The sequence below is a fragment of the Xiphophorus maculatus genome, chromosome 3 (genome assembly GCF_002775205.1).
Source record: "Xiphophorus maculatus strain JP 163 A chromosome 3, X_maculatus-5.0-male, whole genome shotgun sequence".
NCBI lineage: Eukaryota > Metazoa > Chordata > Actinopteri > Cyprinodontiformes > Poeciliidae > Xiphophorus > Xiphophorus maculatus.
This window is the reverse complement of record NC_036445.1, coordinates 3,057,790-3,125,827: the sequence shown is the minus strand read 5'-3', so window position 1 is coordinate 3,125,827 and position 68,038 is coordinate 3,057,790. Positions and strand designations below refer to the sequence as shown.

The following is a 68,038-nucleotide window of genomic DNA, read 5'->3' as shown; positions in this document are numbered from 1 at the left end:
GCAGAGTGGCAAGAGAAAAGGGGTGAGGGAGAATTTACAAGGGACTGGAAAATGACTAACATTTCTAAACTAAACTAAAGAAACATAAATAAACCAGAGAGACAAAGAATGACTCAAACAAGAAATAAACCAAACTCTCTAAGGGAGAACTAAAGTGGAAATGGAAACAAGGCAGAACTAATAGAAAAAACTAAGGAACACAAAAAATGACAAAACCCAAAACAAAACTCAAACAACCCCAGATCCTGAAAAGCACTAAAGTTTAACTATCTTGATGTCTGGGTTGCAAGTGATGGTAGGATAGAGCAGGAGACTGATAGGCAGGTTAGCACCTTGTCTTCTGTAATGTGGGTGCTACTCTAGTCTGTCTTTGTCATGAAAGAGTAAAGCAATAAAGCAAAGCTTTTAGCTCACACCCAATGATTTGACCCTTAACTTTAGCCATGACATATAAATCAAGAAAAACAATTAGAGCCCAGATATACAACTAAATGAGCTTCTTCCATACAGTTGTCAGATTCAGCCTTGAAGATAAGATGAGAATCATTGTGCATGGAGAGATCAGAGCCACTGTTCCCCACATCTATAATATCCCTACTGGCCTGAAAACACACAGTCATAGACAAAGCTAATAAGAGACTGGATACAATAACAAACATGTTTTGCATGGAATTGAGGTTCCACAACTGTTCTGAGAAATTATAAAGTGACGGGCACCATTTTATAAACTAAAAAATTTATACCTGCTAAGAGATAGAACATGGAAGACAGTTTGCAGTATTCTCTCACATGAGTTGCCATGTGACTGCAGTTCAGATTTTGTTCTTACGTGACTACATTTTTCTTCTCATATTTAGCTAAAGCAGAACAATGTCTCTGTGATTTTTGTGGTAACTGAGGAATTACTTTCTCTTTTATGTTTTGTACCACACAATTTTCAGGAATTCTCGCAGCTCTTCTTCCAATAAAAATCAATCGATGATAACATTTAAATTCTTGTTTCTTTGTGATATCTTGAGTTTGGAATAAAACTCAAGATGACATATTGCACTCGTTCCTGGATCTCAAGTAAACAATCCCATGTGAACAGGAAAACATAAACCTTAATTTATATACAGTCTTCAACTATAGAAGACGGGAAATAAAAGGGCTTAGAAATACACACAAAGGTTCCCCGTTTGTGGTGGAGGTCAAGAGGGGATTCCTTCTTTGAATGGGTAGTTCCTCCTTCAGTTCCATTGTAAGCCATACAGAATCCTTTCAAAGCCATTTCTGCTTGTGTGACTTACAACATCCAACAACATACGGCTTGGTAAGATAATTTACACTGTGTTTATATTTTAATGCTCACATGATTCTTTTAGTACTTAAATCCATTTATAAAATTCTGTCATTGATTAAAAAAAAGTGTTTGTTTTTTTTTTCTTTCAGTTTAGGTATTTGAAACTAGATATAATAACAATAATGAAAAATTGACAGAATTTTACAAGTAGTATTGCTGCGGTGTCGTAGTTGGAAAAAGGTTTCCGCTCTTTCCGTGTGAATTTAGCTTTACAGTTGTTCTGTGGTTTCACTGGATTCTTCCTGCGATTCAAAACATGCACATTAAGTGAACTAGTAGTTCTGTACTGACAGCAGGTTTCTGTGTTTGACTGTATGAAGAGACGACTGTCTTCATGTCACTAGTATCACCTGGGAAAGACTTTTTCAATCTTTAACTCTGAACTCAAAATAATAGGTACAATATTACCTTTTATTGTGAGGGAGATTTTTAAGACACTAGTTTGTTGTAAATTTTAATACAGATCTTTGATTCTATGGTACCACAACACCACTGATAAAAAAGTTGCAGCAATAAATCAATGGGGTCATTTCAAGGAATAAACATTTGTTAGACTTTTCTTATTGTCATATAAATGTTACTTACATTTATTTACTGTAAGATCTGCATTTCTTTGCTAATAGTGCCCACCCACATTTTCTTTCCTTTTTGATGTGTAGACCATTTTCACTTCTCACTTTCTTCTCAGTTTTTCCTTCTTTAGTGCACTGAACTCTTCATTTAATTGTAAACCAGACAGGATTCCCAGTATTGGTATCTTGGTGAATCATAATTGGTGGGAAGAAAACTCTAGCCATTTTGGTGCTCTCTGGCCCAACCCTCAGGCAAATGTATATTTGCCAGTGTAATTTGTCAGGAGGCAAATTAAACTGAAACTTTTTATGGATTCAGATCTGAATTTTGCTGACTTAAATCTATATGGTGGGACGACCACATAGATTTTTCATACATTTTATGGTTGGTTTCTTACTTGAGAACTCGATGAACAAACCAAAACTAAGTCAAACGATCTTCCTTTCTTACAGATGTGAATTATGGAAGCTGCTGTGACATCATCAGATGAACATCCATGGTGGAGTGATCTAGTAGATTATTTACCTGATTACTATGGCAATGATTCGTTTTATGAAGACAACAGTTACGAGGATGGTGATGTTTGTGACCTGACCAAGAGTATTAATTTTGAAGCGGTGTTCATCCCAGTTCTGTACTCGGTGGTGTTTGTTGTTGGAATCCTGGGAAATGGGTTGTTGATAGCCGTGCTAATGAAGAACAGGAAGACCTGGAGCGTGACAGACACCTTCATCCTTCACCTGGCTTTGGCGGATGTCCTGCTGCTGCTGCTGCTGCCGCTCTGGGCTGTACAGTCTGCAAGCCTGGCTGGATGGCCCTTTGGGACCCCGCTCTGCAAGATCACTGGAGCTGTTTTTACAGTAAGAATGTAAAATAGGGAATATTAGTACAAAAAGCAAGTATGTCTCAGTGTTTGCTTTCTTTTTGCTTTCAGGTCAGCTTGTATTGTGGGATTTTCCTCCTTGCCTGCATCAGCGTGGACCGCTACCTTTTCATCGTCCATTCTACCAATATGTACACTCGCAGGAAGCCCTGGGTGGTACAAGCCAGCTGCTTGGTGGTGTGGTTAGTCTCCCTTATCCTCTCCATCCCTGACTGGTACTTTTTAGAAGCCGTGGAAGATGTCAGACGAAGCAGAACAGAGTGTGTTCATAACTACCTTAAGATTAGTCCAGAATATTTCTATATCGTGAGAATGGCAGCCCGGTGGCTGTACCACACTATGGGCTTCCTACTTCCTTCATTTGCTTTGATCTTTTGCTACTCCTGCATTCTATTGCAGCTGGGGTGTGGCACCAAAGGCCTCCGAAAGCAGAAAGCTTTCAAAGTCATTATAGCTGTGGTGGCTGTTTTCTTTCTCTGCTGGACTCCACTTAATATCACACTCATTGTGGACACAATTCACCAAAACAACGATAACGGAACAGCATGTGGAACAAGAACATCTCTGCAGATAGCTCGGCTGGTGACTGAGAGTTTGGGATACCTTCACTGCAGCCTCAATCCTATCCTGTACGCCTTCGTAGGTCTGAAGTTTCAACATCAGCTGCTGAATATCCTGAGGTCTATGGGCTGCAAACTGAAGACAAGTTTAAAATCTGAATCTTCCTTTTGGTCTGAGTCAGCTGACGCCTCCAACACCATTGAAATTTGAAAGACTACATTGAGGAGCTTCAATGTATTCATCAGAGGCATGAATATAATAAGTTTTACCATTTTTGTCTATATTTGAATAGCCAAATATCCAGACATAAATATTGCAAAAGGTTGTGGAGAGATAAATAATGTAATTTCTCTTAATGTTCATCTAAATATTGCTAGGGGCGCATACACGTATGTACGTATATATATATATATATATATATATATATATATATATATATATATATATATAATGTATGATCCTGGTCTGTTGGAGTAAGGATGCATCTAAAAGTTGCAGTCTTGAGTCTTGAGGACTTGACTTGAGCACCACCGCCTTACAGCTTCTAGTCAAGAACTATGCTGTGAAACTAAAAAAGCATTTTTTGCTTTTGTCCTCAGTCATATCAAACCTCCTGTTTTCCTTTCATTATGTAGAAAAATTAACTGGTTGCAAACACATGTACATATTTTTTATTTACTCCAATGATTTCTTTTACAGCTTACATATTTATACTTTGTCTTTATGTTGCAAAGGCTTGAAAACCAAAGTCAACATTCTTGTTTAATACAATCTAGGTGAGTAGAGCTGATTCTGATTCTAATTTTCTATTTCTAAAATTTTACAAACAAGACACATCTGCTCCACAAATGGTTTCACAAAGGAAACTGAATCTCTCTCTACTGGTGCAGGCTGCACAAATTAAAACAAGGAATTTCACTTTGAGATTTAAGAGGTATGCAGATTTCTCTCTCATATGATGCAAGACAGACAGAAAGCTATTGACAAATTGTCTCAAGCAGAAATCAAATCACACTGAACCAGATACTTTTTCTCACAGTTTGTTTGTGGTGAATAAATTGCTTCTGTTATATTTTGTAAGCATATAAAATAATAATAAAAAAACATTTATTATACAGTTTTGTTTGATAGCTGTAGTCCTTCAAAGACAAAATGATTTTTATTTTTAAACAAACTGCTCTTGTGAATCATTTACGGCTTACAATATGCAGTGTAACTTTTATTATGTTTAATTTTGTACAGTCTAAAGTAAATAAATTGTGAAATGTGGATATAGGCTAACCTGTTTCTCTGAACTATGAATGTTTTCAAGGAGAGAAACTTTGGCTCAGTTGCAGGGTGAAGATGATGGAATGTTTTTTTTAAAATCAGTTTCAGACATGTGCAGCTGTTTGGATCATTCTTAATTCATTCCACATTTTATATCTGGAGTTCAAGTTCACCAGCAGCCAGACTGCAAGAGAGAGAGCACAGCCAGCATTGGTTCTTAAGAAAAATATCATTTGAATCTGTTTTATTATGTATGTCTACATATGCATTTAGAATCATCCACAAACATTTTATCTAACTGTTTATTTTAGAGGTATTTAGTAATAAAAGTATGAGTGAGAACATTTATATAAATTTGACACTTCAAGTATGTATTGGGTCTTGAAAAAGTTGATAGAATAGAAAAACATTAAAATAATATATTCATTTAAAATATCATTCATGTTTCATATAACCCTTGATATTGTGGTTTTTGTGTTCATTGAAAGTGAAGATGGTTAACAATTTGATGTCAGAGATATGGAAGAATTACTCTGCTTTTTTTAATCTCTTTTTTTAAATAAAAAAGATTTACTCTGGACATTTTTGTTTCCTAGAATTTGTCATTTGGAAAAAAAAGTTTTCCTATTTTTGCTCAAAATTGCATAAATCAGTTCTTTTTAAGTACTGTAATTGAAATGTTAGAAAATTTTAAATTTCAAAAGTTGTTTAGTTTTATTGGATTTTAATATCAGAGACCCTGAACATATGAATATCTACATGTTTGAAAGGGTTTTTACAGATTTCTAAGAGATCTGCAGTTGGAAGAAAAATCAAAGCATAAACAGATAAAAATGAAGCCCAACATGCTGCAGTTTCTGAAGAAATCATTAAAACTTTTTTGCAGGAAACTGAAACAAAGTGGAAAAAAACCAAAGCACATCCTCTACCTCAAGTTTCCGTTAAAATGTTAAGAAAGGTGAAGAAGAGTTTCTCTGAGTATGAATCTTGTAAACACGCCCACTGTCAGTCTCTCCTGTTATTATATAATCCATTTACATGAAAATGAAACCTCCTTTTACAACTGATTGGGGGGCAATTACAATTAACAATCCTAGCAACTATTATTCCAAGTTTAAGAACTTAATTCCTGAAATACACAAATCTTTCTGTCCAACATTTTTATGTCTTATAAAAAATGTAAAATCCCCCTGCCACGCACACACGCGCACACTGTCTTCAGTTATGATTTAAGAGTGATTAGTGTCTTTACCCATATTTGAAACATTAATTTTGAAGTATGAAACAAAGTTGGCTTCAAATAAAAGAGCTGTGTTGACTTTTAAAACCTTCTTGTCTGGCGGTCCAACAATTAATGGTTAAATAAATATTAGAGAAGATTCAACCATTTTCAAAGGGATTCTGAGGCAACATTTTTGGCACCAGGTAGAAAAGGTTTTTGACAGATTGACAGACACGACTGTATAGATTTGCAAACACCATGAGAAGCAGCGATAGATCCACAACTTGACTTACAGCTTCCTAGTGGTGTACGTCCCTCCCACACTCAGTTCCTCCAGACTAGTGGCAGCAGCAATTAGCAAACACCTGATGCAACTGTGTGTCTTCTGAACTCATCATATGAACTACTTCTAAGTTCAAAGCTCCTAAGAACAGTTGTAAACAGCATGATGGAGAAACATTGTTGTGATGACGTGGTGAACGCAGAGTCAGAAGCAGGAAAGAAACAGAGGCTAATTTCACAGCATCAAATTGTGAAATTTGACTTTTAAGTTATGTTCGATATTGAGCTATTCATAATTTTTATAACAACTGAAGGTAACATAGTTACTTATTTGTGCCATAAAATTTACTGTGTGCCTGGAAAATGCATAATTTAAGAATGTACACTGAATCCAAACACACTTTTTAATCATAAAGTGTTTAAAACACACTTTATGATCTGTAACGTTTTACAGAATCTTAGGTTCCTCTTAAACTAATTATAAAATAATCTCATGAGCTGGATTTACTGCTATATTGACTTAAACAAGTCAATTAAAAATTGTATGGGAAGACTGAGTACCTAACATGTCTGTCAGACTGTAAGAGTAAATTTGAGAAATAATCTACGGTTTAATATTTACTCACAGCAGTCTAAGACATTTATAAACACCTCCAAAACATCTGTATAACTTCTTTCCGTGGACAATGTCAATGGTTTGAGAACACTATATACATAAAAAATAATCTTAGTTGAATTATGCATAGGTCCTAGTATACTGTTAACAACATGTAAAGAAATATTCTGCTTCAAAAATTATTTAATCCGTTGATTTTCTGTCTCACTCTGCAGATCAGCTTGAGCTAATGGAAGGATAACATTATCACATGATGCTTAGTGCCACTAATAATAAATGATTGTTGTTCAACTTATAAGGGGATTTTTATGAAGGGAAAAAACACCACAATCAAGACGGGTAGTGTAGAGGAGGAAGCAGCTATAAGATAATTGTACATGGAAAACAACAGGAAGATCAGGTTATTTAGAGTCATGTTGATGACTGAAGATGGCAGACGTCCTGACTTTTTAGACGGTTTTGTTCAAGTTTAAGTATTTTCCATTTATGTGATTTTGTCTTGTTAATGTCAATAAAATCTTAAAATGTATTTTCCAGCATGCATAGAAAAAGAAAAGTAAAACAGAAAAAAGTCTTGTTTGGTGATTCCCTGTGTGAACCTGACTCATTTTCAGTTCCCTTGTGGAATCACTAAATGCCTTATAAAGCAAACAGGATGTCGTCTCTGTTGCCTTGTTCTGAGACCAACAACATCTAAAGATCAAGTTTGGTAAGTGAATTTCCAGAAAAAGCTTTCACTAAACTCACATGTGAACTTTCAATAACTATAATTCTATTTGTTATAAATAATCAGTATTAACATATTGATAAAAACTGAATAAATTTAATATTGATGTTTTCTTTCAGCGTCACCTTACAAGTGAAAAATCTTCTATTTCTAACTTCTCAAGCAAACATCACAGAACTGTATTATTTTAGTATCCCCATTTCTTCCCACAGTTTAAATCATTTTTGATAAATGAATTAATATTTTTAAATTTATTATATTATGTGTGATTGTTTTTTGTCTTATGACAGATAATGGAAAGTTTCCACTGGTCACTGGTAGCCATTCACAGCTTTGTTACATCTGCTATTTAACAGGCACTGAAGTTGAATTCAGACACTTTTCTAAACTATTTTATTTCTAGATCTTAGGATCTTTATAGATAGAGTATTTAGATACCTACTAAAAGACACCTTTAGCCTTTAATAGGCTTTAGTAGGTCATACTAAAGCACAATAACAAAATCTAAATTGGCATTTGTTAGCAATTGCTAACAATATTTGTTGGCAATTGGTTAGATAATGTCGTATTGAATTAAAATTTGCAGTCGAGGGGGCAAAATTTTGTTTTGAAAAGGCATTTTCTTGTGATTTTTGTGTTTAGGCTGGCAGCATATGATACTTCCATGCCTGTAATCTCAAACTGTTACAAAAGAGTGAAAGAAAAAAACTTGAACACGGCCTCTGAAAATGTGTAGTGTCGACAGTTTTGTTATTATAAATCTGTAAATGAAACAATAAAATCCCCCAAAGTAAAAAGCTATAAAAGGCTGAACAAAGGAGAACTGAAACCTCATTTAAATACCAAATGACTAAAATCCAGATTAAATGTCCTCACTTTCAAAAAGTTTTCACTTTCAAATCAAAGACTGTTTGCTACTTGACGCACATGAAAATGAATCATTTTGCTCCATATTCTTGACTCTAAAAGACCAACGTCACCAAGAGCGGATAAATTATAGTTTAATGAGAGGAGTAAACTGCTGAATATATTTTATAAAATTTACTGTTTTCTTACCTTCACAGACTGAGCAGTTTAAATCTTTCATTTTTCCCAGACGAGGCTTTCATGCGACTGCGTGAAGTGAACTCTGATACCTCACTTTTAATAGCTAACAGCCTGCAGTTTTAGAACTGTTAAACCATCTTTAGTCTCTCAACTGTGTACAGAGTGATATGCAAAGTCAGCAGTGCATTGTATAAACTGGGACAGGATTAGATCGATACTGATTGGATTACATTCAAGGTACAGTTTTATGATTGCGGTTGCTTCACTGGAGTAACTGACTTTACACATGGATGTCAAAAGAAAAAGGTGTTTTTCTTCAAAAATGCCATGCTGTCCAGGAAAAAAGAGGGTTTTCACTAAAGCACTTTTGCAACTGTGCACAACACCACATACTTCACTATTTTGACTGCTGCTACTCAGCATGGCTTCCAGTTTACTTAAAGAAAAATCACTTAAATTCTCTGACAACATGTTGGACTCTGACTTAGGAACTCATTAAACAAGGCGAACATTTTCCCTCTCCCTTACAGGTGTGCATTATGGAAGCTCCTGTGATGTCATCAGATGAAGAGCCATGGTGGCATGACTATATGGATGTCTTGAATAATTTCAACTATTCTTATGATCAAGATTATGAAGATGATATATGTGACATGACAGAGTATCTAAACTTTGCAAATGTGTTGATCCCAGTTGTGTACTCAGTGGCGTTTGTTGTGGGAATCCTGGGGAATGGATTGCTGCTGGGTGTACTGATGAAGAGCAGAAAGGTCTGGAGCACAACAGACATTTTGATCCTTCACCGAGCTGTGGCAGACATCCTGCTGCTGGTGACGCTGCCCTTCTGGGCTGTAGCGTCTGCCAGTGATGCCGGATGGGTGTTTGGGACGTTCTTCTGCAAAGTCACTGGAAGTGTTTTCACAGTAAGAGCTGTGCAGTAAGAAACACGATCTTAAACATGAAAAACACTTTCTGTGACTGATGTCTCTTTATTTTCAGATGAATTTCTATTGTGGGATTTTTCTCCTGGTTTGCTTCAGTGTGAGCTACCTCCTCTCAATCCTTCCTTCTACCAAAGAGTTCATGAAGAAAAAGCCCTGGGTGGTTCAAGCCTGCTGTGTGGTGGTGTGGATCCTCTCCATTCTCCTCTCCGTCCCTAACTGGAACTTTTTAGAAAGTGTGACAGATTCAAGAGGAAATACCACCGTGTGTGTTCGTAATTATGCAAAACGTGACTTGGATGGCACATCCTATAAGATAGTTGCGCGATGGCTGTACCACATATTGAGTTTTTTGTTTCCTTCAGTTGTCCTGGTCCTCTGCTACTTGTGCATCCTGTGGCAGCTGCGGTGTGGCACCAGAGGCTTCCAAAAACAAAGAACTTTCAAAGTCATAATAGCTATTATGGCAGTTTTCTTTCTCTGCTGGACACCGTTCAATATTACCCTTTTGATGGACACAGTTGAAATAAGCAGCAGCAGTGCAACAGAATGTGGAACGCAAACATCTCTGGAGAAAGCTCTAATTGCAACTTCTGTTTTGGCTTTCATCCACTGTTGCCTAAATCCCGTTTTGTACTTTTTTCTAGATGTTAAGTATCAGCAACAGCTGATGAGCATGTGGACCAAGACATCTGACAGCTCAGTTTTTTAAAGACTCTAATAGATTACCAGTGCACATCACTTAAATGAGAATACATTATAGCCCCAGTAACATTTTTCCTTTGTCTGTCTCTCATAACTTCATATTTAAATTTTTCTGGCTGCCAAGTGAAACTGTAATATGAAGAACTAAAGAAATATCTAATATCTTGTGTGATTTTTTTTCTTTTTTAAAAATGTTCTTGTACTTTGTTTCAGCACCACAATTATATAACAAATGTTTCAAAAACATTAGCGTAACTAGATAAATGAAAAAGAATCAAACAGTTTAAATAGTGAGTTTTGTTAAAGGTGAACATTGTTTGTGTCAGTGAGGCCCTTTCTGATTTGAACCAGTCACTGAGTTTATTTAACATTATGGCCCATAAATCTGCCCAACCCAACTGGGAATGTTCAAATTCCCAATTAACCATTCCAAGCCAATTCAAGCAATTATGGTCAACAGCCTCCAGCCCACATAACTCTAAGAAAAAGAGGAAAGTCACAAAATACTGATTTGTATCCCATTATCAATACTGCAAGCCAATTTTACATTTTTTTATTATTATTTTAATCAGAGCTAGCCAGAGTTTATAAATGAAGTAATTCTGTGTTTTCTGAAAATGTTAATGACAAAATAAATTGTGGTTTAGGCTCCATATTTAAATTACAATGTCTAAAGGTGATGATTAGCCAGATTTTGTTTGAGAGTAAAAGAAATAGTTCCTACCCTTCATTTCTATACTCAGAATTAAACACAATAAATGAAAACTGCATTGACAACATGTCTACTTAAATAAATGAAATGATCAATAAAAAGTATTTTAACAGACACATTCTTACATGTAAAAATAAATGTTAAAAAATGACACCTACCAGTTATAGTAAGAAGAAAAAAGGAAATAAAAGTTACAAAAGTTTAAAGTTTCTATGAGTTTCCTGTGTTGCAGTTTTTTTGTTCCCATGGTGCCTCAGGGGTTTTTCTCCAGTTTATTCCCAAAACTCACAATGATTTTTTTAAGTGTGTTAATTAAGAACATACTTAGTGTGTGGGAGTTGTTTGGTCTTAAGATGAACAGAAGTCCCCACTGTCTTTCCTCCCCTGCTCCTAGTTTTAGATCGGTTTGTTTTACAAAATAATTTGCTATTATTTTAAGTTTATTGCAAGACGTCTATAATAAAATACACACACATATATAGTATAATAAAATCCTGTTCGGTGTAGTTTAGTGGTGTGACATTATGTTGTGTTTCAGTAAAAACATGTAGTAAAAAAATGCATCCTTCACAATGTGCTGTAAATGTCACTTAACTTTAATTTGTAAATAAAAAGTTTATGAATCTATATACAGTGCATTCTTTTACTTCCCCATCTGTCCCCAACCTTCACCCAGGCAACAATATGCACCAAACCTTTACAGACTAGAGTGACAGGAAATGGTCCATAGAGGAAAAAAAAACAAAAAAAACAAGTAACCAGCATTAAAACTTTGACAAGAGACAGCTTCAACCAGGGACAATGTAAGAAACCAGCTGTGAAAACATAAACTGCGAAGGATCCTTACTTGATTCTGAAAGACCTACAGGAGGGAAACTAACAGGAAATGGACAAACAAATCAAACACCCCAGAAACACAGGGATCAGTGAAAGTGTAAGCAAGCAGAACAGGACATTAAAGAATACATAGCACCACCATGTGGCAGCTAGCAAACTGACAGTTCTTTTTTTGTTATATTCTGCAGGTGAAAGTTGCTTCGTCTATGACTGAAACCTGAACGAGCAAATAAATTTTGGGGCCGAATTGATCACAGCAATAAAAGGGGCAGCACTGAGTTCTCATAAACCAGGAAAATACTTTCTCATAAATGTGAATTATGGAAGTTTCTATTAATTCATCAGATGAAGGTCATGGTGGGCAGACCTGGCAGATGACTTTGGGGTTGCTTGTAGCCTGACAGAGTATGAATCTTGAAGCAGTGTCTGTCCCTGTCAGAGTTTCATCAAAACTGGACACAGAAAAACTGGGAATGCTTTTTCCCAGTAGATTAGATTTCTACAATGGTATGTTTCTCTGTAAAAATATTATTTTGAAGTTATACGGGCCTGCTTCATTCAACATACATACGACATTCAGCTGTGATGTTAAGTTAGGAGTATTTTGCAGGGCTTTCACGTGTGAAAAGTTATTAAGACAGAACACACTCCTGTAGCACTGCTACTGCAGAAAACACCAGGAACTGTCTGAACAGGTAATCTTGTTAAACCATCACTCTGCATGTTTATCAACTGCCATTTCATGTACAAAACTCCCATAATGTACTCTCATATATTTTGAAGACTGTCGTGGAAAAAAACTATTTCCAAGCACTGTTCAGGTAAAATCACTCAATCAGGTTTATTCATGAATTGTGCACAACTCAGAGAGCTCACAGGACAGTCAATAATGAAGCAAGTCTGAAACGGAAAGCAGAGCCAACACATGAGTTTTGTACAAAGGGATAAGGGATCCAAAGCATGGGAATCAGACTGGTTCCCATGCAGCTGGGGAAAAACAACGTCCAACCTTGTGCATGTAACCAAAACAGCTTTAACTTGGTGGGAATATACAGAACTTAGAATAAACATATAGCAATACAACTAGCAGATGTAACCTAACTGTAATTTTTCCACTACAAAGACCACATGTGATACAACACATACTGTATCATAAGCACTTTGGCTTGAAACAGAATATTGTGCTTACAAATCATAGTCTGAGCCACTTCTGACATTATTTGACATGCGCAAGTGTCTTTATTATAATTCCAAAAATAAATCACATACAGAGAGATCGAATGCCTATTTGTTCAATAATTTGCCCATGATTTGAGGCCTCGCTAATTTATTGTGACCCAGTGCAGGACTTGTGCCAAGAATCTTTCTGTATCCTTTTCAGTCCCACTTTCCTTGGATAAATTGTACAAATAATGAGAAACTCTCAAAGCTTTCTGTATCTTTGGAGTATTACTGTCACCAACTTTACTCCAGGGGCTTAACATTTCAGTAACAAAATCAACTTTCGTCAGACAAGTTCAAATAGGAATAATTTACTGTATGTGATTTTTCCAAACTTCCTCCAAGTACAGTTTATATAAGGATAGCATTACTATATGTAGAAATTACATTTACCCTAAACAATATATTTCTAAAGACAAGTTGCAAGTCTTCTGTTTTGTTGTCTTTTGGGAGGAGTTTTACAATATTCAGTTTCTGTGATTTAAAAATATTTGTTGCTCTCCTTACTTTTAACCGAGATTTTAGTCTCATTTAAAAGTTGTTTTTCAGATCTGTCAAGTGAAACGATGGGCTTTGACAAGAAATGTTTTGGTAACTTGCTAGCTGAGCTGTGTAAAGAATAGAAACCACAGGCTTGATCTGTTAAAATGTACTTGCCTCAACTTGAACAGTATGGTTTTCTCACTCACTCTTTGTTGCTTCAATATAAACAATATAAGACAGAGATGAAACTGAAAATGATGCCGTTTTTATTATTATTGTTACAGGCATTTACATTCCTGCTCATAATGCCTGGTGTGACACAGCAGCACCGTTCCCTTGTGGTCAGGGTTTGAGGTCCAACCCACCAGAGACGTGGTTTTATTTCTGGTCTGTACAAGAGTTCTCGCCGCTCATTCTTCTGTTTAATCTCGCTTTAGACTAAATCTAATTTCTGGTGTCCATATTTATGAACCATGACATCTGTTAACTACAGTTTTGTAGGTAAATATTTAACTTTTTTTTAGATTGGTGTCATAAACTCTAGTGGAAACATAAGCTCGTATACTGTTATTTGTTCTTGCTTGAATAGCCAATCCAGTTTTTACTTTCTTTATCTAGTGCATTTTATGTTTATAGCAGTACATGTAGCATTGGGAATACATTAACCAACTACTAAAATAGTCATTTTTATGTTTGATGTCAGATCTCTCTTGCAAATGAGATTGTGGATCTCAATGAGACAGCCTGTATAAGTAAAGGTCAAATAAAAAATAGTTGTTTCCTTCTGAGTACAAAATGTACAAAAGGCAGCTGTATTTGTCCAAAAATACATCTAATTGCTAATATTTCATGTAGGTACTATAATTATAGCTTAAAAATTACCCTGGAGTTGGGAGGAGCAAAAGCAGACAGACAACTACAAAACATAGCAACACACATTGTGAAATAAAGTGAATCAGAGGAAAAAGTGCTATTGTTTTACTTTGATGTCAGTAATGGAGATTGAAGTGACTTTATTTGATGATGACCATGGCAGAAGTAGGGTATGTGATGAAGACTATAAATTAAGACTAATCTGATGACAACAACTGAAAAATATTGAAGATTTTTACTGAATCAACCATAAACGGTTCTCTTTTTGCTTTCGATAGTCCACTGTGATCAAATTTTATCTAAATTTAACAAACCGATTTTATGGGGAAACAGATGGAAGAGTTATTTTATACTATATGGATCTGGACTGTAACTTTTTCAGCTCAATAAACAAGCCAAACCAAAGCATGAAACTTCCTTCTGTTTTACAGAAGTAAATGATGGAAGGCTCCATGAATTCATCAAATCAGCAATCCAGTGTCAACCATGCTTTTAATTGGGTTGATTGTGACGCCACAGATGATATGATTTTGAAGCAGCTTTCATCCCAGCTCTACATCCAGTGATGATTGCTGTGGGAAATTGGTCTGAATCAAGGTGAAGATGGATGGTGTTAAATACAAAAATATTCATGAGCAAAACCTGTTTCGGTCTTTTAGTGACTTGAAACTGGACAACAACCCAAAGATACTGTGAAAGCAACAGTTCTGCTGTTTAAACGGTAATGTGTAAATGTGTTACACTGGCCTAGTCAAAGCCACTCAGATATAATCTATCTGAAAGTCTGTGGTCCAATTTAAATATTGCTTTGTCTTGAGAAATGTGCAAAAATCCCATTAGCATCATTTGGAAAGCTGATAGAAACCTATGCAAAACAACTTGCACTTGTAATTGCTGCAAAATTGTGGCTCCAGAAAGTACTGAATTTAGGAGGGTGAATAGCTATGTATGTTGAACTTTTCTGTTATTTTGTCCCATTTACTGTTTCCTTCACAATAAAAGGAAAATGGTGTAAACAGTTTCACAAGGTGTTTAAGATGTGGCAGCTGGAATGAATGGGGCACCTTTAGTCCCATCTTGTGCATTTTTGTAGAAATGAATATTCAACATCAACTGCTGAAGTTCCTTTAAAAGACAACTGATGGTGCAATTTTCTGACATGTTCTCAGTTTATCAGTGCACATCGGTTTAATACAAACACAACAATGATTCAATAATGTTCACAATGCATTCACATGTTCCTTTAACCATTTACTGACAAGGTGGCAATTCAGCCCATTCACATCCACTGCAAGAAGCGTAAAGTATTTCTGGGTCCACGCCAATCAAGAAAGTTATTTAATAAGTTTAGCAATGCCAGAGACTGATGGGCTCAGATTATCCCAGAAGAATTAACACTTGATTTCTACTTCAGACATCAGAAAAGACAAGCAGAGGTCTAAAACTGGTGAAGGAGTCGAGTAAAGACCTAGAGGTTATGTTCATGATAGTCTCATAAAAGTGCATGGTAAATTTTAACCAGTCAAATTTCGGCTTTCTTCTGTAACAAAGTTGAATGTTGAAAGGAACTGGGAGAAATGTGCACATTTTAAAATCCCCTCAAACACTTTTTCAGTCTTTAAGAGCAATGTTTCCCAAGCCTGGTCTTCAAGGCACACTGCCCTGCATGTTTTAGATGTCTATCTGCTTTAAACACACCTGATTCAGATGTAGGCTGATAATCAGATACTCAAATCAGGTGTACACCAGCAGAAAAAGACCTAAAATATGGGGTTTGGGGCTCTAATCGCTAATTTTATTCCAAAATTTAAGATCAATCTTCTTCCAAAGGCTCACATTGGCCTTTGATGCAGTAAACCTTGTCAGATAAAACAAAATAAAGCTGGATTTAACTTTGTACAGTGAATAAATAGTGAATTATTTTCAGAATAGCTCAGTACTCAATGTGGTGAGACTGTGACTGTTATGTAAGTTTTAGACGTGTCTCTGTTAGCTCCTGACCTCAGACCAACTCCCCACAGATTCCAGACTCTGCTACTGGCAACAAGTCAGCACAGCTTCATGCAGGCGTGCAGCTTGTATCTCTGTCAAGCTTTGGTTTCAAACCACAAATGCAAGGGTGAATACAAATTAGGAACAGAAACATTTTACGTTTATTTAGCAAGAGTTGACTGTTTTTGAATCCTTTTGATTGTGGAAGATCAGTATTTTTTTCCAACTAAAGAGTCTGTGATGGTTTTGATATCTGACATGTTTTCACTACAATCATTGGTCCTCCTTAATGTGTGCAGTCTCAGACAGTATTCTTACCATGTTGGTGTTACTTTTACTTTCTGCTTTGACTTTGCTTTCACTTTGCTCCTTCTGGTTTTAATTTGTTAATCTGTCCATCTAAATTACCTTTACTCCTTTTTCTCCTTCAGTTTAAAATAAAGCCAAGGTTTCTTTAGTCATTGCCCAATCTGTTGTTGGGTTACCACATCCACCCTTATCGTTTTTTTGTGGTTCCCTTTGTTACAGTTTGGGTTATATTCAATTGCCATGTTCCTTCATATGATTAAAGCTATTTTAAATTTCTTTTTCCTGCCTCCAACTTTCCAGTTCAGCATTTGGTTTTGCAGTTTCTAACGTTGTGACATTTTGCATATTGATATGTTTCCATGATGCTGGGTGCATGCATAACAACTAAAGTATATTCTGCTCAGCAACACAGTAGCTATTGCAGCTAACGTAACTTCAAGATAACCTCATGCAATGTCTGAAGGTCAGCAAATAATTAAGAAATGTCTGATGTTTAAAGGACTTAGTTTGAAACCAAAAACCCCTTGATGCAGTTCTGAGGAAATCATTTACATTATTCAAACAGGAAGCCTGAAAAGGTGCAAAAACAAACACACATCCTAAACCACATTGGTACAGCAGGAACAAGCAGCTACATGTAGCTGATGAAAAAAGTGTGCTACATTATAATGTGAGAAAATAACCTTTAACTGATGCTAAAAAAAACCTTCAACAGTGTGTCTCCACACAAACGTTTCCTTCCGGCAGATTGGAGGGACTTTGAGTTGGCTCACTGTAAGTTTGTTGCTCCTGAAAGAGCCGACAGCAGAGCATTGTGAGCTCTTCCTCCGTTGAAACACTTGTACTCAGTCAATCTGTTTCTGCAATGCAAAGTAAACCAACCCTGTTTGCCTAAATTACAAACTGATTGTTCAAGTCAATCATCTGACCTTTTGACAAAGGCCGAATGCACATCTGGCACAGACAAAAGCTAGAGATACAAAAGCAGCTGAGTCAGTGTGTCTGTGGTGCAGGAAAGTGTTTGGTTTCTTTATGTCATTTTGTTTATGCATGAAGATCTTCAGCATGTGGAGAGAATGCAAGCATAACAGTGAAGAATGTGCACAGACCTGAACAGAGTAACGGATACCTTATTATAATCAGAAACCACCCCTGACCTAACTGTAATTTCCAGTCACACCATATTTAAACCAGAGAATACTGAAATAGATGAAGCTCTTATTTCATTCTCTTCTTAATTCAGCAAACCTGTAGGTTTCCTCATGAGACTTTTCATATCTGGTTTTGTCTTATCGTTGCACTTTCTTTTTGAGGCGGATTAATTAAAATGGCAGTGTTATCTCACAACAAAATGGTGACTGTAAAACATGATTTTCAAGATTTTCAAACATTTGCAAGGGAACAATGTTGAAAGAAACAGCATCACAACAATACCTGAAAGGTCAGGGATACGTTTAAGTAAAGGGTTGAAGTAGGGTTAGATCATAAAACATCTCACTGAGAACTGTGTAACCCGAAGAGCATTTCACAAATCAAGCAATAACATGGTTGTCAACTTAAACTGACAGGCGGAGCAAGAAGAGATTAACCAATGAAGAAGCCAAGAGGTCAAAAGCAGAATCTGTCACCATGACAACCTTTAGTCATGTGCTCCATAAATCTAGCTTTTATAGTAAAACATAAGGGGACATGACGAAAGAAAGTCATAGGAAGTCTCGCTTGCACTTTCCCACAAGCTATTTAGTGGACATAGTCCGCATGTGGAAAAAGACGCCCAAATGAGAGCAAAATTAAAATTTCAACAACATGAATGAACAGAATTGCATGCTGTTTCAGATTTTGGTTTTGTGTTGATTTGTGTCTGTCTACAACCTTAAACCACAATATTAAAGCCTGTGGATGCAACGACAAAATCTGGAAAAGCTCAAGGTACATAAACAGTTTTGTAATTACTGATGATAACAGTTAATGGATTTGGCAAGTTTTCCAGTATTTCTCACCCATGTATAATATGTTTAAGTTTGTGGAATTTAATGAGGGTTTTCTTGAGGGTGAGGTGGAGCCCTCTCAAAATAAAAAACTAGGGCTCATCAGATCTAAGAGGCTGTCAAGAAACACCATTAAACCAGCAGTCAGTAATCAGCAGAGTTGTTTTCATCCTGTAGTCAGACATTAAATGTTTCTCTTCCAGAGGTAAAACTGTAAACAGGCCTAAATATATTCATGTATTAGAAACTTAAGGTAAAAATGTTAAGAGTTCTTATCTGATTTTATGCTCTTCATCTGCCTTTACATATTCTTAACAGTCTTGACTCTGGCAGGAAATAGCAACTCAGTCCTAAAGACTAAGAAGAAATGTCAGTGAAGTATGAAGTGTCTAATCTTGTAGCCAAGTAGTATTTTCCATAATGAGCTCATATCATAGGACATTAACTGTAAGCAAACTTAAATGACAACCTCAAACAGGAAGCAGAACTGAAGTCTAACCGGTTGAATGTGAATGTGATCTTCACATGAATGTGAAGATACATTTGAAGAAGTAGTTAACATTCACCTCAGTTTACATTTATAATCAATGTGAGGGGTTGATCATAGACATTTGGTTTGCAGGTTATAACTTGCAAACTGACTTAGGGGTTTATAAAGAATTTTGTTTTTCAGGACATTTACTTTGATCCCCTGCAGAAAGACTTTTTTTCCCTCCAATGTCTCTGTGTTTCCCACCCACCTAACAAACCACGGCCTCAAACACAAAGCACACCACAGTCCTCTTCAGCATGCACAAAGCTCCACTATGAAACACAACCACACAGCTGATACCGCTGTCCTCTCTGCTGGGGTTTCAGTCACCTGACAAATGACATCGGTGTCATATCTTATTAGACAAATGCAACTAATCCAAACAAACAAACAAAAATACAAAATGTGATGCCAAAAATAAATTCCTCCTTACAGCACTGAGCTCTTTAACACACAGCACTGCGCAATCCTGGAAAGGATGTGTTGCTTAAGATAAGAAAAGAGAAACCAAAGTATAAAACGGAAAGAGAAACAGTTTATTGGGTGTAACCGCCAAGCTTCTGAATACAATTGCTGAAGCTTTCCAGCTCTACAGGGATAAAATGTAACATAGTACACTTAATGAGGAAATAACACTGACAAGAAAAAGAGATTATAGCATTTGGCTCTGGTTTTCACACATGTTGCAATCAGAAGTATTCGAAATCCAAAGATTTTAAGGTTTCTTAAAGGAAACGTCTCTGCAAAGAGCAACATGTTGTTTCAATTGCTGTTTTAGGAGTTGAACGATACAAAAAATAATCACACAAAAGCATGATTAAGTACTTCTGTGTTAGTTAGGGTCGCCATGCCAAGTATTCAACCCACACCAATTGTTTTTAAATCTGACTGAACATTTTTATGTTCTTACGTGGAGATAAAACATTATCAATCCTCTGGAAACTCTTCATTCATCCCTCATTAACCTTATCTGTGATGCAAAATCAATGTGATTTGGAATTATGGAAAAGATTAAAAGAAGCGAATAAAAGGCCGACACCCAAAGTACCTTAGGGATAAGGATTTCTCCTAAAAATTTAACATCCTAAAATACACCATTAGGAGCATTGTAAGGATGGGACAGCTGCAAACCTACTTAGCTGTGGTAGGAAGGCCAAAACTTCATCAACAACCATTAGCAGCTAACTAAGAAGGCCCAAGACAAACCCCAATGTGACTGCAAAACACCGGCAGGCCTGGTATAAGTGCTTCAGTGGCAACTTAAGACTTGGACTGAATATACAAAGACACCATTGCACAATTTCAAGACACACACTTTGATTGACCATACATCAAGACTACAAAGTTTAGGGAGATGACTCAATCCACTAATGAAGCCAAACTGGAACTGTTTGGACATCTGGACCGGGTGTATATCCGACATGGAAGACTGATGAAGAATGGTCAAGCATGGAGGTCAGTGACTGATGATGTGGGTCTGTTTATCAGAAACAATAGTTGCAATCTTGATCATGTGGCCGACCTCGTGGATTTTAACAAACACCATGCAGGTCATTCAAAAGAGGAACATGTTGCTCTCTGTTGAAAAACCTAACCTTCTTATCATTGGACTCTCCAGCAAGGTATTGACCAGACGTACTATTCTGATTCAGTCATAGCTAATTTAGAAACAAATCCCATACGTGAGTTGTCTTTGACAAAAGATTAAAATTGTAATGACAATGTTTAAAATCTAAACAAGGCAGTAGCAGCACAGAGAAGCATAGTCAAACACAATTTCCATTTGAACTTTGAAGTTAAGTCAAAATAACTTGTATATAAAAACATAATTTGACATTTATTGTCAGTTTTCTTCATCCACATCCCTACAGTGTCTTGAGATAAAGAGGTTGAACATTTCTGATTGCAACTGTTATTAGTTAAAACGTGTAATGTGACACTTCTGCTTACTTGGCACATGTAAAATAACATATATTACATTAATATGAAACACAACTATAACAATATAATATATACCGGTACATAAAAAAGACCTCAATACTTTTTAAGTAAAAATGACAAGCTTAGATTGTGCAGCAAGAATGTGAAATATTTCTGTGACCATGATGAGGCTTGGAAACTTTCATATTACACAATTTGGGTCTTTTCCCTTTTATTCTATATATTATTTATATCAACTTTCCACATTCCCACAAAAGTCTTTCGGCTTTAAAACTTCCCCTTTCTGAGCAGGAAGTCCCTCAGGTGATGTCTGAGTCACTCCGGGGTAATTTTGTTGATCATTACTGGCTTCATTTGTTGTTATGCACTCGTCATCTGGTTCATCTCCTCCTCTGAGCGACACTGGTCATGTGGCGCCTCCATGCCCAGCTCCCACAGTGAGCTCCTGCATTCAACCTTTGCACATGTAAGGACGCTGAATACTGCTTTCCGGAAGTTTCCACAAAACAAAAAGTATAAAGGAGGCCTGACGCAGGCACTGATGCAGCTTACAGCTGAGGTGACTTTCACAGCTGCTTTTAAAGAATTAATATGATCTACAAAAAGGTTTTTGAGAAAGTCTTTCGATGTGTAGGAGATGGTGTCTATAAAGAGGGTGATGTTGTATGGGATCCAGCAGAGTAGGAAAACTCCCACCAGAGATAAGATGAGCAGAACAGGTCTTATCCTGATCTGGCGATTGGATTTGCATTGTATCATGATGTGGGAACAGAACACAATTTGGATAAGTGCAGGGAGGAAGAAGCCGACTCCAAGGTGGAGCGCACGTGAGATTAGCTGCCAGTCAACTTTAGTTTTGGGGTGAGAGTGAGCAGAGAGGGCTTTTCCTGGCATTGACTCAGTATTGACAAGAAAAATCCCATCCAGGACAGTAAGGGTGACAGAAATGAGCCACGCCAGCAGACAGCCCAGGATCGCCAAGCTGGTTCTGTGGTTTCTACACCGGCCGGCATGTATGGAGGACAGGTAGTGATCCAGGCAGACGCAAACCAGAAGAAATGCCCCCACATATAGGTTGATCTAGAAAAAGAAAAACAGCCAGAAGAAAACCTTTTATGAAAGTCTTTAATAATGTTCCCACAGCCTCAGGAAATTGACTGTTGTACACAGTCAATCACAGTTTGACTAGACTGGTTTGGATAATATGTCTGACATACTTCAAGGATCTTTGACTGGGACATATTCTTTAAATCCTGTTAAAAAGGTAAATAGGGCATCTTACCATCACTTCTGCAGCAATGTCAAAATTGTTAGCTTGTTATACTTACTGTATATAGTAATATTGTGTCGTTACGGGTTATATTTCTAACTTGGGGTAAAAGAAGTTAGTGCCAGCCAGAGAGTTGGCGCTACATCAAGAAACCCGTTGAATATAATTAATTTCCTTACTTGCATCTCCCAGACAAAACCTGGAAATCTCAGATGTTATATAAGGAAAGTTCATGTTCCCAGAGCAGTGGGCTTGTCTGATAAGTGAGTTTTTTTTATACAGTAAACAGGATATAGGCAGCTGTTGCAGCCAAATTATTTCCACAGAAATCTCTTTCACTGTCAGATTTCAACACAAAACCTACCTTAAAAAAAGCTCCACAGACCCTGAGGACAGTCTGTGAGCACCATCCACAGCTTTGAGTGGCATGGGCAGCATAGAAGGGCAGGGTCAACAGCAGCAGGATGTCCACCACTCCTAGCTGGAGAATAAAACTGTCCGATATTCTCCAGGGACGCCTCTTCTGAGCCAGGACTGCCAGGAGAAGTCCATTCCCCAGCAACCCAACGATCACCAATATGGAGAACAGAATTGGGATCCACACTGCCTTATCGAGATCTTCATCTTTATATTCGTAGTCATAGTTATAGTCGGAGGGTTGAGTCTCATTCAATATTCCATCCAAAATTACCATTGTAAGCTGATGAGACAGAAACAGGAGAGAATTCAGAAGTGATACAGCTTCTCAGCACCTCAAAAACAAACATTTATACCCCCCAGTCTCTCTCTCTCTCTCTTTGCAACAGAGCAGAACGATAAAAAAAAAAAACATTCCTTTGGGAAATCCAGCTGATAATAACATGCTGAGACTCACAATAGCCTAAGTGGTGCAATGTCATTGTGATGCAATTAAAAAAAAACCCCAATTCCTGTTAGTCACTCTCACATGAGCACAGTTTTATAATTAAACATCAGTTTAAAATCTCTAGTGAGATTTTTCTGTTAAACAACTCAGTCATTTCATATGTAGTGTGTCAACTCCATGTCAAAAGTTTGTCGTAAAACATTATTTATTTGAGATCAAATCTGTCCTCCAAAAAACAAGTTGTGTGAACACATACCTAGGATGACATCACATTAGGCTTAAGAGTTGTAAGTGTACTTAACATCTTTCCAGCTGCTTCCTCACGTATTGAGTGAAATTCCTTCTAAAAATTTGTTCACTGGAAATCCGCAGTAAAACTTTAAAGGTGCAGCGTTAGTCAGCATTATTTACGACAATACGAGAACAAAGACAGATTGAAAAGGAACTTCGGGATTTATAAGAAAAATATAAATGCCCGCCATAGTGTACACAGATGCAGCTGATCGGCCCCATTCGTTTGCCTCTTGTGATGTCATCAACTCAGAGACGAAAAGGAGAAGTTTTTTTTTTTTTTTTTAATCCTCCTCTGGGCTTTTTAAAGTAACGTGTTTTGGGAAATCATGAAGTGGGAAACTCGTACTTTACAACCTCGCTGTGTTCGTGTTGAAAATGTCAATTCCAGCTACGCTGTCAACCTTAAGCACATTTACAATAAGCTTGTCTTGTCGAAACTAAAAGGTAAATGCAAACGACAGTTTTCAGTAGCAGGCAAATGAGGCTGTGCGATCACTTACCGATATCCCCTGTAGGGTTTCAGCTGCAGTTTATAGAGGTGTCACCTCCGTGGTGTGCAGCGATAAACGCAACAGCTTGCAGTCAACTCGCCAGACAGACTCGGACAGTAAAACAGACGCTCCCTGTTTTTGGTAAGATGCCAGACGTTTTGCAGCAGCTGACAAGCGGCTGTTAAGTTCCTGCGGGAAAACAGACCCCCTGCTCACAGACAGACCTTGTTGGTATTCTTAATTATAAGTCAGAGATCATGACTGTTTATTAACAAACGAAACCGTTCGCAGCGAGAGTTTGGGGGTGGATCTTCAGAAACAAAAAAAAGAAAAAGAAAGATCTCAAGACTGATTTAGGAAAACGCGCACCTGCCGGAAGTTGTGCGTCTTTGAGGCAGATCTGGCTGTGAAGTAAAGTCGCAGAATAAATTAATACGGACACACACAGACTTTAATTCTTTTTCTCACTTTGCTACTTTGGATTTTACAAATCGCTTTTTGTGTTCCTTTTTCTGTCAATTGACATGACCTAAAGCCTTTTGACTGTATTATTTTTCAAAATAAATTCTGCAATGAAATACATTTACCTAAAATACAAATATAAGCCTTATAAAAATTAACGCAAACAATTGTTTGAATTAGCAAGTTGCGTTTTTTTCAGTTAACTGGAAAAAGTAATATGCCATAACGAAATATTTTAAGACGCCACAGTATAATTTTGAAGACATCCTTTTCTCACTTCCGCAAACGTCACTGTTGAAGTAATTTGACATCCAATGTGTGACAAACACAAAGCGATGCTGCACTAACAGGACCTTTCCACCAGAGGGAGCTGTTGTATCTGATGAAAAACAGACTTGTCACTTATTTAGCGGAAAGTAAGGAATAATAACATTCATTCTTCCAGGTGAAATTTATTTAAATCAAACAACTGTAATATTTTAGTGGGAACATTGGGATTAAGTGAGGAATAATCTAGCTTCTGTCATTTCCCAATTATTGGGTAATAACAGATTGAAATCTCAAGGGTTTTATTGCGTTGATGTTCTGTTTTCTAAGTGCATGTGTGGGACTTTTTTTTCTAGATATCAAAAACTTCCAAACATTGGTTGCAAATTTGTCTATTCTGCTTTTTAAATCTTTCTTGGAAATTAGATTATTTCCCCTTGATAGACTGTGAAGTACAGGAAACGATCTTTGCTTTTTTTGCAATACTGTACTGAATTTCTGGAGAGCATCACACTTAATAACTGAAGAGAAACGTAGCTCTAAAAGTAGGTTCAGAATAATAGTCCCACTACAAAATTTGTAACTTTTGGGCTTGTTGTATTTTTCCACTTCAAACTAAAACCTCTCACAAACACTGGGCCTGCCTTTCTCTAGTTTTACACCATGATTTCAGAAGTCCTCTTTCACGTACTTCCCATTTTGAACAAACCTTAATGTAGAGACAGTTCATCTTATGACACGTGGCATTTAATTTGTACAAAGATGACACAAAGTTTTACTGAGCATCACTTCAGGAAATTTGAGTCATGAATGGCACATATATGTAACACCGTCGGCCACAAGTACCATCAGTGGTGAAACCGTCGCTGTGAAAGTGTCTCACCAATAACACAGACACTACTTACTAAGCTGGACTTTAGCAAAGGGCTACAGAGGCAGTAGTCAAGGGGCCCCAAGTTGTTGTTTTTTTTTTATTGGCTCTGTGAATTTATTTTCTTTATATTGAATTTATGTTTTGCAAAAAGAAAATTTGCCAAAGAAGTGAAACCTTATATTAACAATTTTTTTTTTTCAGATTTTCATATTGATGGCTAATATACAACAATTTTGTATGTGAAGATATCCAGATAGCAAAACTTCAATTATGAATTCAAGCACGCCAGATGTTACCACAGCAAACCTTCAGACAAACTTTAAGTTGAAGACTCAAGTTGTATTTTGAAGAAGTGTCACATTAATGGGCGTGGCATAGTTACTGTAACATTTTTCAGCACCAGTTTCTTTGTAAAACCAACCATTTCGTAAAAATGTTGCCATATTTCAAAGTGACTTTGTAAAGTGGGCAAAAAGATAATCATATTGCAAAATGAAACAAGTTTCATTTGAACATAATCCATCCATTATAATGTGTGCACAACCTGGGTAAGCAACCGTTACAAACCTGAGTCATTTTTAACTTCAAGACTTTTTAGTTTTAGTTTAAAGCCCAAAAGCAACATGACTTAAACTATAGGAGTTACATTTTTTAACTATAGAACAATTTCAATTAAACCTTTTAGGGTTATTGCAATTTTTCTTCAATTGGGCCTTCTGTTTTTATAGACTTTTGGACATCAATATAGAAGCTGTCTGTTTGCAACCTATTACCAAAACTTCCCAAAAAATGCAATTTCTTGTACTGTTAGTGTCATTCTTTGGCAAAATATCTCGCATATATTAAATAAAAATACCTCGGAGAAACTTTTAAGGCTAAAATTCTTACCTTTACATTTTACAACATTGCTCGTATATTTAGAATTTTTTGGCCAAAGTTTTTAGGATCCACAGTGGATGGTCTGAAGAGCAGATAGTCCTAAATCTGGCTGTGGATCGTAATGAGATGATAAACTGAATCTGAGCTTTTTCTGATGTTAGAAACACTTTGACATGTTTGAGCAACTTCTTGATATTACATGCATACTGGAGCATGACTTTGAATTCTGTAGCTTATAAAACAACAATGAAAACCTAAAATTCACCACAGCTGATTTGTTACTCTTCATAGATTTTATTATTTTTTAAAGCATACACCATGACTAAATGTCCAATATAAGATCATTCAATTTGTTAAATTCCTAATGTAAACACTGAAAGCTCATTTGCAAAAAATGAGGTATAGCAGCAAGAACATTTTGCTGACAATGCTTTTATGTCTGGAAAAATATTGGTATTTATGCCAAGATGTTCTTTTTTTTTTTTTTTGCTGACCTAGCACTGTTTTTTTGGCTTTAGGTTTAATTGCTGACAATAAATAGTATTTTTGCTGATAGACTGTGGGTATTATTGGGTTAATCCTCTACAAAAACAAGAGTAGGTGCTGACTAAATGATTTGTAAAGGTCAACTTTCATCCTGTCTTCTCATAGCATTACTTGCGTTGACCCAGGGTTTGCACTTTACCTCTGCATATTCTGCAGAAAGTCAAACTACATACAGAGAAAAACACTTTGTCTTAGTTGCAAAAACATTTATTTCAAAGAAATCATCCATAAAAAAACATAGGGAAACTTTAATGTACAAAATCCAGGTTAATTTCCTCTTTTACAGCAGAGTTTTATGTTCAACATATTTATCTGAGACAAAAAAAAATAACATCTCATGAAAAATAGTAAGATAAAACTTTAACACATCCAGCAATTTAATATATACAGGTGGACCTCCTGAGAATTGGACAAACAATAAACTGTGGTATATGAGTCTGATTGCTGAGGGTGAGGTCAGGCTTTAAACTGCTGAACAAGCTTTTTTAAGAAGTATGAAGAAATCCCCATATTTCTCAAGATGTAACCCATGGACAGAAAATCTGCACGTTCCCAGAAACGCTTTACAACTTCACCTTGTACAATCTACACAGTGCTACAGTGTTGACAGTAAGTCATAAAAAACAACATGAAGAGAACTACACTGACATTTAAGCACCAATGTTACATAAACAAACATTAATGTTGTTAATGAGAACATTTTCTGGAATTATTTTTTTTTGAAGTTTCTATATTTCAAAACTCACCCTCCACCACTCACCCACATTTCTCTCTTCACCTCTAAACAATATCAGATCATGACAGAGTAGGAGGTATGTTCACTGTCTGCAGATGTTAGAGATCCTGTGCTCTTTCTAGATCTTCTCTCCTTCAACCTTTCAATTCCCACCCAGCCTCTCTGCCCAAGCATCTCCTTGCACATTTTCAGCAGCTCTCTCCTGAACTTCACCCCAACAAAGCCGTACAGCAGAGGGTTCAGGGCACAGTGTGAAAGCCCCACGCTTTCAGTAATCAGAATCCCAATGTCCAGCACATGGCCAAACTTGCAGCCCCCAGTCACCACACGCAGCTTCTGCAGGCTGTCTGCCAGCTGGAAGCAGTTGTACGGAGCCCAGCAGATGACGAACACAGATACCAACGAGATGATGAGACGGAGAGACTTGCGCCTTTGACGACGAGTGGCGTTGCACAGAGACCTGAAGATCTGGACGTAGCAGTAGAGCATGACGAGCAGGGGAAGACCAAAACCCAGACTCAAGCTGACAAGCTGCAGGCTCACCTGCCACTGGTCGGGATTATCTGTGAACCACACTTGGCACACCTGCATCCTCTCGTTGTCATTAAGGTCCACTTCCACCACTTGTTTGAATGCAATGTCAACTCCGCTCAAGCCGAGGCACACCACCCAAATGGCTGCACATGCAAACTGAGCGTGGCAGGTGCTGCGTTTCCACCCTGACCTGACGGCGTGAACGATGGCCAGGTAACGGTCGAAGCTGATACAAGCCAGGAAGAGGATGCCGCTGTAGCGGTTCAAAGAGAAGAGAGCACCAGAAATCTTGCAAACTGCTGTGCCAAACACCCACTGATTGACCCACTGCACTGCAAACAGGGGCAGAGTGAAGGCCAGCAGGAGGTCAGAAATGGCCAGGTGCAGGAGGAAGGTGTCTGTCAGGGAGAAGGCGCAGGCTCCTCCACTCTGGGAGTTTCTGTAGCGTCTGATCACACACAACACCAAGACATTGCCAACAACAGCCATGACAAAAACCAGGCAGTACACAATGGGGGAGTAGTTCTTCGCAAAACCATAGATGCTCTCTGGATTGCATGGAGGTGCAATCACCTCATCAGTTCCTGGAGAGCCGGTGTCATAAACGTCATCACTCTGATCATCCAAAGGAGAAAAGAAGACCTCAGTCAGATTGATGAATTTCTTATCTATATTATGAATACATTTTTATCTGAAGAAATAATTTCTGTTTAAATAACACAATTTCCTTGATAATAAAAAATCTATAGCAAAACTAGAATGATTACGAAATGATTATTAAAGTGTCTACTTACACCATCATAATAATCAGCTGTTGTCATTGAATCCATGTTTGCAGAAAACAAAGAGGCAGCAGAATATCCAAGAGCACACTCAGCTCAAAAAAGCATCAGTTCAGCCTCTGAGTCTCAAATGGCAAGGGATCAGAAAGAAGAAGTCAAAAATTCAGGAACTGAATCTTTGTACACTTTGAACAGATGTGCATAAAACTATAGTAGGACTGGATGACTGTGTCAAGGAAATTGTGACATATTTTTAAGACGTCTGCAGACAGCTACAAGAACTTCTGCTTAGTTTAATGTGAATATGGAACTTTTCAGGACGTATGCAGATTTTTAAAAATATTTTTACAGCATTCAAACTGCATCTTACAATACCAAAAGTGAAAATTTGGAATTCACAGAAAAGCAGAAATAGCTTTTACTAAAATATAAAAAAAATATATTATTCTCTGGAGAAATGAAAGCGCTTGCTGGACAGAAACATCAGTCTTGTTTTGCTCAGCTTTGGTTTGTAATGTTTAATGCCACACTCTGTCTGCAGCAGTAATCTTATGCACATTTATACAAGATTTTTACTAAATGTTCTATAGTTTTAAAAAAAAGATTAGACTGTCAAAATTGAACTCATTTTCAATATTTACTCAAGAGATTTGAAGAAATGTAGGATAAAAATGTATATATTTTAAAAAAGACTTACCTACTCTTGAGATTTTGTAAAGAAGAAAGGATGTGACCTAATGAGGCGCAGACGCAGGGCAAACTAAACCAACATATCATAAAATTAGCAAGAGATAAACAGAAGAGGATATGAAGTCATTTGCACATATGTGGTTAAAAAGTCAATATGCAGATGTTCAGATAAGAGCATTTGTTTTTTTTACATTCGCCATGCCACCTGTCTGGTACAATTCAGCTGAAAAGCAAACATCTGCTAAAAGGAAATATGCAAAAATTGAAAAAGTTGCAATAATCCGGTTGCATAAGAATATGCATCCTGACACCAATACTTTGCTACACCACATTGATTCAGTTCCACATGCCATTAATTGTATACCCTGTTCAGATGTGACATTATCATGTGCTTTGGGTGATTCTAAGTGAAAGAGTCTAACGATGAACATTCATTTCTGACTGATAGCATCGTAGGTACCTTGCGTATGAACACATATCCGTATGAACACATAGCTATGGTCCAGAGACGGATGCCAACTAACAGCAGTACTTCTGCAAATATAGTCTTTGGTATAAATCACTGTTATACATTTAAATGACCTCTGTTGTGCTGGTGTTTCCAAAACACGACGTTGACGATGATGGTGACTTCTGTATTGCCCTGCAAGCAGTGTGTTGCAGATTCAATCCCCGCACTGTTGTGTCCTTGGCAAGACACTTCACCCACCTTACCGGGTGGTGTTGGCAGCCACAGCTGTAGCTGTCCAGTAGCTTGCTACTATCAGTGTATGAATGGGTGAATGCTTTGGGGTCCTCTGGACTTGATATGTGTAGGCCATTTGTCATTTTAAGCCTGTCTGATGGGCTAAATATTAAATATTGTGCAACTTAAAGTTCTGTTTCAGTGCATCACTAAATGTTTCAAATTGTAAAGCACAACTGCAGTAAAACAGCCAACACCTGATCCACACTTTTGTCATCTTACACACCTTGTGGTGTGTAAGATGACACAAAGTTCAACTATTTTGTCCTCTGGTCTGGATGAGTGAGTCTGTAATGTAGTGACTGTGGCAGGTTCAAGAAACAATACCGTTAAACTAAATATAGAAAAATATTTCTCATGCATTGTCCTCCACCTGTTTCCACTAACTCCAACAAGTACAACTTTTAAATAAGAAAAAATATTATATTTAGATAATTGTTGAAAGGTATTTAAAGCAATTTTTTTAGATTAGCCATTAGTAACATTGTAAAAAGAAAGTTTCTTTTTCATCAAAACCATTCCAGTTAATGCTGCTGCTTAAAGAGAAAAATATGTCCCAAAATGGACTGAGAAAAAAAAAACACTGAAGAAAATGGTCTTTATTCTATGGTATGGTCTACAGTTATGCAGACTGGTTGTTGCAGCATTTTTTAATATTTGTTCCTGGAATATATTTTTGTTTTTTGTTCAATTTTACAAAATAAAAGTTAAATTGGTGACAAAAGTTTTTGGTTATTATGGTCTCTGGCTTTAAAGTCTTAGAAGCCTTGAATTTTAGCAGGTTTGCAGATTTTTGATGCTATTTCGGTGCATTTGTCCTCTACAGTTTTTAGAAAATTCCCAAGGAAAGGTAGGAAGGCGGAGTTCAGACAAACACAAGGTGACAAAGCTCAGTGCTGCTTTAAACGTACATATGAGTCACACAGTGAGCCACAGTCACCAACTGGGCAGACAGAGCAATAAAAAAAAAAATAATCCAGCCTATTATTTTGGAGTAAGAGTGTGATTTTTTTTTTTTTAACCAACAGATGCACTGACTTTCTGAGGAACTGAAGACTCCTGTGGTTAGACTTGTTTCAAGAAAAGCATCTTATCTGAGGGTCTTCTCGTAAAGCAAATGTTGTGCAACACCCAGCATGCTGTGCTTTCTCAAGAGAAGATCAATGTTCATACTCAACTGATGTATTTTTAGATGCCCTTCTGTCTTTGATGGGGGCCAGATATGTATATGTTGCAACAATTTTCAGTATGCTTCCGATATCCTTTTATTTTTTCTTGATCTGTACACAAATACTAATATGCGTTACTGACGGGAATAAAGCAAGACACAAGCTGGTTAGAAATTAGCTTGTCGCTGCTCTCTGGCGGTCAGACTCTGTAATTGAGAATTGTTGTGGCTGAAACATTTTGAAGTATTTCATTAAAGAACTCGCATGTTTAAGAGATTTTGTAGCTAAAATAGCATCTACAACTTTGATGAGACGTTTATGTCCATACATGTTTAATGGGAGTTGTATACACTTTTTAAATATTTGGAGGAAATGCTCAGATTTCCTAATACATGTTTGTACAGTAAGAAAGAAAAATAAACTGCAGTAATTTAGGATGTATAGTAGGTGGCACGTTAAGTTGAATACAGGTGGTGGCAAAAACCTTTGCTTTTCAAATTATTATTGATACTGAGAAAAGCTTAATTTGTCCATACTTATGTTGCAATCAACATGATTTGTCTCCATTGCGTTAGTTTTTAACGTAATATTGTTATGTTAAGAGGTTGTAATACACAAAAGATGCTTGTAGCACTACAGATGCTAGTAAAAACCTGCTGCTAAAACGGGTGCTTCTAGCTAAAAATACAGCATTAGAGTAAAATCAATATTCAGCACCATTGGTCCAGGTCCAAACTAAAAAGGAATATAAGTGATTAATGTCTGATATTTGGGATGGTATTGAGGATTTTAAAATTATCCAGGAGAGGAGAATATATCTAAAGACATTGCAATTAACAGCGAGTGTGTGTGCGGTTTGGTTACTCATTCTGTCTCTGTTCTGTTTCCAATGGGAAGTAGTGATGGAGTGAGCACTGGACAGGTCAGCAGGTGAATGGTGTGGGATCTAGGAGGGCAGCTACAAGAGAAGTAATGGGACTTGTGGTGAAGGTCCAGAGGAGGAATTTCTCAACTGACAGAAGAGATGATGAAGGTTAACACCTTCAAGAAAGAAGCTGACTGTAAGGATGGAGGAAAGACAATGGTAAGCACTCATACTTGGACCTAGCAAGTGATAGAATTAGAGAGCCTGATTACCACATAATGTGAGAAAACAATCTAGACCTACTTCAGAAAATTTGCTTCTCTTTTAGTTCCTCCTGGTTAGTCTTGATGAGCTCCAACTAGTGGCCACTCCTGTTAGCAACACCCTGCGAAGATGGAAGGTAGGAGAGACACACACACACACACACACACACACACACACACACACACACACACACACACACACACACACACACACACGCACACACACACACACACACACACACACACACACACACACACACACACACACACACACACACACACACACACACTCTCCTGCACACAACTTTCTTCATAACAATAATTCTTACATTTTTTTTGAAAAATCCACAACATGTTTACAAATGTAGTGGAAGGACAGAAAAAACTTTTTCCCTGACATCACTTTCAAATTACGTTATGCACATCTAGTCATGCTGCCAAAACTATGCTCAGCAGTGGGGCCAGTGTGTTCAGGGTGAAGTATTTTTCATCGCACAAAGTGTTTTCATGCAAGAAAGTAGAATTGTGGTCTCATCTGGCCAAACCAGTTTCTGTCAAATGGGGCCAAGTCCTATGACCTCCTTTCAACAAAACCTTCTCTAATTAATTCTCTCCTCCCACATATTACCTGTTATTTTCATCTGGGCAGGTCTGCAATGGCATCAAACATATTCGATGTTAAGGTTCTGAATTAAACAGCGTCTTTTAGACGTTCAAAACTTGGGTTTTGTTTTACCTGTCAGGCATGATCTACATGAACAATTATCTATACAGAAATTATAGAATTACCTATTACACTATTAACAAATGAAATGTTTGTAAAAAGTTTTGGAAAGCATTGATTATATCCTTACACTTCTCAATTGTATGCTACTTTTTGTTAGTTTGTTACATTAAATCACATGAGATAAGTTGAAATTTGATGGCATACAATGGACAAAATGTCAAAATGTTTGAGGGGCATAAACACAGGTGTAAGGCACTGAACATTCGTGCAGCTTTTTCAGACATACAGTATAAAGTTCAGTTGTGAAAACAAATTTTATCATTATAATTTTTGGGGGTCTTCTGTTCAGTGGCAGACAGTACAATCCCAATGTACAGTTTTTCAGATATTCTAGGACTTGTGTGCCAACAGAGGAACAGCGTTTGTGCTTCCTTGTTGAAAGATTTTTGTTTTATAACAACACTCTTCTGTCCTTGAGCATCACAATTCATTTTTTACTCTTTGTTCTTATTACACTCAGTTCGACCCTCAGTATGTCAACACACCACACCTCACCAAAGTGGTAAAATATAAATATGCACTTGAAGCCTTCTTTGTTCCTTAACTACATTTTACTGACAAAGTCCAGTGAACCCTTTCAAAACCTGCAATACGCCCTAAAAGCTAAATGACTCTTTTCTATACATAATGTTTGCACTTGCTTAGATGGTCAGACTGTTTGCTATGTGATATCCACAGAAACTGTGCTTTGGGTTGTGTCTGTTGTCACGCCAGCTATTAAAGCAGTTGCTCTGCTTTTTCTCTCCAGGGATTATTTTCTGACTGTGGCCATCTTCGACATCAGAGAAAATACTTTGAGACACAAAGAAGGTAATGTCTGACATTTGTTTTGTGTCTATTATATTTTCTGTCATAGATGATATAAAGTTAAACTTGCTGGTTGATAAGCTGAATAATTACAAAAAAAGTCTGAAAATATTGAAACTCTTCTTTTCTTTTGCTTGTAGCCATGGCAATCCAGTCTAATGTTGTTACCTCTCAACCTACCCAGTACACAGTAACAACTGGACGTTCTTCAGACTGGAGTACAAATGTGTGCGACTGCTGTGATGACTGTGGCATCTGTATGTGTTTTTATGGGATTGTAAAAGGAAACTGGTTAAGTTTTCTTGTCCATTAAATTTGAATTTTTATTTGTTTATCCTCTCCTCCATGGGCTGCCACCTTATCGTGGTGGAGGGGTTTGAGTGTCCCAATGATCCTAGGAGCTATGCTGTCTGGGGCTTCATGCCCCTGGTAGGGTCACCCAAGGCAGACAGGTCCTAGGTGAGGGACCAGACAAAGAGCAGCCCGAAGACCCCTTATGATGGACAAGAACTTTGGACTTGGTGTTCCCTCGCCCGGACGCGGGTCACCGGGGCCCCACTCTGGAGCCAGGCCTGGAGGGGGGGCACGATGGCGAGCGTCTGGTGGCCGGGCTTTTACCCATGGAGCCCGGCCGGGCTCAGCCCGAAGAGGAAACATGGGCCCCCCCTCCCATGGGCCCACCACCCGTGGGAGGGGCCAAAGGGGTCGGGTGCAGTGTGGGATGGGTGGCAGCAGAGGGAGGGGACCCTGGCGGTCCGATCCTCGGTTGCAGAAACTGGCTCTTGGGACGTGGAATGTCACCTCTCTGGTGGGGAAGGAGCCGGAGCTAGTGCGTGAGGTCGAGAGGTTCCGGCTAGAAATAGTCGGTCTCACCTCGACGCACGGCTCTGGTTCTGGAACCAGTCTCCTTGAGAGGGGCTGGACATACTTCCACTCTGGAGTTGCCCAAGGTGAGAGGCGTCGGGCAGGAGTGGGCATACTTGTTGCTCCCCATCTCGGCGCCTGTACGTTGGGGTTTACCCCGGTGAACGAGAGGGTAGCATCCCTCCGCCTACGGGTGGGGGGACGGGTTCTGACTGTCGTTTGTGCTTACGGGCCGAACGACAGTTCAGATTACCCACCCTTTTTGGAGTCCTTAGAGGGGGTACTGGAGAGTGCTCCTCCTGGGGACTCCCTTGTTCTGCTGGGGGACTTCAACGCTCACGTGGGCAATGACAGTGAGACCTGGAGGGGCGTGGTTGGGAGGAACGGCCCGCCCGACCTGAACTCGAGCGGTGTTCTGTTGCTGGACTTCTGTGCTCGCCATGGATTGTCCATAACGAACACCATGTTCAAGCATAAGGGTGTCCATATGTGCACTTGGCACCAGGACACCCTAGGCCGCAGTTCGATGATCGACTTTGTCATCGTTTCATCGGATCTGCGGCCGTATGTCTTGGACACTCGGGTGAAGAGAGGTGCGGAGCTGTCCACTGACCACTACCTGGTGGTGAGTTGGCTCCGGTGGTGGGGGCGAAAGCCGGTCAGACCTGGCAGGCCCAAACGTGTTGTGAGGGTCTGCTGGGAACGTCTGGCGGAATCCCCTGTGAGACGGAGCTTTAACTCCCATCTCCGGCAAAACTTCGAACACGTCCCGGGGGAGGTGGGGGACATGGAGTCCGAGTGGACCGTGTTCCGTGCCTCCATCGTCGAGGCGGCCGATCGGAGCTGTGGCCGCAAGGTTGTCGGTGCCTGTCGCGGCGGCAACCCTCGAACCCGCTGGTGGACACCTTCGGTGAGGGATGCCGTCAGGCTGAAGAAGGAGTCCTATCGGGCCTTTTTGGCCTGTGGGACTCCGGAAGCAGCTGATGGGTACCGGCGGGCGAAGCGGCATGCGGCTCGGGCGGTTGCTGAGGCAAAAACTCGGGCGTGGGAGGAGTTTGGAGAGGCCATGGAGAAAGACTTCCATACGGCTTCGAGGCGATTCTGGTCCACCATCCGGCGTCTCAGGGGGGGGAAGCGGTGCAGCACCAACACTGTTTATAGTGGGGATGGTGTGCTGCTGACCTCTACTCGGGACGTTGTGGGCCGGTGGGCGGAGTACTTCGAAGACCTCCTCAATCCCACCAACATGCCTTCCACTGAGGAAGCGGAGCCTGGGGACTCTGGGTTGGGCTCTCCAATCTCTGGGGACGAGGTCACCGAGGTGGTTAAAAAGCTCCTCGGTGGCAGGGCCCCAGGGGTGGATGAGATCCGCCCGGAGTTCCTTAAGGCTCTGGATGTTGTGGGGTTGTGTTGGTTGACGCGACTCTGCAATGTCGCATGGACATCGGGGGCAGTTCCCCTGGATTGGCAGACTGGGGTGGTGGTCCCCCTGTTCAAAAAGGGGGACCGGAGGGTGTGCTCCAATTATAGAGGGGTCACACTCTTAAGCCTCCCTGGCAAGGTCTATTCAGGGGTCCTGGAGAGGAGGGTCCGTCGGATAGTCGAACCTCGGATCCAGGAAGAGCAGTGTGGTTTTCGTCCTGGTCGTGGAACACTGGACCAGCTCTACACCCTCGGCAGGGTCCTGGAGGGTGCATGGGAGTTCGCCCAACCAGTCTACATGTGTTTTGTGGACTTGGAGAAGGCGTTCGACCGTGTCCCTCGGGGAGCCCTGTGGGGGGTTCTCCGGGAGTATGGGGTACCGGGCCCTTTGATACGGGCTGTCAGGTCCCTGTATGACCGGTGTCAGAGTCTGGTCCGCATTGCCGGCAGTAAGTCGGGCTCGTTTCCGGTGAGAGTTGGACTCCGCCAGGGCTGCCCTTTGTCACCGATTCTGTTCATCACTTTCATGGACAGAATTTCTAGGCGCAGCCAAGGTGTTGAGGGGGTCCGATTTGGTGGCCTTAGGATCTCATCTCTGCTTTTCGCAGACGATGTGGTCCTTTTGGCTTCATCAGATCGTGATCTGCAGCTCTCGCTGGAGCGGTTCGCAGCCGAGTGTGAAGCGGCCGGGATGGGGATCAGTGCCTCCAAATCCGAGGCCATGGTCTTGAGCCGGAAAAGGGTAGTGTGCCTCCTCCGGGTCAGGGGGGGTGTCCTGCCCCAAGTGGAGGAGTTTAAGTATCTCGGGATCTTGTTCACGAATGGGGGAAGAAGGGAGCGGGAGATCGACAGGCGGATTGGCGCAGCGTCTGCTGTCAAGCGGGCGCTGTACCGGTCCGTCGTGGTGAAGAGAGAGCTGAGCCAAAAAGCGAAGCTCTCGATTTACCGGTCGATCTACGTTCCCACCCTCATCTATGGTCATGAGCTTTGGGTCATGACCGAAAGAACGAGATCGCGGATACAAGCGGCCGAAATGGGTTTTCTCCGTAGGGTGGCTGGGCTCTCCCTTAGAGATAGGGTGAGAAGCTCAGTCATCCGGGAGGGACTCAGAGTAGAGCCGCTGCTCCTTCACATCGAGAGGAGCCAGTTGAGGTGGCTCGGGCATCTGGTCAGGATGCCTCCTGGACGCCTCCCTGGTGAGGTGTTCCGGGCACGTCCCACCGGGAGGAGGCCCCGGGGAAGACCCAGGACACGCTGGAGGGACTATGTCTCTCGGCTGGCCTGGGAACGCCTCGGGATTCCCCCGGAGGAGCTAGAAGAAGTGGCTGGGGAGAGGGAAGTCTGGGCCTCCCTTCTGAAGCTGCTACCCCCGCGACCCGACCTCGGATAAGCGGAAGAAGATGGATGGATGGATGGATGGATGGATTTGTTTATCTACCTTTCATCTAAAGGTCTATGTGGAGCATTTATCCCATGCATCCTTGGTTGTAAAGTGGCTCAGGATAACGGGGATAGCTGCTGTCTACCTTTCCTCCCAGGTGCCATGATTGCTTTAAGAACAAGCATACGTAGCAAATACAACATTGAGGTGAGTGGAAAAGTTGCTCATTAAACAAAACAAAGGAGAACAAAAATAACATGCTAAATTCAAAAAAGAACCCATTTTTTAAAAACTATGTTTTAAATATAGGGACCTTTTGTGGGTGTAAGACCTTAAGTATATTTTATTTGTTGAACTTAATATTACTTTTTCACAATCTGTGTGATGTTTCTGAATTTTAGGGCTCTGTGTGTGACGACTGGGTGGTCATGGCCTGCCTGTCTTTATGTGGACTGTGTCAGATGGCGACAGAGCAGACGATGAGATAAACAGATTGCTGATTAATAAGAACAAAAAAAGAAAAAAATAGCATTGTGAATGTGATCTAAGAAAAAATAAAGACATTTAATGTTTTTTATTTTTACCTTTTTAATGTAAACATATATTGTATTACTTTAACATTTCTTACTTTATAAGCTGGGAATTGTACATGATCTAAAATGAAAGCAGGAATACAGAGAGTTAAAACTGACCTTATAGAGTGACAGTGTTGAATGAACAATAAAAAAGACAAATAAAAAATAGTGACATTTAAGGCAGTACTGGTCCTTTCTTTTGCAGAAATAGTTTTGGAAAATTAAACATATAAAGGTTTAAAAACATTATTGAGAACTATTTTATTTAATTATGTTTCAATAGTGCACCACGTTTTCTTTACAGCGATGTTTTGCACTTTTTGTATTCACTTGCACTTACAAAATCACTGGTATTTCAATAGAACAAATGGGAAATAGCAAATTGTGGGTTTCATTTATTTTAATGTCATGTAGTCTTGCTTTTTCTGGAAGGACTTCAGTGGGCTGCCACTATCTTCCTCTTTCTGACTAAGTCCGTGTTTTCAGTCATGTAGCGATACAGCTGTCTGAAGGAACAAGGTGAAAGGATCAGGGTTCATTTGAACAGGTAAGAAAGTATTTTAGTAAGTTTTATGTATTTTTTCCTTCTAAGGTCAGTCTGACACACTAAATTTACTAATTTGCTGTAAGAGATAAAGTAAATGATTAAGTGAACATGCTACTGTGCCTTTAATTTGATAGGGATGTTACATTGTCACATGACGGGTTTTCACAATAATAGGTCATTTGAGGACACACTGTACAAAAGGTTTACTTGTTTACTTATATCGTTATTTTGCAACTTATGCTACTCTTGGACATTTTTCTCTGACTTGATGATAAAAGTTTGAGATGCAGGTTAGTTACAGATTCTGCTAACAACTTTGGAAATTCTCCGGGCTAAAGTAAGAAGAAGAAAAGCCTCTAAATATTGAAATAGTCTTGTGAGGGTGACTAAGCTAACAGTTAGTCTTACCTATCATCTGTTGCTGTAAATAATGAATGTACTGGCTTGGGATTTTCCTGGTGTTTAACAAAAATAAACACCACTGTTCATATATCATGTTTCACATGATGTATACATCTCTTTTCTTTAAAAAGAAAAAAAATTGATATAGCCTTAAAGTGTAACTAATGTAATATAAAGATTATTAAAGTTATAATACTGCTATGCAAATACTTGAAGTATTATAACTGCAAGTATAGTCCTGATCAGACTAAAGCAATAATGCATCATAAATGTCTGCCAAATTTAGTAAGAGTTATAGACCTTATTGCACAGAATATTTAGGGCTATTTATGATTCCCAGAATGTGCCTTGTGAGCTGATAATAGAAGTTTATTTAGTCAGGCTATTTTCTCTGGTATCATACTGCAATCAACTGCTTAACAGACATACTCCAAGTACAACAACTGCAGTTTTAAAACAGTAATAAAGGTAGTTGAGGGTTCCTAGTTTAGATTCCATTCCACTAATGGTAAATACTAATCAGTATTTTCCAATTGAAAGATTTGTCTTTCTAAAGTTAAAAGGAAAAAATGAAATACCACAAATGTGCAACAATACTGTGGTGCTCCGAGCTCTAACCAGCCAACGAAAAGTCTGGTCACTTTGGCACTTTCTCTGGAATTTAATTGAAATTACTTTGAATTGTAGGATAATTTACAATTTTGTAGTTGTAACTATGTTGGTGTACCTTGATGTTACCTACTACCAACAGTAAACTCTCATTTAATTGATATTTGGTGAGCAAAAACAAACAAGTCTGAAATAAGCATTGTGAAGATTCCAGTTCCATGAGGTAATTATACAAATGAGAGGCAGAAAAAGAGGGAACGGGGAGTGGGGATATGAAAGTATTGAAAATAGGAAACAGTGTATTCTTTTTATCACAAGGTTCCACTTTCATGGCAAATACAACCACACCTGAATCATACAACTCCATCTGAAACTACAAGGAAAACAGGTAAAACTGAAATTTTGTCTTTGCATTTACAACTATTGCTTTTTTAATCATTGAAGTAAGTATTTAACACAATCTGATTTGAAATTAATCTCTGTTCACAGATTTCTCTTCTACATTCAAGTGCAGCTACATTGAGGTCCCATCTGACATCACAAGAAAACCAACAATGGCAACGTTCAAAACCTTTTGAAGTCTGTCTTTCTCCATGTCGTCTAGACAAAATGGCCACTCTGAATTATCAGCTTAGGCTGCTTGGACTTTTTCTGTGTGCAGTTCAACTCATCAGCAGCTACAGCTTTAAAAGCTGCATTGCAGATCCATACTACATCCTGACAAGTTTCAAATGCCAAAATCGAAACAACACAAAAATAATTGATATAGTAAAAGATCTCCCAGAATCCGCTGTCAATCTCACAGCTTCTTTCAACCCTGTGCAGAACATTCCCAACAACAGCTTTGCTCATTTACCAAACTTGCAGTATCTCAGTTTGGATAAGAACCAGCTGAATACTATTGATCCTTTGGCTTTTCAGACACTGCATCAACTTAAGCATCTAAATTTGTCCTTTAACAATTTGTCACACCTCAGCCCTTTATTGTTTGAGGACCTGCATAACCTCACCACCCTCTCGCTGACAAACAACGTTTTAAAGGTATTGCCTGAAGACATTTTCTCCAACGCTGCTAATCTAAAAACCTTAAATCTCAGGAATAACAATCTTACTGATTTTGCTGCAGTTGTGAAGTCTGTATCACATCTAACAAATCTAACGATCTTAGATCTTTCCTCCAACAACTTGACTTCACTCAGTGATTTAAATATATCTCTACCACAATCCCTCAAAGTTTTAAACCTATATAGAAACAATCTGCATACTTTGGGATGTAATCCATCACTCCTCAGATTCATCCAGGTGCTTGATCTGTCATTTAATTCAAAGCTTTCCACGACAGCTTTCGAAGGAGTGGATTTGAGAAACGTAAAGATTCTCCAGTTGCGGTCAACAAGTGTCAAGGCAGTGGAGCTTTTAAACATCAGCAACATCAATGCAGGTCATGTTGTTTTCTCAGGGATGGGTCTAAAGAATGACAGTCTACTTGTGGATTTATGCACAATGCTGAGAAGAAAGCTGAGTTGGATTAAAAATATAGATTTAACACATAATGGCATTCATAATACAACACATTTTTCCATGTCCGTTTGCCCTAAGATCATTGGAGCTTTGGATTTATCCAACAATGATCTGAAAAAAGTACACTGCTTGGACTTTTTAGGCAAACAAGTCAGTATCAAGACGTTTAATGCGGAGCACAACCATATTACTTCACTCGAAAGCTGTAAAAAGACCAATTTTAACAACTTAAAAGAACTGAGCTACCGTTATAATCGCATCCTCTCAGTCAATGGATATGCTTTCAGTCACATGCCAAAGATTGAGATGCTAAAGCTAAACATAAATAATGTTGCTTTTCTCCATCGCAAAGCCCTAAGAGGGCTGAAAAATCTTAAGACCCTCCGACTGGACAATAACCTCCTTACTGATTTGTTTAATGACACATTTAAAGATAATTACAACCTGCAAACACTCAATCTGCGCAATAATCGCATTTCTGTCATATTTAATGGGACTTTTATGAACCTAAGAAGTCTAACTACATTGGACCTTGGAGGTAATAAGATCACCCAAATACATTCTTCTGGCCTTGATGGGTTAAAAAGTCTTTCAAAATTCTACCTAGATGGAAACAACCTGAAACAAATTGACTCGTCACTCTACCGTGCATTCCAAGACACACTTACAGTGCTGGATTTACAAAAAAATCTCATTCATTTCTACAAAAAAAGTGTCATTTCACCATTTGTAAAACTCAGCAAACTCAGAGATCTGAAACTGGACAGCCAGAGAAATTATGGCCTTGTTGTTTTACCTCAAAATTTTTTTAAAGGACTCCACTCGCTACAATCTTTGTACCTCACCAACAACAAAATAGATTTTCTTCCTCCTGAAGCTTTTGATGATCTGACAAGCTTAAAATTCCTCACACTGGATAACTGTTGTGTTGGAGTGGCCCAATTAAAACCAGGAGTCTTCAAGAATGTCAGAAATTTGACCAGGTTGGTTGTAGAAAATATGGGAATTCAGAACTTCTCCAAGGATGTATTTGGGAATCTTACACAGCTACGCATGCTTCAGCTAAATCGTAATGTGATGCAGAGCATTTCTGTAGATGCTCTTGAGAGTTTACCTAAACTCCAGTATCTTGACATGCGTAATGTCCCTCTTAGCTGTACCTGCAAAAACAGCCTTCTGCAAAATTACACAGTAAATAACCCAAATGTTCAGATAGTCTATCTCTATGAAATGAAATGTCAAGCGGATAAAAAATTCAAATTTCACAACTTTGATACAAAGGTTTGCTATATTGATCAAGGAAAGTATCTGTTTTTCAGCACTGCAGTTGTGATCTTTCTATTTACAGTCTCTCCTTTACTTTATGTCAAACTGTACTGGAAAATCAAGTACAGCTACTATGTGTTCCGCTCCTGGTTTAGTGATCACTGGAGCAGACTCAGGGAGAAGGAGGAAAAGTGCACATATGATGCTTTCATCTCCTATAATTTCTCTGATGAGGAGTGGGTCATGAATCAGTTGTTGCCCAACTTGGAGGGAAATGGATCGTCTTTTAAGCTCTGCCTGCATCACAGGGACTTTGAGGTGGGTCGCAACATTGTGGACAACATCGTCACTGCAGTGTACAGCAGCAGAAAAACCATTTGTGTTGTGAGCAATAACTTCCTCCGGAGTGAGTGGTGCTCTCTGGAAATCCAGCTCGCAAGTTACAGGCTCTTCGATGAACACCGAGACGTCCTTCTGCTCGTGTTTCTGGAGCCAATTTCTGAGAGGCAGCTGTCATCCTACCACCGCATGAGGAAAGTTATGTTGAAAAAGACCTATCTTCAGTGGCCTGGCCCTGACTGCACTGATCCCTCACAGGCCCAAGAGCTGTTCTGGAGTCAGTTACGCAGGGCAATCAGAGCAGGCAACAGACTGGAAACCGAAGAAAATGACACAGATGAAGACTTTGCTCGAACCAGCAATGAAACAGGAAATTATAAGAAACTCTTATCGGACGATGAAGATTATTTGCAACCTTAAACCTGTCCCCTTTCTTTATTGACACAAAATATGTAATGCAATTGTAAATGTATATAAATTATTTTTTATCCAGACACCAATAGTATTTAGCATGTTATGATCAATTTATTTTTATGTTCATTTATATTCTTACAGATTACAGATTCTCAGATATTCTATCATACAGTTTTTCCACAAATGTACATTTTGTTTGGCAGTCACAACAAGTGAGAAACAACTTAGAAACAACTTCCAAAACAGCATTTTCTAAACCAGAAAAAAACTCTAACTTCTTAGAGAATTGTACACTTTTGTGCATGTATTTGTAATGTAGCACTCAGCATAATAAAAGGTGTTCTAAAGATGCAAACAATGCATAATTGGTTGTTTCCCTTTAATGAACATAAATTGAACCAAAATAGTTTGTGATGACACCTATTGTTTTTTTCAGTTTAATACTGCTTCAAGTAAGCACACATGAATACTTTGTCTTGATGGTACAAAACTCAGAGAGCAATGTCAGCAGGCAGTTGTCCATTCAGAGCTCAACCACGTATTAGTATAGTCTCATAGGAGGAAAAGACCAGTGCGCCGGACTTGGTAAGAATGAAGATGTAGGTGCCAGGTTTCTTTCAAGCATGTGTGATGGGGGGTAGTGCATCATGTCAGTAGGATCGGGCCGGAAATTTTGGTGAACAGGTGAAAACTGACCAAAAGCCTGTAAGTGATTACTCTGCGGTTGACTGTGACTTTTTGATGGGAAGAAGGGAGCAAAATAAAACCTGTCAGTTTTAGATGGGTTCTGTTCCTGGGGAAAACCATGCAGGTGTGCTGAATGTCTAACTTGGTGGGAAAAGAAAGGCTGGACGTTGCTATGATGTGGCTGTTGAGCACTGAGCCGCTCTCTCAAGTTCCTAGTTTGGTTCACAAATTTGTTTTGAAACGAATCAAGCAAATCTGACTCTTGAGTTTTACATTTGTTGGTTTCCCAGAGTTCAGGCCCTGAGACATTGTCTACTTGGTATGATATGGGAGAGTGAGCAAACAAGTAACTCACTGAGGTTCCAGAAGGCTCAAAGTCCATGTGAAGAAAGGGAGAGAAACCAGGTTTAAAGGTTCCATCCAAGGGTTTGACGAAGGTGTCCACAGGGTTTGCCAACTCTTCAGCAATCTTAATAAAAAAATAACAGAGAATATAGTGTTTAATATTAAAACACATTTAAAGAAATATAGCAATAAAAAAAGTTAAAATGAAGTTTTGTATGAAAAAGTCTAAAGATGAAAATACCCACTTTGTTTTGTTCTCTCAATCCTACGTTTTTGCTTTGTTATGCAGTCTGACATATATAAATCTGAAGCAATAATAAATATTGAGCTGTACCTCTGTGTTTGTAATGATAAGGACTGTAGCTTTAAGATCTATACCTGTTGTAGATTGTTGCGTGTCTGAGGACTGGATGTCCAGCATAAATGTTCACTTCCTGTGGTTTTCACAGATGCATCTGAAAGAGGGAAGCAAAACTCAATAACTGCTATAAATCCAAGAAGTATATACTACTGCTTTATAAGACAAACTGTGACTATGCACATGTATTGTGTCTGTTGCTAAGCTACAACTCATGACATGAAATAATTTTCAACCCTGGTTGAAGCATCTACACCATTTGAAGCTGTCATAAATAAAACCAAAAACTGGATTAATATTTTCTTCAACTACATTTGCCCCAAAACAAATCCCTTTTAAATAACCTACTTTCAAAATAGTAGGCTATTTAAAACCTAATTTAAAAATAATTAAGAAAACCTTTGAAAAAGATATATTTTTTACTTCCTTGATTGATTGATGTGTTTCCATGAAAAGGTTTAGGATATTTTTAATGATTGCTCACTACAGAGCATATCATTATGTAACGATACTGTTCAAGGCCAAAGATTGCCATAGTATGAACATGAAGAGTAAGATGACCAAATATTTCTGTTTTAAAAAGCCATCCAAACTGATGACGTGATCAGAATTAAAGGGTCAAACTATGAACTACTATTTTTTTTAGAAAGTTAAATGATAAACAAAAAATTAAGTAAATGTTAATTCTTTTTACCTGTAGGACAAAGCGTGTTGTCCCCCATCATGTGTTCTTGCTCAATTGAGGCCTGTGAAGGATCTTTATAAAATCTAAGCAATTGATGCATCTCCTGGAGATTTGATTGTAGGTGGGGCCCATGTCTCTCTTGCAGAGCTTTTAGTAACACCTCCCTGGTTTCTGACGATAAGTTTCTCCTGTTTGGAACTGGAAGATCCAGCCATTCACTCAAAAGTTCTGCCACTTCATGTGTGGTCTTCCATACGTGGTCTGGATCTTGGTGTAAGTTCTGTTGGTCAAAGCTGTCAGCAGAGAGTGAGGTAACATGTTGTGGACTTGATACTAAACAATCTGTTTGAGATGAAGAGTCCTGGTCTTCATTTATTGTCTTGTTCATGGTCTTAATTTTATCTCTAGTATCAAGAGGCTTTGGTTGTAAGGATTTGTCCATTCCAGACATACAACTGTCTGTGTGTTTGGTCTTTGTTGTCTGGAAGCGGTTTTTAGATTGGTTGGTGCTTTTAAATCTTTCACAAGAAGCGGGAAGTTGTTGCTGAAGCCTCTGACTGGATGTGATATCTGCCCCTGGATTGCTGAACTGCAGGTTCTTCATTTCAATATCTTGGGAGTCATCATGGGTCTTTGTAGCAGTCTTTGGTTTCTTTTTAACTGGTACATCAGCGTCAGCAACCAGCAAACCATAACTGGAGAGCAGAATGGGATTATGAGGTGATGATGATAAATAGGGGGTGTTATTGTTCTCCTCATTTGTTTTTTCCTCATTTTGTTCAAGTTTGCTCTGCTCACTTAGCACACGTTCAATACTGATGGACTTCACCTCATGGTTGAAGAGACCATGATGTCCTAAGAGGCGGCTTGCTGTGATGATACTCGGCTCCTGTGTAACAGGAACAATGCTTAAAATTTGTGCATTTTTCCTTGTGTGTAAATGACAACTGTGGTGATTGTTTGGGTAAAATGTCAATTTTGTCTTGCTTTGGGAAAAACAGTGATGGTGGTGTGACTTGTTTTTTGAGGTGTCTCTCCTGTCAGCCCTCCTCTGACCTCTCTCCTTGCGGGTCCTAAGGCGTTTTTTTTTGTGCCGCTTGTCTCTGTCATGGTTCGAATATTTTGAGTCCCCAGTCAGTGCGGTGACACAACAACACTTTTTATCTGTTGCTTTTGACTGATTGTTGTAGAAGTAATTTTTTTCTGATGAAGACCTGCCACATACGTGGCTCATGCTGCAAGGGGATCTGTGGAAAGATAACATAAACTGATAAATGAAAATGTTTGTCTCCTCAGGGAAACTGCAGCTGAGATGGCGTGGCCATTTCTTGTTAAGTCTGCAGTCATGTAATACACTTTCCAATTTCAGACAAGGGATTGAACTGTGCTTTGTGGGATGTTCAAAAGTTGAGAGATTGTTTTATAACCTAACACTGCTTTAAACTTTTGCCATGTTCCTTTGTCTTTATGATACCATTTGTTTACGACGTTTACTAACCCTAAAATAAATTAACTTATCAAAACTGGTCTAATTTATTGAATATGACTGAATTTCATGCTACACCAAAACAACCAACTTGAAATCCCCTATTTCATTGATTTTAAGGGAAGCTTGGGGAAGCTGTATTAATAAGAACAGCACAACTAATACTAAGAGTGTGATATTTGCTTAAAATTTATGTCAGCAGCAGTTTCCCCCAGTGAAAAACTTTCTGTCCTCATTGCTTTACATCAAACGGGCTCAACAAGCAAGAAGAGATCGATTTGCTGAAAATAATGTTTCAGGGTACCAAAGAAAGTTCAACAATTTTCAGGACTATCTCCAAACACCAAAGGGATTCAGCAAACAGATCAGGTTGTCAACAGTGCAGAACGTGCTTGGGAATGACATCTGGAAGGTAGGAGTGTTTCTAGAACTACTAAAGGAGCAGCAAAAAAGCCATCTTCCTCAAGAAAAGCATTAAGGACCAATCACATTCAGGATTGGGGTGCAAGATGATTAGAGTAAAAGCATTCTTCATTAAAAAAAACAAACATGTAGAAATAAGACTGTCTGGAGAAGAAAAGAGTAATCTATTGCTGACAGTGATTCATCCAAAAACCACTCATAAATTGCCTAAAAATCCTGCATTAATTAAAAATAGTATCAAATTATGTTCCAGAAGCGGGTACGTCAGACAATTCAGGACCAATTCTGGTGATGAGCGAAGCTTTTCACTGTACAAAAATGGAATCAGCCTCAAAACTAAAGTAAGAAATAAGTGGCTTTGGGACCAAAGCATTAAAATCTCAGTTCATGTCCATATCATACTTTTCAGAACCTGTTAGCACTCTAGTAATGTGATTTACTATTCAATGAATGCCTTCATTAATTGTTTAAATGCGTATTAACTTCAATGTATCATACAAACATCTGGCAAATATTGCAAATAAATGTAAAGAAATAAACTCTGTACAACAACAAAAAACTACATTTTTCTCCATTTGAAAACTTTTGGGGATGACTGCCCCCTAAATAAAGCTGACAGGGTGTTGTAGCATTTTAAAACAACAGTTGTACATTTAGGGGAAATTAACTGTGTAAACATGTAAATTCTAAGAATCTATCTGCAGCTACTGATGTAAACCACAACTTTCACAGATGGCATCCTTCTCATAGAAATTTGAGTAACATCTCTTCAGGTTACTTTGGAAAAGGTCCACAATAATCAAGTCCAATCCTGCCAGAAATCACAAGTAACTACCTTGAGATGGAGCAGACAAAGTCCTTTTAGGTGACAAAAGCAATGGTGTTAAGCACCATTGAGTTTTTCTTCAAACTTGAATTAGGACATGTTACTTTTGGTAATGTTATAAAATCATGAAGTAGAGCCAAGTGTATATAATTTTTAATAACCCTGCATGATAGATAGGAAGCTAAGCAAGGGCCACCTAAAGCACAACAACAGCAGCACCAACTACCTATAAGAAAATGAGTCGCCAAGTGCGAGTTATAGGAAATACAAACTACAACAGAAACAGGAAATCCATAACCATGTGTCAAACTGACATACATATGTGACAAAGAGTTTCCACACTAATTATATCAGGTCTGACAACATTTGTGGGCTCATACATTTAATAAACCCTTATTTCTGGGATCGTCCAATCAGTTAACAACGGTTAGCCAGCTGGTAACGTCAACCAACAGGTGTAACCTAACCTAAATCAAATCTGAATGAAATAGCTGCTGTGGATTCTAAAAAACAAAACAGGCACACATACATAAAAACGAATAAATTTGCTTTAAATTTAGGTTAGTATTTAGTGACTAGAGAAGATGAAGGTAGTATTATACAGTAACATAAAAGTGTGTAGACAACACTTGTGCCTTACCCAAATGGTCCGGTTATTTTTCCTCGCCCTTGAATCTTTCGTTGCTTGGCAACACACCGAATCTGCGTTTCTTTGCGCAGCCCAGCGGCGCAGTACTGACACCCTCGAACGACGACTAGAAGGGCGAAACCATTTTTGACAAACGATGGGTAGTTTTGTCTAATTACTAATCATATTTTTCGTTTAAACGGTGTATATTTTTGCTAATTTTTAACAAACCCCATGCCAGTATTAAACTCAAAACACTTCTTGACCGTACTATTAAAATTAAAATAGAAAATGCGTGTAAATATTGATGTTGTCGCTCTTTGGGGACAATGGCTCAGGCACACACAGTAAAAATTGACTTCCTGTAACGGAACTGGAAGATATCGATATTTTTTATTTAATGTTAGCAATTTTAAATCATTATTTCTGAATGTAAGGGTTGTTTAAAACTCTTGCGCACTCCATTCTGCACACAACAGCCTTTTTACATATTCAGTGCCTGACCTTTTATGTTTTAAGCTGCATCTGTTTGTACTCTACCAAGTAGGCTAGCTATTGTGGCTAATTCTGTCAGCCTCCATAGATTTCTGTAGCATACAGCGGTTGGCGCTTAGCTGACTGGCGTGCGTTGTGTTGACAAAACAGAAACAAAACGCTACGTGCCCGCGTTGTAAGAAAGGTAAAAACCAAAAATATGAGCGCAGAAGCCTCAAACCCAGCCGCCACACCCACTCCCTGTGAAGACAGTCAGGGAGATGGACGGTGGATGTCTCAGGTATGTGACAACGTGACCATCGTGAGGATTGAGTTACTTATTTATTTCGATTATATGCATATAAAATAATGTAAATAAAGGAAAATGCTATCATTTACCAATGCTGCATTTCAATTATCTACTAGTTAGTCTGCTGAGATTTTTCATCCATTACTCCAGTCTTATTCCAAGCAATTACCCTCAGACTCCCAAAGTATAACCACATATGCTATTTTGCTCTTTTGTTTTTTTGTTTGTTTGTGTTTTATCATTTATAGTTTGCATAACTTTGACGGTTGTATGAGTAAACGAATTATAAATCTATTTTCTCCTTGTAGCACGTCCGCTTTGTTTCTGAGTGCAAGGAGAGAGAGCCAGATGTCGTGTTTGTGGGAGACTCTCTTGTTCAGCTCATGCATCAGTTTGGGGTAACATCACAGGACACATTCATCCACAGTCCTACCTTAAATGAGAATTTCAAAAATGTGTCATTGCACTGAATGCTTGTGTGCTCACTTGTTTTTGTAGTGAAATTAAAACAAAACGGATCAATTAAATAGAGAAAGAGAACACTGTAGGAAAAGAAACACACTTGAATGCAGGATCCCATGACATGTCTACCTTACTGTAGCTGTAGATAACAAGTGCTTATTCATAGTATAGCAGAAAACAGAAACATGAAAGACTGTTCTGTCAGATTAAGACAAATTTAATACATCTTACTATGCAAAGATTAAAGTACAAATGGACAATGTGTCAAAAGAGAGTGTCATTGTAAACAGTGATATAATAGACCTTTTCATGTGAAGAAGTTGTAGATTCTGCAGGGCTTTAACCAATCACCTGATTTCTCTAGACAAAGCAGTGTTTATTCTACAGAAGACAAACCCAAGGCCGGAGAAGAACCCTCATTGATAAACAGCTGAAGTAAAAACCTGAAAAATGACAATTTATATAAAAAATGTACATTTAAGCTCATTTAATTTGTTTGAACCTGCCCCAAAATTTTCTTTTACGTATTACAAAGCTGCTATTTATGAGCACACTATATTTAGTGGTCATTTTAGCACCTTAAAATGAAAGTTTCTAAACTTGTGTGCCTGATATAACTGTAAGCCAAGATACATAAAGTAAAAGAAAAAAAAAGGCAAGTCTATTTTGATAAATTCCCATATGTTTTCTACAGATATGGCGGCAGCTGTTCTCTCCTCTCCATTGCCTTAACTTCGGAATCGGTGGAGATGCAACGCAGCATGTGCTGTGGAGACTGAGCAATGGCGAACTGGATAACATCAGCCCAAAGGTTGAGAACCCTGCCAGATATAGAAAACATGAGCTTGCTTGTTTTTGCTCACAAAAGACTGCTTGTGCTCCATTTCCAACCTCCAGGTACAATGACGCCAGACTATCAGTGGCATGTGCTCAGCCTTTTGTTTTCTGTCTCTTTTTTGTTGCTCCAGGTCGTGGTGCTGTGGGTTGGCACGAACAATCACGGTCACACAGCTGAACAGATTGCCAGTGGAATCATGGAGATTGTCCAACTCATCCACAACAAGCTCCCCAACGCCCACACGCTTGTACTTGTAAGTTTGTCCAGATAAATGCCTTTTAAGAGGTGTTTAATCAACTTACCTTCATGTCTGGAGAAAAGAAACAAATGAAGTTCACACAACCATCAAACTATAAAGTTATGTCACCTTTTTAGTCGCATCTCAACTTTCTCAATTATTGAAAACATCAGTTTCCTGGAGACAGTGTGGCTTAACACTGGACTTGTTTTGGAGAGGGAGTTGAGAATATGTCAAGAGAATGCATGCTTCACAGCCTTTTAAACTTTTAGGTCTCCCATGTTATATGTACTCAAGGGCAGTGTGTTGCAAGAGTATTCATACATCATGAACTTTTCTACATTTTGTCACATTACAACCACAGACTTTAGTGTATTTTTTGGAAATTTTAGGTGATTGACCAACCCAAAGCAGGACACCAATGCGAAGAGGAAGCATAAAACAGTGTGGTTCCTAAAGTCTTTTACAATTAAATCTAAAAGGGTGTCCAGCATATGTGTAAACCCCTTGCAAGTATTCAGGATATATTTCTACGTTTCCGTACGTCTGTGGAGTGTAATTTTTCTGATTCTTCTTTGCAGAACAGAACCAACTACAGTCAGACTAGATAGGTGGTGTGTAAACATTTAAATTTTTTTTAATACACTGTCATTTTAAGACATGAAAACACTCTCCTACATAGTTGAACTGTTATGTGACAGTTGTATTAGGTATCTGGATATCATTGTTGTACTTCGAACATGTATTTGTTTGAAGTGGAAATTAATGCTGTGTATAGATGCAACTTTCATTCAGACTTCTTGACATGTAAATATAATAAGTCTATATATCTATGTATCTAAAGTTGCTCAGGAAATTACGCCGTCTTTTTTGCAGGGTGTACTTCCCAGAGGTAGAATGCCAAACCCTCTACGACAGCGAAACGCCGAGGTGAACAAGCTAGTCCAGGATGCCTTATCGTCTCTGTCCCATGCCTCCTTCTTTAACGTGGATCCAGGTTTTGTCCTTTCGGATGGAAGCATCTCCCATCAGGATATGTATGACTACCTTCACCTGACTGCTCATGGATACCAGGCTGTGTGTGAACCCCTTCATGCTCAAATCAAGTCTCTGTTAGACAAACCAGCAGAGAACTGAGTATCCGGCTTAGAAGCGTACACTACCACAGTGGTCTTCGTCCCTGTTTTCAGAGAGCACTGCCCTCAGCTTTATAAGGCTTTGGATGTTGGATAGAATCAGCTAATTATAAGGGCTAAGAGCATCGTTTAATCTGTATAAACCAGATCTCTATAACCAGGGTTGGTGACCACTGTTATTGATAAGCGGACCATAAGGTTTTTTTTGTGTTTACGATACAAAGATGAGATGTGTTGTATTATAGAGAGACAGTGTCCTTCTTGACCCCTATAGCTTCGTATTCCATCTCTTTTAGGTTTTCTTTGCATGAAATTTATAATTTTCACTGTTACAAAATACACAGATGAACATGATGAAGGCATCTCCACACAGCACTGGTAAAAGAAAATCTGATAAATTCACAACCTCGATTTCTCTGATAAGACATTAGAATTATGTGTCAACTTTCCATTGGAATTCATTCTTCAGGTCAAAACATTACACTGCAGAGTAATTGAAAAAACCTTGTCTACAAATAAGTGTTGCACATCTCATCCTTTTGCTCCGTGAACCTGCAAATTTTCTGAGGGATTAATGAATTAAATTTTTCACTACTACACTGCCTTTCTGACGGAACTGGATCAATGCTCAGTTGGAAAATGGTTTGAAAGCCCTCAGATTTGTGCCAGAATTTGCATGCATGCTAGAAACAGCGAACCCTCTCACTTGACCTATTGTTTCTTTGTATCAGTAATTTCTATGGGTTGGTTTTATTTTATTTTATTTTTTGATTTGATTTTGCTCTTCGTGGTAGGAAAAGCTGAGGTGGTATACGAAGCATTGAAGATGGCTTTTCTTCATGGTGAACCAAGAATCTTGATGAAAGTTTCTAGAAACAAACTGGAAAACAACCATCATTCATGATGCAAAATCAGACAATGCTTTAAAAATGTCTGTATCTTTACTGTGATTTTATTTTCCTTTTGTGTATGTTAAGTCCAATGAACAAAAAGTTGTTTTTGTCTATGTGGCGAATAGTTTACCAGTCAGTTTATTTTACATCATGTCACATTACCTCTTTGCCTTTATACCTTTTTCTCCTCACATATTGTAATGGCAGTAGAGTTCCATGTTAGTGGCTGTGTATTTCTTGTGATCATAAATGTATTAGACTCATCTAGTTGCTTGTGCTTCAAATTTGAACTTTTCTGCAACATAATGGCTCACTCAGCCGTTTAAGATGCTTTACTTCATACTATGATGCTTGGGAGCCGCTTGGATAAGCAAGGTGCCACGGAAACTTGAGATGGTCAAGGATGAGAAACTGCAAGTGATGAAAGAAATGCATTAAATTTCCAAACAAAACGGTTTCAGTGTCAGCTGACTGATTTTATCTGATCCCTTTTTGTTGAAACTGACATTCTGCTACTGAAGCAAAGCTGCAGTACATTTTAATGTCTTTAAGATTGATTGCTAACCATTAGGTTCAGCAAGAGTACACACATGACTAAACACTTTTGCTTGCACAGGTTTGTTCTTTTCCCAGGACACGGTTTTAAAGAGATATTTACATTTCTGAAAACAAGAGCAATTTATGCTCTGTTAGCTACATATCTCAAAAATCCACACTATAAACTTCATTCTTTTGACATTTTGCACAAATGCCAAAAATTTTTCATATGTACTGGATGGCAAGGGCCATTTATGTTTTACCCACATATGAAATCCAGTGCAACTGTTTGTTTTGTTTTTTCTACATTAGTGATCTTATGAACACTAATAGCATCCATTTGTAATTGAATCTCATTATTAATCCAGTTTTTCCATAAAGTCCTCCAAATTTCTTTTACAGAACATTAGAGAACAAACTGAACAGCTCAGGGAGAAAGTTGTAGAAAGTTTAAAGCAGGGTTAAATAATATCTCAAGTTTAAAAACTTAATAGAGCTCTGTTCAATCCTCTGAAAATGGAGTATGGGACAACTGCAAATCAACAAGACATAATGGTTCACCTGTGAAGATCCAGTTGGGAATAGAGAGATCTAATATAAACATTACAGTAACAAAACGCCGTATTTAGGGCGAACTGGTGGAAATGTCATGCAGTGTCGAGGCTTTTCTTCAGAAGTGAAAGGAAAACTGGACAGAATACAGGGGAACATGGAAAAACACTTGCAGTGTACAAAGGAGTAGGGACTATGGCCGAGGTTCACCTTTCAGCTGGATAGTCACCGTGAGCAACAGCCAAAAGTTTAGTTGTGTGGTTCCGTTTAAAACATGTTTATGCATTAAAGCAGGGGTGTCAAACTCCAGTCCTCGAGGGCCGCTGTCCTGCAACTTTTAGATGTGCCTCTGCTGCACCACACCTGAATGGAATAATTAGGTCATTAGCAAGGCTCTGGAGAACTGATCTACACAAGGAGGAGGCAATTAAGTCATTTCATTCCAGTGTTTTGTACCTGTGGCACATCTAAAAACTGCAGGACACCGGCCCTTGAGGACTGGAGTTTGACACCCCTGCATTAAAGTGACCCAGAAGTCCAGAACAGGGGTCCTTTAAAACCTCCCCAACAGGTTTTAATAACTTTGGCTGAAAATGTTAACCAATGTCTTTTGATATAACAGCAAAACATAACCAGATATAGAAAGAAATCAAGGACAATTTTATTTCACACTGTAAAATAATGCTAAAATTATTGAAATTCTAACTGATTAAATGAAGCATAAGCTTGAATTCAATACTTCAATAACAGTAAGTCCATGTCAGATTTACATGACAGCGGTTAATCCATCGGCCCACTTCAGTCAGCCGACATGGTGACTGCTGGATCTGAAACCATGATCAAATTTAAGTTGTATCCTAAAGCAGATGATTTTTTCATGACGCTTTAAAGCAAGTCTCAAAAATAAACAAGATGAGCACACACTAATGTAATTTATAATCAATGATTTCAACACCCAAAGATCAAAAGTAATATGATCACAGGTTAATCTTTTAATGAACAAATTCCAAGGTTTCGTATTTCAGGTCAGTTTAAGCTGCTATTTTCCCACAGCTACAAGCTATTACTCAAACCAGATAAGATTTCTTGGCAAGTGTTCACGTCCCTTCTCAAAAAATGATGGGTGGGACAGGCTTCGTCCTGCTGGCTGGGGATGAATGTACTGCGGATGTGATTTCAGACACAAACACCAACCTTTATAAGGAGCCAGGTGAACTGCTGTGGGTCTTTTTTGCCTTCCTGAAACTGTAGTTAAGAGCAAGAGCCGGATTTCTTTTACTGAACAAACTGAAGATCCTGACTTCACAACAACATGGGGCCACAACAGATTTTGCTGCTTGGGCTTGGATTGCTCATTCTGATTGACTATGGCCAAGGTACTGTATCTTTATACTGTATATGTAAATTTATAGTCCTTTCAAATGTTGGTTGTGTTCTTGTGAGATGTTTTGATGCTTTATTTTTACTTTATAGATATCTTTTCTCTTCCTAGGTCTTTCTAAGATTAAGGAAGAGTCGCTGGTTGATGGGCCAAATACTGACGGTATGCAGAGTTGATTTTTTTTCCCAAACAAGTCAGTAATTATAAAACTCAATTTTTCTTTTACTTTACTTTGCATTTTTATTTGTTACAGTATTTGCTGATGGACTCCATAAGATAACTTCACGTTCAACCCACTCCAAAAATCCCAAGAAAAGAAACTGTCGCTGTAAAAGTGAGACAAGTCTATTATTGAAGACTGATACTACAAATAAAGAAAGTATGTTAGCCTAATTCGTTCACCTTTTTTCTTTTCCCCTCCAGCTGCTGCAACAGGAAACGGGTCAGAAAAAACAATTTGCCAGTACGACCGTGGACAATGTGAGTTCCTCACAGTTTTGTATAAACACAAAATAAAGTGCATGATTTTAAATATCCCACAAATAAATTACTTTTTTTTCTCTATTCATTTATTTGTTGTAAAAACTAGGGGACCAGTGCAAGAAGATATGCAAGAACCCGAGTAGGTGCAATTCGAAGCAACAAAAACACCAACATCAATCTAGCCCTCTCTGAGCAACGATGCCTCCCTGTGGCATGTAATAATACATACTTTATTACTATTATGTAATCTTTTAATTTTTTTTATGCATACATATTTTACATTTTAAACAAAGTGCTGATTACATTTTGCAGACAGACTGATCATGTTACCACAACGTTGTTATAACCTCTTCAATAAAGTCTCTATAATCAATTTTTCTGTTTATTTTGTTTATTAGCAAGTAAAAAGCAGCAAATAAGTGTGTAATAACAATGTCTTACATTAAATATGATAATTAATTAATGATTAATTGGTTATCTAAGGAAAAGGTCAGGTATTAAATGTGAAGAATCTGTAATTTGTACTGCAGGATTTGCAGGCTATTTAAAAGAATTACACTCATGACTATTATTGCAAAACAGTACAGATATGCCTTGTACTATGTTTGCACATGGTACAAGCCAATAACAAAATTAACAACAGTGATAGAACAGGAGAATCATATAGATTATTCAATTTTAACCCAAACATAGAGATTGTTGTGTCATTTCAGTAGTAACATTGTGAGATTGTTGTTGAAGGCTTTAGCAGGAGCAAGTTTTCTGTCAGCCAGGACTCAAAGGAGGAGCAGGTGAACAAGGACAGAAAACAAACCCATGAGCAGCACAGCTCCTTTGTTTGTGATGTGGTTTGCAGAGGCATGATCTGATAAAAAAAGAGAATTAAACAGAAATGTTACTAGATTGTAAAAAATATTAAATAATTACACATTTTTCACATTTCTTTGACACCCTTTTTGATAAGTATCTAAGCATCTATATATCAAGGTTATAATTTATAGTGAAGTCTTTAAGAATAAAGTCTCTGCAAAGTATTTTAATTTTAAAAAAATCCTGCGTCATTCTCAGAAAAAATTGGCTTTAAAGCCTTTCCCACCAAGACTGTTGACACTACCATGACAAAACGGTTTAAGGTGGTTGGGCCAGTAAGACTTACTCACCTTGAATAGTAAAATCTTTAGTTTGCTTCATTGTGATGTTTGTCACTGGGTTTGTTGCGATGCATATGTATTTCGCTGCTGGTCCTCTAGTTGCAGTGAAACTGAAAACAGATCCGTTCTTAAGAGGAGATGATTGATTATTTAAGAACCAGTGGAAGTCACACTCCGGATAAGACTCAGTGGTGCATGTCAGAGACACAGAGGCGCCATCTTTTGCTGACTCTGGACCAGAAATGTTTATATTCAAAGGACCATCTGCAAAAATAAATAATATGTTAAATACGTTCATACTGTAGGTTAGTTTTTTGAAACAAAATCCCCAAAGTAACTTTAAATTACCCTTTTCCAACTCAAATATGGCCAATATGTTAGGCATACCTGTTCACACGCTAAACGTAAATCAGTCAAAACCACAAGGTAGCAACTCAAAAGATTTTAAGCATCTATACTTGGTTCCAGCTGAGCATCATAGCAAGGTAGAGAAGGGATTGAAGTAACTTACTCAGATTAAGTACTCAGTACTTAGTCTGAGTACTTCACAAATATCTGATCTATAAGAATTATTTTCAAATTACAGGGGAAAAAATCTTTGTTGATGTCACGGCAGGCTGGGCAGTTTAAAATGATAGAGACGCTCTAACGAAAAACATATATAAATATGCAAAATACTAGTTATACAAAGTATTTAAAATATCTTTTCTAAACGCACAACACATCAGACCTTGAAGCAGAAGACCACACAGATACTCCTGAAATTTTGTTGTGCTTCTGTGCAATAACAATAAAGCATTCTGGTTCTTTTAGCTAAGAACACAAAACTATTCACACATTTAGTGTTTTGAAAACAGATCCATTCTTAAAAATGGATCATTCAACATTCAGATTCTAGGGTTGGAATTTAATTTAAAAACGTGAAAGCAAAGTTGGGAAGTGGAGCATTGACACAACATTTTTTATCATTTGAGCATCATTAAAATCCGAGGTATATTTTTGCTGTCTGTGTTCATCCTTTAAAGACCACAGTATATCCCTATGGCTACTTCCAGCAGGATGATGCACTGTCAAAAAAGCTAAATTATCTCAAACTGGTCTTCTCCTGTCCCCAAGTTACCGCTATTACTATTTTCTTTATATGGACCAAAGTCTCACAGGAGGATTTCTGACACCTTGTTGAAAATATTCCTTAAATAATTAAGTCTGTTTTAGAGATAAAAGGTTATATCCTTGTATTGGCAACAATACCAAACTAAAGTTGTTCATGATTCAACATTGAAAACAATTCACATTTTCTAAAAGATTATAAAATATAACACTCAACTTTCTGTGATACTTACAGTTTACAAGAAGTTTGTACTGTGGACTCGTATGATTAGCAGCCCTGTTGGTAGCGATACACTGATAGGTCCCGTTACTCTGTGTTGTCAGTGGGGTGAAGTGCAGAACGTTCTCTTCAGTAATGTACATGGATGAGACTGGGTCGGAGGCATTCAGGTTGAGCTTCATGTCATCTTTCATCCAGTAGAGGGCGTCATAGGGCCCAACAACGTGACATGTGAGGGTAAAGTTTTCATTGCTTATTGGAGTCGAATTGCTTTGAATCATCACTGAATTTATTGCTTCTGTAAGTACAAAATAGGGGGAAAAAAGAGGTTAGGAGTTATGTAGGGCTTTAGCATCATAGTCAACATTGTTATATTTGAATAAATTATGTTAAAATGTAAATTTTGTTATTTTACACTTTAATTCAGGATTTAATACCTATAACGGTGAGCATTGTCGAGGTTGTGCTGTTCTTTCCTGTCACACTATTGTGGGCCATACATGTATATGAGCCATTCATGTTGAAAGATAGAGGCCCAGCTGTGAACTCAGAGGTATCGGCCATCATGGAGTCATTAAACCACCAACTGTAGGTGCTGGGAGGCATCGATGCGGCAGAACAGTTGAAAACCGCGTTTCGTCCTTCTTCCCCAAAATTCGGCCCATCAATTTTGGGTTTATCTGGTCCAACTGCAAAACATCAACAGTCGCATTGTAAATTTCTTTTTTCCCCCAATTTTTAACGTGTGATAAAATGTTGACAATATTACAAAACCTTTTTTAACCCTAACTTACACCTAAAATGTTTTTGTTACTTTTTAGCTCAGTTCTGTAAGCAAAAGTCTTTTCTCTCCTGTTTTTCAGACATTTAGCAAATAGAAACATTATTTGTGATTCTAACTGACCAAAAAATACAGTTTTAGTTAGATATAATGTAAGGCAGGACAACTCTGTATCATGCACAACAGAATAGACATTGTCAGTACATAAATATATAAATTTAAATATTCCACTTACAGTTGACCTGAAGCATGTAAGCTCTGCTTGTCAGGTTTCCAACAGCATTCATAGCCATGCATTCATAGTCTCCAGCATCATAACGATCCACTGGCATAAACATGACTGTCTTGTTGTCCATAGAGAAAACAGTGCTGTTGTCTGGATGCAATTGTTCACCATTTTTCATCCAGTAAATATTATCCACAGTTTCAGTTACATTGCATGTTAAATTATACGAGTAACCTTCCAAAGCATCCGATGTTGGTGTATCTATTTGTACATTTTTAATTGATGCTGAAAAGGAAACAGGACATAAATTAGTTAAAAACAGGCCTTAGTCCTCCTTGTTTAATGACGTTGATCAAATCATGTTTTACATAACCTGCATCTACGTCATCTTACCAATAATTGTGATTGTTATGCTGGCAGTGCTGGTTTTTTCAGTGACGTTGTTGAAGGCCGTACACGTATACTTTACACTCTTCTCTTCAGTGAGAGGAGGTGTCATATACTCTGACATGATGGAGACCAGAGAACCATTGAAGTGCCATTGGTAGAGACTTGGGGGAACCGACTTTGCGTGGCATCTGAGTGTGGCATTGTCCCCTGTCTTTACTGCTGTTGGTCCCGTGATGACTTGCATCTCTGGTCCATCTGAAAACATTAATCTTAGTTGTTGACAACTTTAGGATGACAAAAGAGCTTGTTGTTGTCATCATCATGTTTTACTTACAGTTGACAAGGAGCATGAAGGGTTTGCTGGTCATGTTTCCTACAGCATTAGCAGCCATGCATGTGTAGTTTCCAGCATCATTACGCTGCATGCTCATGAAACTCATTGTTATATTTTCCATGAAGATCATAGTTCTGTTGTCTGGATTCAGTTTTTCACCATTTCTCATCCAATAAATATTGTCAACAGCTCCGTTTACACTGCAGGTTAAATTATAAGGATGACCTTCAACTGCGAGATTCATCTGAGCTTCGACTTGAACATTTTGTATTGGAGCTAAATAAAAACAACAAAATTCACAGTTGTTAGAGTTCTTGTCGGTTGCTTTTCTTCCCAAGAAAAACAGAAGATAAAATATCAATCTAAATCTCACCAATAACTTTAAGCATTATGCTGGCAGTGCTGTTTTTTCCAGAGATGCTGTTGATGGCAGTACAGGTGTACTCCCCGCTCATTTCTTCAGTGAGAGAAGGTGTCATATACTCAGACATGTTGGAGACCAAAACACCATTGAAGTGCCATTGGTAGAGGCTCAGGGGAGCTGAATCTGCCCAGCATGTGAGTGTAACATTGTCTCCTGTCTTGGCAACATTGGGTCCAATAGTTTCTGCCGTGTCTGGTCCATCTGAAAAAATTTAAATAGAAGTATTTAACTAAATTACAACTAAATGTTTGACTATAGTTTAAAATATGGGACATAAACTTTGCTTACGTACAGGTGACAAGCAGTTTGTAAGGATCACTGGTCATGTTTCCCACCGCATTAATTGCAAGACATTGGTAGTTTCCGGTATCAGAACGCTTCAATGCCGTAAATTTGACGGTCATGTTATTCATGAAGAAACCGGTTCTGTTATCCGAATATAATGGCTCACCATTCTCCATCCAGTAAATATTATCAGCCGGACCAATTATATCGCAAGTTAAAACATGTGGATTACCCTCGATGGCGGAATCATTCTGTGCTTGTACTGTTACATTTTGTATTGGATCTGAAACAAAAGCAGGGCCCCCAACAGTTAAATTAGTATCTGAGAAACTTCATCCATTATTCTCTGAAACAATCTTATCTCTTTGTATAAAGTAAAATAATGGCATAATAGGAACATTTAAAGTCTCACCAACAACTGTAAGCATTATGCTGGCAGTGCTGTTCTTCCCTGTGATGTTGTTTAAGGCCATGCAGATGTATGCGCCGCTCATTTCTTCGGTGAGTGAAGGTGTTGTATACTCAGACATGTCGGAGACCACAGAACCATTGAAGTGCCATTGGTAGAGACTCGGTGGAACAGATTCTGCTGAGCACTTGAACGTAACAGTGTTTCCTGACTTCACCACATTTGGTCCCGTTACAGTTGGCATCATTGGTCCATCTGAAAAAATACAATAACTGTATTGGACCCTGAAAACCTGCCAGTGAAACTTATAGACATTTAGCATCCTTTCTCAAAGCAAGTATCTAGTTACCTGTATGAAGGCATCTACGTTACAAAATTATATTTATTTTTATTATCTAGTCATCTGAAAACATATTTTTCCCCTTACATACTTTTTCTATTTTTGATTTTTAGTTACATTTAAGTGTTTTATCAAATAAATCGAATATCAGATAAAGATATCCCAAATAAATATACAATGTAGCCTCGCCTGATAAGAAAAAGTTATTGGTTTGCAAGCTTATCAAATGGTTGAGCCACCAGTTGATAAGCTTGGACAACACTACCATCAAACATTTGCTGTTTGTAGTTACTGACAATGCCACCGCATCTCTATTACAATTAAGTCAAAACTTTGACTAGGCCACTAAAGAACTTTATTTTGTTCTTGAGCCACTCAGAAGTAGACTTGATAGTGTGTTCAGATTTATAATTGTATCTGAACAGCTTTTTTCCCCTTGATACACAAAATATTCATTTGAAATCTGCCCTTTTCTATTTTCTTTGTTTGATATCTGAATAATTTATTGTTTTAAAATAGCACAAACAGATTCAATCTGTAAGGAGACAAACACCTTTTCACAGAATTGTATTTGATTCATCTTGAGTAATAAAGACCAAAAATCTGGTTCTTACAGTTGACTACAACAGCGAAGGGACCGCTGGTCATGTCGCTCACGAGATTAAAAACGTGACACCTGTAGAGTCCACGGTCAGAAAATCGGACTGGTTTAAGAGTCAGAGTCTTGTTGTTGTTGCCAAACATGGTTCTATTGTCAGGAGCAATTAGGCTGCCATTTTTCCACCACTGGATGCTGCCAACAGGTCCAGTCGCTCCACACTGGAGAGTAAACGCCTCATCTAGTATTGCTGGTCTACCAGTAATACTAACGTCCACTGCTGATAATGGATCTGTAAGAGAAGGAGTATAGAGGTGGCTTGAATACACACATATAACTGAGTTAATGATCCTATATGTTTTTGGACAATTTGTCATTATAAACTACTACTTCTGCATTTATATTAAAGTTTTCATTGCTCTCTGATTGATAAAACGGTAACGCTCATTTATTTATTAATTGAAAATGGAAAAATTAGGATCAGTCACCTAAGACTCAAGAGATGCGCACTGTTTGTGTCATGTGACCCACTCTGCATTGAGCTTAAATATCTTAAACAGCAGTGTTAAGAGTTAAAGCACAAATTACTTAACTTTATGGTGTTTAAAGCAAAACACAGTTTATGAAGCAACATAACATTTTCAGTATGTTCTGTTCTTACATGGTTAACTGGAAGTGAATTAAGAATATTTTAGTCATATCTAATCACAGGGTAAATGTGCTAATGTTAGCTTAGCACAAAAGCAAATTGCTCAGGCAGAAAACATCCTTTGTAAAAAGTGTTTAACGTCATTATGGTCAGTCACAAAAATCTGGTTTAGTTTGAAGTACAAAGGAAAATATGCTGGAGCTTCTCAAACCATAAATCTGTATTAGCCTAATGGATAAAACACCTAAATAAAACACAGTTAATGGAAAGGGTGGTGGATGCAGTACAATGTAGGGCGGAGTGTTCAAAAAAATGTAAAATATAAACAAAAGCTGATGTCCCATCACACGATAGCAAGTTCTGCAGGACAAGCTTCAGCTTTTCACCCTCATTTTAAACACAGAGGGCAGTCAGGTGTGACAAGTCAGATGTGACAAGTCAGATGTGACAAGTCAGAATGACCCGAATGACTCAGCGGATTTAAAAGTCGTGTCTTCTTGTGACTCTGGTGACTGTTTCAGTGTGATTCCTTCAGCTATTTCTCATGACCCAGAAACCTTAGTCATTAGGACCTACATGGGATTCTACAGCATCCACTTGCATCTCTAAAGACTACAAACCTCAGTTTCATGTTTTACAGTACAAGTTTGTGTCAGTAGCAGGGTTCTTATTTCTGCAACCAACTTAATCTGGTGTCAGATTAGTTCATTTACACACTTCCAGTTTACAGAATAAAACATAACCTGCTTCTAGTCCTGAGCACCTTAATATAATATGAACTAAAGTTAAATAAAGAGAGAAAACCTACCCATCACTCGTATCACTGTACTGTCACTGCTGAACAGCATTGTGACAGTGTTGTGAAATAAACATTTGTAAGTTCCTGAGTTGTTTTCTTTGACATTCTGCAGGTGAAGCTGTAAGCCAAACTGGTTAAGGCTGACTCCATTAAATATCCACTGCACCATTGCTGTGGGTTTGGACTTCACAGAGCATGACAGTGTGATGTTAGATCCTGATCTGTACATGTAGTTTACAGGGTCGACTGTCATGGTTGCATTATTTGGACCGTCTGATGAGACAACAAAAGAAGAGTTCATGTTTGTGTCGCAATTACTTGAGGATGATCCCATGCATTTTTATTTTCAATGAAACTTACAGCTGATGTTCAGATAAACAGGTGGGCTGACTTCATATCCGAGTCCATTGGACACATTGCACCTGTATGGTCCCTGGTCATAGCGGGTCAGCCCGACTATGCTAAGATTGGCACCGCCATTGCTGAGCTGCACACCTGCACGGCTTAATATTGTAGAGTTTCCTGCCAACCATTCATAAGACAAAGACGTTCCCTTGGAGACTGAGCAGATGAAGACTGCTGTGTCATTGAGCTCCACCAGATCCGTCCTTTGTGCTGATAAAGTCACATTTGAAATTGGCTCTGCAGAGAGAAAAAAAAAGTTATTTAGTTTTGATTTCTGCTTGAAGACATCCATCAGGCTTCATCTGACATTTTACTGTGTACTGTAACAAAACACTGCAGATAATGCATATGGATAAGCTTAGCAAGTTATTGATTAATATTTAGCTAAGTTTGTGTTGCAACTTTTTTTGCCTCAGCCTGATTTACAACCTACGCAAATTATTTTGTTAAGTCTTATGAGGCACAACGGAGGGTCAGATGGTGACGTGTTAAGCAGCTCTCTGAAGAAATTTATTTTTCTACATTTCTCTTCAGGAAAACATGGTCACAGGTCAAAATGCATTATTTGTTTGTTACTGGAATATTGATACTGAATATTGACAGCTAAACCAGAAGCAATACATTGTTTTGTTGATATTTTGTAAGACATTTGAAGCATGTTGATAAAATAGATAAAATACTCAAATATAACAAAAATCAAAGGCAAAAGACTGTTTTCAAACTGAATTTATTTACTGCATCTCCTAAATAAGAAGCTCAGAGTGAGTTAAATTGTGAAATTCTAATTGTTCGAAATGAAATAAATAAAAAAGAAAATCTTTTGTATAGCAAGTCAGTTTTGAGTGGTTGTTCTCATTTTCCATTTAGCCTATAGTGCCCTCCAAAACCTTTAGTCCTGGCAGTATGACCTCATGATGGAAAAATGCCTGTTATCATTAGAGATTAAGGATGAAATGTTATCATGGAGGTTGACGTATTACGCAATATCTTATTTGAAATAATATTTATGTTATAGAAAAGGTCTTTACAGATTAATTTTTAAGAAGTAGTGAAGTTACTGATATTTTTGGAGTTTGAAAATAACCAACATTTTCTCTTTTTTGACCTTGTTTTTGCTGGGAACCTGTGTTTTTTCAATCAGTCATAAAGCTTTTATTTAAAGTAGAAAGCTTTGAAACATGATCTCATTTAATGTTTAGTCGTGTAATTGTTGTACATAGTTTATGCAAACAGAATAAAGGAAAAGAGAAAGCAATAATATTACATGTATGCTCATTGCTCATTACAAAGATAAAACGAGTCTTTTCCTTTGTCACATACGCACAGCTCTGGCTCAGTAACATATTTGATTAATCAGGAAAATATATTTAAACAATGACTGAAGTCCAGTTTCCGTGTTACATGTGTGTCCTAAGAAAAAACAAAAGTTGAGAAAAATACCTTGACAGCAGTCTCGAATATCTGAAGACTGCTATCATTTTGGTATAATTTATTCAAAAGCTGTATTTATCTCTTATTTGAAGTCTTGTCTCATGACAAAACACTGCATTTGGGGTTTAAATGGTTGTTATTGTGTTTTGGTTTGCCTGGTTTATTTATTACCAAAGTGTTATTTGCACACTAGAACTAAATGTTTCCCTGTCAATACAAATGATTTGAATTGCAAATCACTTCTGTGGAAATACTATTCATTCAAAGTTGTAGCATTAATTACATGACATTGTCCAGGGAGTAAATAAGACTCTTATTAAATAAGAGTCTTATTTAATATTCAGTATTCTTACCTTGGACCGACAGCCACAGCTGAACAGAAAACTTATCCAGTTGTTCTAACTTGTACACTCCAGAGTCGGCCAGTTGTGCTGATATTATAGTCAGAGACGACGTGTTGGAATCAAAAATTAATTTACCACTTTTAGCATTACTTAAATAAAACCCTCCAGGGTAAATTAAGGCCAGGAGATTGTTGTTGAATGTCCATGTTCCCACGGTAACGTTGGTGTTGCTGATGATGGTCACGTTGTTACCCAGTGGTACGGGGTTCTCAGAAGCATATATGATTTGGCTGTGCACAGGATCTAGAAACACACATCAGAGAGTTTAAACAATCAGTCAAATTGAATTAAATATTTAATTAGTTATGGGAAAAAAAACGTTCAAAATCCTAATATCGGTATTTCTAAGCATCGTACAAATTTTTTTGTCTTGATTTGTGGTGCAGCGATCCTTAATCAAATGAATAGTCCAGTTTCATAAAATTAACAAAATTTTAAAATAATAGTGAGATGTATTTAATCCTTGCACATTAATTTACGTTAAAGAATGAATCAGGTTTACCTGTAAAAGTTACTGTGGTCAGGATTAGGTAAAACAGCAACGGACACGCCATTCTACTCCTTGACTACTTCTTTTCCAACCAGAACGGTAAGGAATGCTGCTTTAATAAATCCAAACCTGGAGATATTATTAGATCACAGCTCTTCAACAAGCAAATATTTGCTCTGTGCTCTCGTGATGCTTTCCCAGCGTTCTGTCGCAGTGGCACATCACAGTCGCTGCCTGCCACACCTTATTTTCCCCTGATGCACTGAGTTTTTACAGGTGCTCACGTAGGAGTGTCCATTTACTGTAAACTCAGGTTTGTGATTTTTCAACTTTTAATGAACCAAAGCCTCACATGGAGTTACTCTGAGGGATCACTCTGAGTCATGTGCCTCAAAATGCAGAATGATGGTATAAGATGCCAAACGTCTTCAGATCTAAGCTTATTTTCTTAGAAGCAACTTAATAATGAAATTAGTGCTAAAACAGGAAATTAAAATAAATATGAAACAAATGTAATAAAGAAATTGTAAGTAACACTAAATTATTTAAATCTCAAACAGTAAATTATTTGAGTTGTCTAGTCATAAAATTAAGAACTGAGCTGAACATATTAAAAGTTGACAGGCTTTGTTAAAGGTACCTTAGTGGACTTTTTTTTCCTCTTTGTTTACTATAACCACAAACCCACAGTCATATCATATTTGTCCATGAGCAGACCTTTCCATTGCTCTTAGAATAAAACGGTTGCCGAATAAATTGAATGACTTAGCATGTTTTCAATGGAATGTCGTCTGCACATTGTATAATGATTCAAGGTTAAAGTATCTCATATGACGTGTCTTTTGTGCTTGAAATCTCTTTCTGTATATTGACAGAGCTCAAAGGGGTTTGAGAAAACAGAGAGCCAACAAACTCACAATGCTTGGCAATGACTTGAAAAGACTGTTTGATGTCTGTAAATAAGGGACAAAAGGAGTGGCTGGTAATGCACCTGCTGCTCTGGATTTGTTTTTTTGAATTTGTGTTTTTATTCATTAAGTATTTTTGGCTGTTTAATTGTTTCTTTATGTGGCAGATTCTACAAGTGGATTAGTGAATGGAGATGCTGAAATGAGTTTCCTCTGTACA

At 38.1% G+C, this 68,038-nt stretch overlaps 9 protein-coding genes across 13 annotated transcripts in view; 5 read left to right on the top strand and 4 right to left on the bottom strand.

Annotated features, from left to right (window-relative positions):
* The window catches only part of LOC102217699 (C-X-C chemokine receptor type 3-like), a 13,699-nt gene extending 9,923 nt beyond the window's left edge, over window positions 1-3,776 (top strand). The window contains exons 1-3 of one of the 2 annotated variants that reach the window (XM_005808593.2): window positions 1,235-1,312; window positions 2,368-2,775; window positions 2,850-3,776. In XM_005808593.2, the coding sequence (XP_005808650.1) occupies window positions 2,377-2,775; window positions 2,850-3,569 (1,119 nt within the window). In that variant the 5' untranslated portion in view covers window positions 1,235-1,312; window positions 2,368-2,376 and the 3' untranslated portion in view covers window positions 3,570-3,776. Of the gene's footprint in view, window positions 1-1,234; window positions 1,313-2,367; window positions 2,776-2,849 lie in introns of those variants that run through there. The other variant, XM_023331146.1, reaches the window with a different exon arrangement.
* A 3,623-nt stretch (window positions 3,777-7,399) lies between these two features.
* On the top strand, window positions 7,400-10,330 carry LOC102217954 (C-X-C chemokine receptor type 3-like). 2 transcript variants are annotated; one of them, XM_023331332.1, is made up of 3 exons: window positions 7,400-7,457; window positions 9,053-9,445; window positions 9,522-10,330. In XM_023331332.1, the coding sequence occupies exons 2-3, from the start codon at window positions 9,062-9,064 to the stop codon at window positions 10,173-10,175; spliced, it is 1,038 nt and encodes a 345-aa protein (XP_023187100.1). In that variant the 5' UTR covers window positions 7,400-7,457; window positions 9,053-9,061; the 3' UTR covers window positions 10,176-10,330. The 2 variants fall into 2 exon arrangements, with proteins under 2 accessions (XP_023187100.1, XP_005808651.2); XM_005808594.3 differs by lacking the exon at window positions 7,400-7,457 and having other exon boundaries at window positions 8,000-9,445.
* Window positions 10,331-19,628: 9,298 nt separating this feature from the next.
* Window positions 19,629-24,452, bottom strand: LOC106699907 (C-X-C chemokine receptor type 3-like). The gene is made up of 3 exons (XM_014472340.2): window positions 23,986-24,452; window positions 22,691-23,026; window positions 19,629-22,136 (listed from the first exon to the last, which is right to left on the bottom strand). The coding sequence occupies exons 2-3, from the start codon at window positions 23,018-23,020 to the stop codon at window positions 21,417-21,419; spliced, it is 1,050 nt and encodes a 349-aa protein (XP_014327826.1). The 5' UTR covers window positions 23,021-23,026; window positions 23,986-24,452; the 3' UTR covers window positions 19,629-21,416.
* A 2,743-nt stretch (window positions 24,453-27,195) lies between these two features.
* On the bottom strand, window positions 27,196-29,890 carry LOC102218214 (C-X-C chemokine receptor type 3-2-like). 2 transcript variants are annotated; one of them, XM_014472339.2, is made up of 3 exons: window positions 29,754-29,890; window positions 29,069-29,181; window positions 27,196-28,889 (listed from the first exon to the last, which is right to left on the bottom strand). In XM_014472339.2, the coding sequence occupies exons 2-3, from the start codon at window positions 29,102-29,104 to the stop codon at window positions 27,795-27,797; spliced, it is 1,131 nt and encodes a 376-aa protein (XP_014327825.1). In that variant the 5' UTR covers window positions 29,105-29,181; window positions 29,754-29,890; the 3' UTR covers window positions 27,196-27,794. The 2 variants fall into 2 exon arrangements, with proteins under 2 accessions (XP_014327825.1, XP_023186030.1); XM_023330262.1 differs by having other exon boundaries at window positions 29,758-29,772.
* Window positions 29,891-34,524: 4,634 nt separating this feature from the next.
* cnfn (cornifelin) lies at window positions 34,525-38,537 on the top strand. The gene is made up of 3 exons (XM_023330587.1): window positions 34,525-34,639; window positions 38,120-38,256; window positions 38,451-38,537. The coding sequence occupies exons 1-3, from the start codon at window positions 34,525-34,527 to the stop codon at window positions 38,535-38,537; spliced, it is 339 nt and encodes a 112-aa protein (XP_023186355.1).
* A 563-nt stretch (window positions 38,538-39,100) lies between these two features.
* LOC102229480 (toll-like receptor 13) lies at window positions 39,101-43,752 on the top strand. The gene is made up of 3 exons (XM_005798819.2): window positions 39,101-39,171; window positions 40,501-40,570; window positions 40,672-43,752. Exon 3 carries the CDS (start codon window positions 40,792-40,794, stop codon window positions 43,726-43,728), a length of 2,937 nt encoding a protein of 978 aa, XP_005798876.1. The 5' UTR covers window positions 39,101-39,171; window positions 40,501-40,570; window positions 40,672-40,791; the 3' UTR covers window positions 43,729-43,752.
* A 486-nt stretch (window positions 43,753-44,238) lies between these two features.
* Window positions 44,239-49,403, bottom strand: LOC102229739. Of its 2 annotated transcripts, XM_023331102.1 has the most exons (5): window positions 49,173-49,403; window positions 46,854-47,044; window positions 45,807-46,686; window positions 45,133-45,209; window positions 44,239-44,878 (listed from the first exon to the last, which is right to left on the bottom strand). In XM_023331102.1, exons 2-5 carry the CDS (start codon window positions 46,905-46,907, stop codon window positions 44,264-44,266), a joined length of 1,626 nt encoding a protein of 541 aa, XP_023186870.1. In that variant the 5' UTR covers window positions 46,908-47,044; window positions 49,173-49,403; the 3' UTR covers window positions 44,239-44,263. The 2 variants fall into 2 exon arrangements, with proteins under 2 accessions (XP_023186870.1, XP_005798877.2); XM_005798820.2 differs by having other exon boundaries at window positions 45,807-47,044.
* A 100-nt stretch (window positions 49,404-49,503) lies between these two features.
* pafah1b3 (platelet activating factor acetylhydrolase 1b catalytic subunit 3) lies at window positions 49,504-53,967 on the top strand. The gene is made up of 5 exons (XM_005798730.2): window positions 49,504-49,935; window positions 50,253-50,342; window positions 51,101-51,217; window positions 51,375-51,497; window positions 52,359-53,967. Exons 1-5 carry the CDS (start codon window positions 49,855-49,857, stop codon window positions 52,617-52,619), a joined length of 672 nt encoding a protein of 223 aa, XP_005798787.1. The 5' UTR covers window positions 49,504-49,854; the 3' UTR covers window positions 52,620-53,967.
* A 2,912-nt stretch (window positions 53,968-56,879) lies between these two features.
* LOC102230791 (hemicentin-1-like) lies at window positions 56,880-67,100 on the bottom strand. The gene is made up of 15 exons (XM_023330403.1): window positions 66,923-67,100; window positions 66,370-66,663; window positions 64,541-64,822; window positions 64,190-64,453; window positions 62,749-63,024; window positions 61,798-62,049; window positions 61,393-61,668; window positions 61,050-61,301; window positions 60,677-60,952; window positions 60,346-60,597; window positions 59,962-60,237; window positions 59,383-59,634; window positions 58,959-59,243; window positions 57,625-57,879; window positions 56,880-57,329 (listed from the first exon to the last, which is right to left on the bottom strand). Exons 1-15 carry the CDS (start codon window positions 66,972-66,974, stop codon window positions 57,241-57,243), a joined length of 3,633 nt encoding a protein of 1,210 aa, XP_023186171.1. The 5' UTR covers window positions 66,975-67,100; the 3' UTR covers window positions 56,880-57,240.
* Window positions 67,101-68,038: the final 938 nt, after the last annotated feature.

Bases quoted from the DNA above. Each gene is read 5' to 3' on its own strand.
- LOC102217954 (XM_023331332.1), top strand. From the start codon at position 9,062: ATGGAAGCTCCTGTGATGTCATCAGATGAAGAGCCATGGTGGCATGAC. The intron at 9,446-9,521 runs GTAAGAGCTGTG...CTTTATTTTCAG, and splicing joins TCACTGGAAGTGTTTTCACA to ATGAATTTCTATTGTGGGAT.
- LOC106699907 (XM_014472340.2), bottom strand. From the start codon at position 23,020: ATGGTAATTTTGGATGGAATATTGAATGAGACTCAACCCTCCGACTAT. The intron at 22,137-22,690 runs GTAGGTTTTGTG...TTCTTTTTCTAG, and splicing joins TCTGTGGAGCTTTTTTTAAG to ATCAACCTATATGTGGGGGC.
- LOC102218214 (XM_014472339.2), bottom strand. From the start codon at position 29,104: ATGGATTCAATGACAACAGCTGATTATTATGATGGT. The intron at 28,890-29,068 runs GTAAGTAGACAC...TTGGATGATCAG, and splicing joins CAGCTGATTATTATGATGGT to AGTGATGACGTTTATGACAC.
- cnfn (XM_023330587.1), top strand. From the start codon at position 34,525: ATGGCAATCCAGTCTAATGTTGTTACCTCTCAACCTACCCAGTACACA. The intron at 34,640-38,119 runs GTATGTGTTTTT...TTTCATCTAAAG, and splicing joins CTGTGATGACTGTGGCATCT to GTCTATGTGGAGCATTTATC. The intron at 38,257-38,450 runs GTGAGTGGAAAA...TCTGAATTTTAG, and splicing joins GTAGCAAATACAACATTGAG to GGCTCTGTGTGTGACGACTG.
- LOC102229480 (XM_005798819.2), top strand. From the start codon at position 40,792: ATGGCCACTCTGAATTATCAGCTTAGGCTGCTTGGACTTTTTCTGTGT.
- LOC102229739 (XM_005798820.2), bottom strand. From the start codon at position 47,031: ATGAGCCACGTATGTGGCAGGTCTTCATCAGAAAAAAATTACTTCTAC. The intron at 45,210-45,806 runs GTAAAAAGAATT...TCCCTCTTTCAG, and splicing joins CAACACGCTTTGTCCTACAG to ATGCATCTGTGAAAACCACA. The intron at 44,879-45,132 runs GTATAGATCTTA...TTTTTTATTAAG, and splicing joins CACGCAACAATCTACAACAG to ATTGCTGAAGAGTTGGCAAA.
- pafah1b3 (XM_005798730.2), top strand. From the start codon at position 49,855: ATGAGCGCAGAAGCCTCAAACCCAGCCGCCACACCCACTCCCTGTGAA. The intron at 49,936-50,252 runs GTATGTGACAAC...TTCTCCTTGTAG, and splicing joins ATGGACGGTGGATGTCTCAG to CACGTCCGCTTTGTTTCTGA. The intron at 51,498-52,358 runs GTAAGTTTGTCC...TCTTTTTTGCAG, and splicing joins ACGCCCACACGCTTGTACTT to GGTGTACTTCCCAGAGGTAG.
- LOC102230791 (XM_023330403.1), bottom strand. From the start codon at position 66,974: ATGGCGTGTCCGTTGCTGTTTTACCTAATCCTGACCACAGTAACTTTT. The intron at 64,454-64,540 runs GTAAGTTTCATT...TTGTCTCATCAG, and splicing joins TGTTTATCTGAACATCAGCT to ACGGTCCAAATAATGCAACC. The intron at 61,302-61,392 runs GTACGTAAGCAA...AAATTTTTTCAG, and splicing joins TTACAAACTGCTTGTCACCT to ATGGACCAGACACGGCAGAA.